The 72089-nt window shown below is 39.7% G+C and overlaps 2 protein-coding genes across 2 annotated transcripts; one reads left to right on the top strand and one right to left on the bottom strand.

Moving 5' to 3' along the window:
* Positions 1-42046: 42046 nt before the first annotated feature.
* On the bottom strand, positions 42047-43032 carry LOC131524079 (zinc finger BED domain-containing protein 4-like). Its single transcript, XM_058750821.1, has 2 exons — positions 42481-43032; positions 42047-42181 (listed from the first exon to the last, which is right to left on the bottom strand). Exons 1-2 carry the CDS (start codon positions 43030-43032, stop codon positions 42047-42049), a joined length of 687 nt encoding a protein of 228 aa, XP_058606804.1.
* A 13957-nt stretch (positions 43033-56989) lies between these two features.
* Positions 56990-58093, top strand: LOC131524078 (uncharacterized protein F54H12.2-like). Its single transcript, XM_058750820.1, has one exon. The coding sequence runs from the start codon at positions 56990-56992 to the stop codon at positions 58091-58093; it is 1104 nt and encodes a 367-aa protein (XP_058606803.1).
* Positions 58094-72089: the final 13996 nt, after the last annotated feature.

Here is a 72089-nt window from a genome sequence, read left to right as displayed (position 1 = left end):
GCTATTTTTACCACAACACAACTCGGAATAGACAACTAGGAAAATAAAATACTGATATGATGACCACAGCTACTGAATAGAGCTTACAGGTGGCGAAAGATATAAGTATAGGTTTAAACCAAATGCTGTACCATTAGGGTGACCACCCGTCCCGCGTAGCGAGTGCGCGCACAGCGTTTGAAGCCTAATTCATGCGTCCCGCAAATTGAGACCGTGTCACGCATAATCAATGCTTGCTCCAAAAAAAAAAGTAGGTCACTCTATATCCTCGAGCCCCAGGCAGCCAAATGAACATTACTTGACAGTTCAGCACGCTACTGTTGCTAGGGTGACCACCCGTCCCGCATTTTGCGGGACAGTCCCGAAATTGGGAGCTTTGTCCCGCGTCCCGCAAGACGTAAGCTGCGTCCTGTATTTCAATTATGTATTCTGTATTTTTTTTTTTCATCCCAGAAATTGAAATACCAAAATAAGAAATACATTAAAAACTGTGACTGGCATTTAAAAATCCATTTGCGCAGCCATCGTGTTCTAGCTGTGAAAATAACCAACCGATGCAGTGGTAGAGAGGGTTTTTTCCGCTTATGACGACTGGGTGGACGGCGCAAAGGATGTGCGGACCTCATCAAGCGCTCGAGCACCACCAACGGAAATGGTCGAGCGCACATGGAAAAACACGATATTCTCCTTTAATTAAAAACAACAACAAAACAAAACAAAAAAACACAATTGCAGCTTTCAGACACAACTTTCTTCTCATTTTAATAGTTCTTTTTGAGGTGGTTTCTATGGCGTTATTTTAATGACAAGTGTCCAGAATGCATTATGTAATGCGAGAGTGCAACAAATGTCTCCGCTGCAGAATTCTCTTCACTCTCACACAAAACAGATGTGCTCTATGTGTTTACATTAGGCCTACGCGTGCGCGCTCAAAACTTATACTCTCTCCTGGATATGTTGCCAGAAGCAACCTGGAGTGTGGGCATCCACCGGCAGAAACATAAAATGGCGCATAAGACAACGGACGTAATGTAAATCAGTATTTAAATAGCATAAGAGTAGTAAATGTATCTGTCTTTCACGTGTCCCGCATTGTCCCGCAAAATCACATCTACTGTCCCGCAACAGATCTATTGCCAGGTGATCACCCTATGTACCATCGATTTTTCCCGACAAGGAGTCTAAACGCCCCGGATAATCCGCGCTGAGAAACTCCTCTAGCGGCCGCGTGTCATGATTAGCATCGGCATGTTTATATCCTAACAGATGGCATCTAGCATTTCTTGTGTCAGCCATTTGTAAGCTCTTTCAGTAGCTGTGGTCAACTAAAAGACTCGAAGGCATCAGGGCTAAAGTGGAGAGAAAAAAAAAGCGGGTCTTTAGGAAGTTTTATTCGTCCACAGGCATCTTCCCATTCTTTTCTCCTCTTCTTATCGCTAGGAAAGCAATGAAGTCTTACATCACTTCTTTTGTTGCCCTTCGACTGAAAATTACAACCAAAAGCCACACAATGTGGTATCATATGAGTATTTTATTTTCTGAGTTGTGTTTTCTGAGTTGTGTTGCGGTAAAAAGCGCCAGTAGCTCACCGAGTGCAACCATTTGACGTCATCGACGCAGAATGTACTGTGCACAAAAAATAATGGCACCCCCCCATAGTCCAAAAACGATGTCGATTTCTTTAAATAACATACATTTTCATGGGTTTTCTACTACATATTTAAATAAGAGACATCATTGACGTTATATATTAGGCTATACATGTCTTAATACCCGGGGATCCTTTTAAAAAGATTTTCGTGAATCCAGCCCCTGGTTCTTTCATCCAGTAGCTTTTCAAACTTTCAGCCAGTGTCTTCATCTCAATTACTCAAAATAATTTCTCTGATGAAATTTACATTTTGTTAATCTGATGTATTGTCTGGTTGTCTGTTTAGAGAGGTTTTAGACACAGTCAGCCCCACCGTTTTAGCTATTGTAAACAGCTCTTTAACACTAGAACCACCATGGGGTAAATTTTACCCGTGGCTGTTTTTCAAATGTACATAACAGATTTTCAATAAAACATTAATGTCTCCCAGTCATTGACTTTTACTAAAATTATGTAATTTACAATCCAATGTTGTAAAAAAAAAGATAAAAGCAGATCAAAAAACATAATGTTTATTATGTAAATAGCATAATGTTCCTACAACGTGCTTTCCACTTACATTTTATGAAAAATACAACATTATAAAAACATTATTTGGAACATTACAAAGTGTAGTTTAATAAAATGTTATTTTAAGATTAGCAATGTTGCAACATTCTCTTTCAACATCACTTTTATTAACACAACATTCCAGATACGAATAAGTATATAATTACATAAGCATTTCAACAGGTATCTGAATTATTAAAGATACTCACTTTCAAAAATCTCATAAACACATTGAACAGACTGGTGAAAATTATTTATATATATATATATATATATATATATATATATATATATTTATTTATTTAGTTAAAATATATTTAGTTTAATATTTATGACAATGAGCTATAACTTCACAGCTAAATATAAACTATCATATTAACATTTAATCATTGAGAACTTCTATATGAATTTGTATGTGGGGTGTGGGTGCTGAAAAACTAGCACTATCACGTCATTTCTAAAAACAAATTTTTAGGTCAACATAAATTGACTTCATTTATTCATGTTGATAGGTATACACATGCACACTACTGGAAATATGTCATAATAGGGTAGTTAAGTCAACTGCAATTTCCATTTTATATCAGTTTGAAACAGGAAAAATCCCTTCAAATATAGTTAACATTTAAAAGTTATCAATAATGTTATTAAATGGCAAAAGTTGTCTTGTTACATGTTATTAGCTGATAAACTGTCACATGACCTCAGGCAGGGAAGGAAACTCAGAGATGAAACAGGTAAGATTAATAGGTAAGTTATAGTAGGTATTTCTGGGTAGGGATGCTAACATTGACTTATTAACTGACAGTAAAAATTTTCACAATTAACACATCAGTTAAATTGTTAAAAGATCATTTGTAATGTTTTTATTAAAAGAAAAAACAACAGCAACAAAAAAAAACTGCTGCATGGATTAAAAAAACAAACAAACTGCATTGTCAAAATAGCATTGAGAGGGGGGAAAACGAGTTAAACATAAATTGTTAGTTAATCCTTTAAATTTTACCAGTATTCAGAAACAAGATAAATAACAGAAAATGTAAATAGCTATAAAACTACAATACAAATTTATTTACACAATTACAAATTAAAACACAAATTATAATGGCATTTATTATAAATTACAAATAAATGTCTTGCCAAAATTAATTTACTTAAACATAAAATGAAACTTACATCTCTCATTGAGCACAAATACAAATGTTTTCATATTTGCAATGTAACATTAGTTTGCTAAACTATTATTTATTATGTAAGCAAGGCTTAATAGTAGGACTGGGTGATTGTTCAGATTTTATCGATCAATTCGAATTTAATGTTTTGCCATGATTTTATTTTTTAGAAATCGAGGAATCGCGATTGACACAAAATTAACTGAGAAGCTTGAGCTGAGTTTTTTTTTTTATATTATGTGTCGAAGCCTAAACTAAAAACTTTTTGAAGCTTGAAAATAAAGACTTCCTAGACTTCCAATGGAAAGACAAAAATGATGAAAGAATATCAAAAATAAAAACATTTGTCCGAAGACGAACAAAATTAATTCAAAATGGGTTTGGAACAACATGAGGGTGAGTAGGCTAAACCATGACAGAATTTGAATTTTTTTGTGGACTATCCATTTAAGACAACTCAAATGTTCAAGTATTCAGTCATTTCTGCTGATCTCAGCTAAAATGTTAAAATGTTGCCACGTAAATATAAAGTTGTCCTGACATGTGTCCTACCTTGTGTGTCTTGAAAAAATCTGCTGAGTCTTCTTTTCAGATAGTAGTAGATCTGCCAGGATCATACCTTGAATGACTGATGCCATTACTGTTAATGAAGACAAAACACAAAATTAGAGAAATTTAACTCACATTTAAGCAACATTTATGGACAGCTTATTTTTATGAATCATAATAAGACAACTTTCAACCACTACAAACTTAGCATTAGCAATTACCTGACATCTTTATAAAAACAAAAAAAACAAAGCAACTTTAGGATAAGTGCAAGTAGAAATATAAAATATCATTTTTTTCCATCTATATTCGTCAAGTATATAACTAACTATAATCAGAACTTAAAAGACTTCACTGGTATACTTCTGAAGCAACACAAAATGCAAAAAGACAGAATGATAGGCAAACTGAAATTTAAGATGTTATTCACTCTGCCAATTCAGTCTGAATCAAAATGGTACACACTACATTACATCAAACATGACTGGTTCTTAGATGTCATGATGTCATTCTTGTGGGATGTTATTTTGTTATTTTTCATCTGTGTTTTGTCTTCACGATTTGATCAATCTTTAGGTTTAAATTTCATTCTAATATTCACAAAACAAAAGTATAGTATTGTTTCATAAGACTTAACATTTGTGCTGCTGGTCATTTCTGGTCATCATTATATCTGCATTAATAGCAATTCATCAAAGAATAAAAACTGAAGAACGATGTATTTAATTGCAGCCGTCTTGTTGCCAATGATGTCACACCACCCTTCGCAGCCTTTGCACTGAAAAGATTGATTTAAAAAGTATGACAACAATTTGTTAGTATGAATTTTAAATAAGACAATGTGAGGAGCAAATAACAGTGTTAAATGTTAACGGTTATGGCCGCCATATTGAAGGGTTGTTCCTAACCGAAGTGCTCAAAACTGGCCACTTCAAAGAGCCCTTCAGAATGAAGGATTTCGAAGGGTACAACTGATGGACACTTCGGGCCCCCATGATCCTTTGCGCCGATTCTTTCCATGATGACGGCGCCTGCGTGTGGGCCCGGGATGATAATGTAGAAGGACACTTCAAGAAACAGTTGTTTGGTCCCCTACACCCTTCAACCCTTCAAAGCTCTCACTCCGGAGGGTAAACCCTTTGAAGGGATTAGGGCATAGGGATGAGCCCTTCCGAATGGAAAGCAGGGCATATTGCCATATGACGGTGTAAAAAAACACTGTTTTGGTTGCACAGAGCGCGCGTCATTTACTGCGTTTTCCTTGTAGTATAATGAGCCACGCCCACTGATTTCCACAGCCAGTAATATTGAACTGTTCTAACCCAGTCAATGATGAACAGAACCAGACCAATTCACCATGGATCGTTTTAGCGGAAGAAGTGCCTCTGAACTGATAGGAAATATTTATGTACAAAGTAACTTTATCTCTACTAACATTGAACATAGGCCGATTCCACGTCTTTATCATACTTTAATTGTTAATTACATGGACAGCATTTTAGCATACCAACCCTATCTGCATGCTGCTAAGCGACTGTCTGTGCTGCTGTCACCACAGTCCTGACATAAACGAGCATTTGCATGCTGCTGTAGTTATAAAAATACACGGTTTTAAACATATTTTAATATTTTTATTTTAGCGTCATGTTTAGGATTAATCTCCAATCTGTCTACAATATGCTATCCAATAACTGCACTCAGACCTGTTATAAACTCTGTGGATCAAACCACACAGACGCCTGATTGAACTTGCCATCATCTTTACTTTCCCCATCCTACGTAGGATGGGGATTTACTTTCCCCATCCTACGTGATGACGTCACACCAATACACAACATCCCCCCTCTACTTGAATATGAACTTACCCTATCTAACACATTCTCATATTCAAACTCACAGATTTCAGAACATTCAAGACATTTAACAACTTTTTTTCTCCCCTTATCAGCTCTTACAACTTCATAGAACATCCCCAATGCTTTTAAAACAAATACATTGAACTATGACATAACTCATTTGGGACCTTTTTTTTCTCTCTTTCAACTAACATAACTTTTAACGTCCTTGGAACTCATTAAACTTAAAGGTCCTCTTTTTTTCAGCATTTGAATCTCATTAGGCACTCAATAACATAGTCAAGTCACTTTTATTTATATAGCGCTTTTAACAATACAGATTGTGTCAAAGCACTTAACAGTATCAAATTGGAGGATAGAGTGTCAGTAATGTATAATGATAAGATTAAACACTCAATTTTCAGTTAAAGGCATTTCATTATTGAATTCAGAGATGCCATTGTCTAGCTCAGTTTAGTTTAAATAGTATATGTGCAATCAAATCGACGATAATTGCTAGAAATTATGTGTCCCCAACTGAGCAAGCCAGAGGCGACAGCAGCAAGGAACCAAAACTCCCTCTGTGACAGAATGGAGAAAAAAACCTTGGGAGAAACCAAGCTCAGTCGGGGGGCCAGTTCTCCTCTGGCCAGATGAAACCCGCAGTTCAATTCCAACCGCAGCCATGTCAGATTGTGTAAAGGGCTTATCTGAGTCCCGTGGTCTTGTCCCAATGGAGCATTTTAATTTATAATTTAATGTATTTGTTATATTTGTGTTTCATTCATTATTTGACGTTTTTCCATTTATATGATTTATTCATTTGCTGTAATTGTAATGTATAGTTTAATGCATTTATTGTTTCTCGGTCTATTTTTATAATATATATTTGTTTGTTTATTATAATTTACATTTATAGTTTAATTCATTTAATATATTTCTGTTGTATATACTGTATATATATTTTTATTATTTATATACTATTTATTATTTTAGAATGTATTTATTCATTTTTTCATATTTGTATATTATGTTTTAATTAAAATTTTAAATGTACAAATGTATTATATTTCTATCTTTATATTGTTGCAATTTCTAACAATAATAATATTATGTAGTTAGGTATTTTATTATATTTTCAGTTATTTTGTTATTTTGTTATATTTTTAGTTTTATTGTATTTTAGTTTAGGTCTTCACTGGGGATATGTCTCTGGGGCTCATCTAGGTGTCCTGGTGTCCGCTGACGATCAGGGCTGTAGACATCATCTCTTGGTGCTGATCCACCATCTGAACGGATACGGACTGAGAAACAGAATAAGAAAGAAACAGACAAATATTAGCGTAGATGCCATTCTTCTTACGATGTAACGAGTACATTGTGTGTTATGGGTAGTGTTCCCGGTTCCGGTTGATCTAATTAATGCAGCCTAACAATCCTTAATCAGATTTGAATAATAGAAGCATATTAGTGTGTTATGTGTTAGCCAGGTTAAAGAGATAATCTAGATCAAAACTGACAGAGTGTGTCCGCCTCCCGAACAGTGTTAGGTAGATTGTTCCAGAGTTTGGGTGCTAAATAGGAAAAGGATGTGCCGCCCACAGTCGATTTTGATATTCTAGGTATTATCAAATGGCCAGAGTTTTGAGAATGCAGCGGACGCGGAGGACTGTAATGTGATAAGAGCTCGCTCAAGTACTGAGGAGCTAAGCCATTCAGGGCTTTATAAGTAATTAACAAGATTTTAAAATCTATCCGATGTTTGATAGGGAGCCAGTGCAGTGTTGACAGAACCGGGCTAATATGGTCATATTTCCTGGTTCTAGTAAGGACTCTAGCTGCTGCATTTTGGACCAACTGTAGTGTGTTGATCAAGCGTGCAGAACAACCGCCCAATAAAGCATTACAGTAGTCTAACCTTGAGGTCATAAACGCATGAATTAGCATTTCTGCATTTGATGCTGAAAGCATAGGTCACAATTTAGATATGTTTTTGAGATGGAAAAACAGTTTTACAGATGCTAGAAACATGGCTTTCAAATGAAAGATTGCTATCAAACAGCACACCTAGGTTCCTAACTGATGAAGAAGAATTGACAGAGCAACCGTCAAGTGTTAGATAGTGCTCTAGGTTATTACATGTGGGGTTTTTAGGTCCAATAATTAAGTTTAACAGTAAGAAATTACTCGTCATCCAGTTTTTTATATCGACTATGCATTCCGTTAGTTTCTCAATTTGGTGTGTTTCACCAGGCTGCGAAGAAATATAGAGCTGAGTATCATCAGCATAACAGTGAAAGCTAACACCATGTCTCCTGATAATATCTCCCATGGGTAACATGTAAAGTGTGAAAAGTAACGGCCCTAGTACTGAGCCTTGAGGTACTACATAGTGCAATTGTGATCGATATGATACCTCTTCATTCTCTGCTACGAACTGATGGCAGTCAGATAAGTATGATTTGAACCATGCTAAGGCACTTCCACTAATGCCAACAAAGTTTTCTGGTCTATTCAAAAGAATGTTGTGGTCGATAGTGTCGAATCCAGCGCTAAGATCCAGTAGAACTAATAAAGAGATACAACCACGATCAGATGATAGAAGCAGGTCATTTGTAACTCTAATGAGAGCAGTCTCAGTACTATGATACGGTCTAAATCCTGACTGGAATTCCTCACAGATACCATTTTTCTCTAAGAAGGAATATAATTGTGAGGATACTACCTTTTCTAGTATCTTTGACAGAAAAGGAAGATTTGAGATCGGTCTGTAATTAACTAGATCTTTGGGGTAAAGTTGTGGTTTTTTAATGAGAGGCTTAATAACAGCCAATTTGAAGGTTTTGGGGACATATCCTAATGACAATGATGAATTAATAATAGCCAAAAGAGGATCTATGACTTCTGGAAGCAGCTCTTTTAGTAGTTTAGATGGAATAGGGTCTAACATACATGTTGTTGGTTTAGATGATTTATCAAGTTTATACAATTCTTCCTCTCCTACAGTAGAGAATGAGTGGAATTGTTCCTCAGGGGATCTATAGTGCACTATCTGATGCGATACTGTAGCTGATGGCTGCATGGTTACAATTTTATCTCTGATAGTATCGATCTTGGAAGTAAAGTAGTTCATAAAGTCATTTCTGCTGTGCTCTTGGGAAATGCCAACACTTGTTGATGCTTTATTTTTTGTTAATTTAGTCACTGTATTGAATAAATACCGGGGGTTATGTTTGTTTTCTTCTAGAAGAGATGAAAAGTAATCAGATCTAGCAGTTTTTAATGCTTTTCTGTAGGATAGAATGAAAGATGCAAAGATACTGGCCAAAGTATTAGCTTCTCACCTTGAAAATATACTTCCAAAAATTATATCGGAGGAACAAACTGTTTTTTTTAACATTCGTACATTCTTAAATGTAATTTATTTCGAAATACTCCTTGTGATTTCATTTGACGCTGAAAAGGCATTTTATCGTGTGGAGTGGGGATATATGTTTGCAGTGCTTAAAAAAATTTGCGATTGGGAACAATTTCATTAAATGGATACATCTTTTGTATGATTCCCCTCAGGCGAGTGTGCATACCAATAATTTTAAGTCCAGCTATTTTCGATTGGGATGGGGCACACGACAGGGGTGCCCACTTTCCCCTTTGCTTTTTGCCCTGTTCATAGACAGTGTTGGGCACGTTACTTTAAAAAAGTAATTAGTTATAGTTACCAGTTACTTCTCACAAATAGCAACTGAGTTAGTAACTGAGTTACATCATTATAAAAGTAACTAATTACCAGGGAAAGTAACTATTGCGTTACTTTTAAATAAATGTTCAAATGTCAAATAACTTTGGATGCCCCCAATATTAAATATGTTAAATTAATTAAATGGACACTAAAGAGAATAAATTATTATTATAAAACATTGTACATTAATCTACACTATGTATCTACTGACACTTAGTATCAGTCAGTCAAGCATTATAATATAATATTATGATAATTTAATATTATATGATGATAGAACTTTAGTAATTAGAATAACCAAGTATGAATGCATATTTGTCATCAATATAAAAGGCACTAAGGATTAATGAGCTGCTGGGTTCATGAATATTAATCTCGTTGTCTGCATTCGCTCGAATTGATTTGCTGAAATCAAAACAGGGACGACAATAGGTGAGCGCCAGCCAATGAGATTGTCTTTGCGCATTAGTTCCGCCCACTACCAGAGAAACCGGCAGTTCTTAAAAGCCGAAGAATTCCAAAGGAACTCCGTTATTGTGACAGGAAAATACATCAAAGAATATCGTTTACATGTAGCGCGTCAATTCTGCATGTTACCCAGATAGCAAGCACACTCGGGCCGATTCTGGCTGAAATGCGGTACTGTTGGCTCAGTCACGACATCAGCGAGAAGATAATGGGCCAGAGCCGCGCTGACTCTACAAAACACTTCTGGCTGACAGACGGCTTTTTCTCTCTGGGCCGATCTCGGCTGAAAGCTGTTGTACGTGTGGCAGGTCCACATTCGGTGTAACGTTGCGTGAATTTACTTTCGGCCCGAGTTGGTTTTGTCTCCGGCGGCCGCTGCTAGAATGAAGGAGATCAGCCGCTGAGAGAAAGATTTGGCGGTTAATCCTGAGGAGATTTCGGCGGGCACAGTTATTTATTATTTAATTTATTTAATGCTCAATCTAGTGTTGTTTGACGTTTAAATGCCACGAAGAGTTTAGTTTTAGATGGTTTCTGTTAGGTTTGCGATGATAACATAACGTCAGAAAAATCATTTGGTCCCGGATAATACATTGAGTGTTGAAGAGGCCTTAACTGTTATGCGCGGTCTCTTTAGCAAAACAATATGTAATTTTTTAATATAAAAAAACGATGAGCTGTATCCAGTGCACGATAATGTTAGGTAATTAAATTTTAATGAGTTAAATTCTATTTTGTTTGCTAGAATTCATTCGATTCGTCTTTTTCAAGGAGTGATTGCTATAGACCTTTTTCTTGAATAACCGATGAGCGGCGCCATGATGGATTCTAATTTCCGTTTGGGTGCTCTCGTGTTCCGGTCTCCATAGAACTCCGTTAAAACGGGGGAAAAAAAAAAAGTCAGACTGAATAGAAACTTTTTCAGTATAACTACATAAAAAAATGTGCGGAGGGTTGCTGTGCTGTTGTTGGCTGCCACAGTAACTTCAGTAAGCTAAGGAATTCCTTTAAAGTACTTGTTTTGCGTATCAGAAAATCTGTCTTGTCAGGCACTGTATATGGCTTGCAGCGCTTAAATTAAAATATGGAGTGTGAAATAATAATATATGTTAAAATAATGTTTGCTCTTATCATTCTGTGTACAAAATCCCATGAACTTCACCCCGATCGGGAGATGTATGTGCATTCATCTGTTTTCAATGTAGCTTAACCTCGCGTCGCTTCATGTCATCTTCCCACTCACTGAACTATGACTGGTCCTTTACTGCAAAAAGACGGTCATTGCGACACTGTAAAGTGATGAAACAATGGCGCCACATGATTTTTTAAATTGACTTTCATAGGTTTTACATTATATTATCGGCTCTGAAAATATGTAAATGTGACTAGAAACCGGAAATGTAAAGCACCGTTCTAATCGGGGGAGACTTCCGTGTTCAGAAAAAGGTCTATAGAGTCTGGGAACGTGACGTCAGCAACGCAATGCATGTTGGGAGTTTAGGTCACGGAGCTGTGGTAGACACCATGTTGGATTGTGATCGTGAAGTTTTAGTTTACTTTATTCTGCAAAATTAATTTACAATGGTGAATTCTTGTTACGTTGTTAATTGCCACAATCGCACTCATGACCGACATGTTCGCCGACTGTCAAATGGAGTTCGATTTTTCAGCTTTCCAGCTTGTATCCGGAAAGACCCGAACCATAGCACAATCTTTCGCTGTCCACACAACAAAATCACAAAAGTTTGATCCGGTAACAAAGAGCTGTGTTTGTACTTGACTGTAGTACTTGTGTGTGTCTTAAGTGTAACGTCCCATCAGTTACCTGGAGACAGAAAGTGCTGTCATCTGCACAAGCCTGCAGGATGGAGCTGTTGCGGTGCTTAAATGTGCATTTGATTTCCAGACAGCCTTTCCCACAACATGTGCAGTGAATGAGGCCGTCAGGTGATGCCCCAACCTCAGGAAATAATGGATTTATGATAAATCCACATTGCTCCACTTTTAGGTTCATGTGCTGGGGTGGTTTCAGTGAGACATAAGCCTGCCTTGCTGTTTCTTCATTGTCTATCCCCCATCTGATGGCAGTTGAGGTTGCTGTTTTTTTGGGATAGCACACTATTGCCACAGTTGATGTAGCTGGTTTGTCAACACTAGCAGACAGAATGGCATGCATATTGGAAGCTGTTATTCTTCCTGCTCTTGCTGTGTACCAGACAGGTGATCGATGCTGCAGTCTTGTCCGAGCTTCCACTGCAGCTGCCTGTGTCTCTGTTACTGCTACCAGGTGTGTGAGGGTGTTGCAATGCTGGAGCAGGTCAGGTAGGTTGCATTCATCCTTTCCTGGGTCACGAAGGTGCTGTAGGGACTTTGGCACTACATGTGGCTTAACAGGATCAATATAATGATGGTGGTACTCCTCCATCCCAGAAAGACAAACAGCCCTGGTTTGAGTATGCATAATCTGAAGCAGGGGTGACAGGTCTGAAAGTGTGGGCTCATGTGAACAAGAACTCACAGAGACAGAACGAGTACGTATCCCTGTCATCCCTCTCTCCCCACTAATGCACTTGTCAAGTGAAACCCTCTTAGCTGCACCAGAGGTGAAGTCAATCTTGTAGCCCACCTCTGCTTGGACCTTCTCGACATTAGCGGGCATCATCCAGTAGGCTGGAACATCCGACGTGTGTGGAAGACTCAGCTATGCCAGCCATGCATGTGCAGTGTGCACACTCCACTTGGCCACTAGAGCTGAGGATCACCCATGGCTTGAGCGGAGGTTCATTAAGGCGTTGAGAGTGCAATACCTAAAACATAAATAACATTGTAAGGTATCAAATTAATAATACACTAATGCATCACACTAGACAGAGACAGATAGGTATGTACACAGACAGATAGATACACAGATAGAGAGATAGATAGGAAAGTATGCCGAGAGATAGATAGCTATGTAGATACACAGACAGACAGACGGATAGATGGATGGCTGGACAGAAACATGGACGGAGAGATAGATGGACAGATATGTGTATGTGTGTATATATGTATATATATATATATATATATATATATATATATATGTATGTATGTGTGTGTAGAGAGAGAGAGAGATAAACAGATAGACAGACATAAGCAGATATGTAGAGATAGGTATGTAGACAGACAGATACATAAATACAGAGACAGACAGAAAAACAAACTGCTGATGAAAAGACGTTTAGTGGTGACAGAGTTGAGTGTTTGTTACATACCTTTGTGTGAACAACAGTTTTCTGCTCGTTAATGTGGAAAATCTGCAGGTCCTGCACCCACCCATTAGTAAATTGCAGGTGGGCCTCGAGAGATTTATAATTTCGAAATTGTTCAGATGTGTACGCACTAACACCACAAACAAGGTAGGAAAACACATCTGGGAATGTTACGTGCGGTAACTCATTTAGATCGTCCGACCACTCTTTATGCTCATACGGATCGAGTCCGTTGATTTAATTTTAGTTTTTCTAAATACCTCAGTTTTGACAGTTCATTAAGCTTTTCTCGGTATGGAAGATTTTGCTTTTCCTTGGATCGGTGCATTGTTTTTTCTATTTAATATTACTATCTTGTAGTACTGACGGCTGACGACCGCGACTACCCATAATTCAATGCGCAGTGACGTAGTTTGCCAAGCTCTATTGAATCAAAGGAGTCGGACTGCGCTGGTGGCGCCATAAACATCTATACGAGTGACTCTCTGATTCGATTAACTTAACCATTCAAATGAGTCATTTGTTTGTGAATCAAACTGAGCACGCTGTTGTAGCATTACACCTGCTAAGACAATTCAATATGTGCAATCTGAATTTAATAATAATATTTATTTTGTGGTGTAACTGCCGTGTGGGAAGCTCTGACAGAGAAAAACACTATAGATGCGTAAGAGAAAGCTGTATAATGTAAGTGCATCATCTTTTTTTCTTGAATGGAGGCCTAATCTATCTTCTGCAGTAGAGCAGGTTCAGTTTTTAGAGTGAATGAAAACTTTTGAAGCGTATATGTGCCGTATGATGTGATTAAAATCACACTTATTTTACTGTGGTGGGGATTATTATGAGCAAACAAACTTAAAAGTTTAATCTGAACACTATATATATATACCGTATTGTCCCGAATATAAGACGACCCTGATTATAAGACGACCCCCCCTTTTCCAGATGTACCTTTTGGAAAAAGGCTTTTTGAAAACCAAATATTGTTTTTTTCTCTCTCTCTGTAAAACATTTTTTTCTTAAATTATTTTCAAATTGCATATTTTTCCTATTTTAATTTTTGTTTTGAAAATATGGTAAATACTGGTAAAATGTACCAACAATGACATTGAAAATATACACTTTTTGATATACCATTGAAATAACAGGTAGCCCATTTGAATTATATAACATTTAGGCATTTATAACATCTCAATTTTCAATTTTATTAACAGTAGAAGTGAAATCTTATTGTAGTCTTCAAATCTGGGTACTGTCTTATGTTTTAAAACCACTTACAGAGGAAGTTTGTTCCCATCAGGCTAACATGACAGTCACGACATATTTCATGGCACACTCGTTTTATGCGTTTTTGGCGCCACCTATTGTTGCGGGTGTATTACTGACATGTCAAAGTCTAGACCCCGAATATAAGACGACCGCGTTTTTTCAGATGTATTTTAAAGAAAAAAAACATCGTCTTATATTCGGGTCAATACGGTATATATATATATATATATGTAATCTGACATTTATTTATTTATTTACAGAAATTCTGAGCTGCTGCATGAACTTATGCATGAACATTCATCAAACATATAAGGTGCGAAATCTGGGTCTGGTCCTAATGATTGTAAAAAACTGTAATGCTTAAGATTTAATAATTACCTTACAATATATATTTATACATATTTCAAGGCTGCAATTTGGAAAAAACTTTCAAGCTAATGCTGCTGAAATGGAGGTCAAGGGGACTATGAAGAGGTGGCTCCAGCTGGCAGATCAAAAGGGTGGACTTCAGGAGGCAGACACACTGTGAGTTTAAATGTCCCATCTCTTTAACCTTCCACACACATGACACACTATCACATTTCTATAATTCAAACCCCTTAAAGGATTTTTATGCTGCACCAATTAGGGTAAGCAGCAACACTTCCCATAATATCTAATGTACTTGTTAATTTGTAAGAAGAATGACATCAATGCTTATATTAGTCGCTTATATACTGTCTCACCCTCATCCCTAGGTTAAAATAATCAGCTGATGCAGTCGGTATCCAGACCAGACGGCGGACCTGCACCCAGGAACGACCACAACACATCCCTGAATGTCAGCGGAGACCATGTCAGATAGATGACAGATCCCTGTGAAGACCTCGTTGATGGCCCCAACACAGATCCTCAGCAAAGACTACGAGAACCAGACAAGCCCTCTGCACAGACCCTTTTTACCAGCTTCACCTGCTAGCTTGATGTTTCTTCAAGCAGAAGAATTTGGATGAAATATTCTGAAAGATATCAATCCACAATTTGACTTGTGATGTAGCCTGGAATAATCACACCACGTTCATTCATTTGGCCAGACGAGACTGTTTCTGACTGAGCCTGGTCTTGTTTGGGTTCCTTGTCACTGTTGCCTTTTGTCTTGCTTAGTTTAAGACACCTAATATTCAGCAATATTATTGACTTGACTATTGTGTTAGTTAGCTAGTATTTATTAGTTATTCTTTACCTAATCAAAATAACCCGAATGCAGTTTGATTGAGATTAATTGGAATGCACAATGAAAAAACATGATTTTTAAAAATTGTTAAAACGAAGTTATCTGTTTCTGCAAATGAACTCTTCATACATATCGTATTGTCCCGAATATAAGGCGACCCTGATTATAAGACGAACCCCCCTTTTCCTTTGGAAAAAGGCTTTTTGAAAACCAAATCTTGTTTTTTTGTTTTTCTCTCTCTCTCTCTCTCTGTAAAACATTTTTTCTTAAATTATTTTCAAATTGCATATTTTTCCTATTTTAATTTTTGTTTTGAAAGTATGGTAAATACTGGTAAAATGTACCAACAATGACATTGAAAAATATACACTTTTTGATATACCATTGAAATAACAGGTAGCCCATCTGAATTATATAACATTTAGGCTATCCATCTCATAGTAGCCTACCAAACTTTTATTTACAGTAGAAGTGAAATCTTATTGTAGTCTTCAAATCTGGGTACTGTCTTATGTTTTAAAATCACTTACAGAGGAAGTTTGTTCCCATCAGGCTAACATGACAGTCACGACTCATGCCCCTGTAAGCTTTTCTTTTTCTTTTGTTTTCATTCGCGATCTTTACAACACACATTACATTACATATTTCATGGCACACTCGTTTTATGCGTTGTTGGCGCCACCTATTGTTGTGGGTGTATTACTGATATGTCAAAGTCTAGACCCCGAATAGAAGACGACCACGTTTTTTCATATGTATTTCCAAGAAAAAAACATCGTCTTATATTCGGTCAATACGGTATATATATATATATATATATATATATATATATATATATATATATATACATACAGTAAATATAATTTACTTGTTACTTTGTGGTTTAAAAAGTGTGAATGTTTATACTGTAGTGCATTTGTTCATTGTTCATATATATTTATATTAAAGTATTTGGTAATTTTATAATTAAAGCCTTTTTAATTTTTAATGGTTGTTGTAACACAGTTCGTAGATCGGGAAGGAGGAGGCGGGAACCGACGAACATTTAAACAAAGTTTTAATAAAATAAACAAACATAAAAGTAAAGCGGCAGCCCCTCACGGACGACTGCCGCACATAAAATACAAAATAAAAGTCCAGGCCTGGTCCTCTCTCGTCTTCCACTGTCGTCACTCCTCCTTTTATCCTTCCGGAGCTCCTCCGTGGGACTCGAGACCGGCGAGTGGCGCAGGTGTCGCTCATTATCATTAACTCCACCGGCCTCGCTCCGTTCCCACGGCTCTCGGCCCCGCCCCACTCGCCACATACCCCCATCGCCCCTCGCAGGCCGGGGGGTACTCCCGAGACTGCGCTCTACTCCCCCCCCTCCCTGGGGGGAGCCGATCACGGCGGCCGGGCGTACCTGGGGTAAGGACAGACGAGGCGAGAGAAAAGGAGACGGAAGGATGAGGAGAGACAGAGACGAGAGAGGGAAGAGAGGAAAAAAAAAAAAAATTCTCGGTCCGGTTCCCAGACACACTGCCGCTCAGTCCTCAACCAGGCTTTCACTCGCGGTGCCATGCGATGGTACTGGACCTCTTTGGTGGACGGCTCTGCTCCTCCGCCTTCTGGCGGACGGCGACTGCTCCTCCAGTCGAGTGCAGCCGGTAGCGAGTCCCCCGTTCCCTGCTCCTCCCCAAACATGGCGGATGGCAGCAGGCTCCGGCCTCCTGGCGAACGGCGCCAACTCCTCCGCTCCCTCTTGGACGGCAGCCACCCCTCCTCGACCCCGGAGCACGGCAGCGAGTCTTCCGTCCCACCTGTTCTTCCATTGCTCCAGCACCACCGCCTCGGGCAGCCACTGGCGGTCTTTGCTCCTTCGTGCTGCCCGACCTCGTCAGCACTGCGATCTCCCTCAGCGGCGAGGGCTCTTCTGACAGCATGTCCCTCCTTCCTCCCGGGTTTCGGCACCAATGTAACACAGTTCGTAGATCGGGAAGAAGGAGGCGGGAACCGGCGAACATTTAAACAAAGTTTTAATAAAATAAACAAACATAAAAGTAAAGCGGCAGCCCCTCACGGACGACTGCCGCACATAAAATACAAAATAAAAGTCCAGGCCTGGTCCTCTCTCGTCTTCCACTGTCGTCACTCCTCCTTTTATCCTTCCGGAGCTCCTCCGTGGGACTCGAGACCGGCGAGTGGCGCAGGTGTCGCTCATTATCATTAACTCCACCGGCCTCGCTCCGTTCCCACGGCTCTCGGCCCCGCCCCACTCGCCACAGTTGTATTTGTGTTTCACTGCTGAATTACATTTAGCAGATTCTGGGCCACATTTGGCCCAGGGACCCAACCCGAGTCTCAGCCAGATCTGGTTTTGCTCTGTATCTTTCTTTGCGTGCGTGTATGTGAGAGAAAGCTACGGCGAGTCGTGCGCCTTCACACTAGAGTTTATGGTATGTCAAATACAGCTACACTGCGCATCCATTCAGATGAACTGAAAAATTAAATTCTAATAATATAATATAGTAATGCCACGTTTTATTGTCAGTAACGGTAACGGCATTGTAACGGGGGAAACAGTAATTAGTTTGATTACTCGTTACTGAAAAAAATAACACCGTTATTTCCATCACTGATTATCATATAAAAAAATTATTATATTGTTGTTTCAAGGTAAAACATGAATAATCTCCATAACCTTATCCTAATATGCAATTTATCCTCACATGCATGCACATACACACATAAGGACATGCATGCAAGCACAGGGGCGGACAGTGATTTGGGGGCCCTACGCTAATTTCAGGTATGGGGCCCCTACACAATAAAAATATGTGCTCTTTCGCTCTCTTTCTCATAGTTTATAGTTTAAGTAAATAATTAGAACCTTTGTCAATAGCTTTGAGGTTCTCCCCTTTGCTTCATGGTGTGGTGTGGTCAGGTATTGAAATTAAATTGTCATTATACGCAGATGATTTATTATTATATATTTTTAACCCAATTTCCAGCTTCCCAATTATTTTATCCAAATTAGAACAATTCGGCTCATTCTTTGGTTATAAAAAAATTGATGCAATTTTCTGATGCAATCAGATGTTTCAGTTAATCTAAGTATATCAGGATTCAGATATCTTGGCATCAATATTAGTAGATCTTTTCCCTCTCTTCTAGCGTATCTGTGTCACGTCACCTGTAGCGTTTTTTCCCCTGTTGGCAAAGGAATGGACCCGCCCTACTCTGCCTCTGATTGGCTTACCTTAATGTCCTTTCCCTCAACCAACCAATCTCACTCCTGAAGGATAACTTTTAGACGCTGCAGGCATGCTATCCATATTTCCAGAGGCTATGTAAAACGTGTAGGAACAAGCTAACGGCAAGCAACTTATGACCGAATGAAGAATGTGCATCAGTGTGTTTTTTCTTTTTTCCGTTTTATTTCATTTATGAAGGTGATGTAAACTGAATAATTATATATTCTATTATAATTATATAATAATATTGTGTGTAGGCTATGTAACTTATATAGTTTTCATTTTATTCATTTCGACAACTTTACCGACACTGCATATGGTCTTTGGCTGCGTCCATTGCATCCGACACGTTTTTTCACGGACACGCCGCCAAATCGGAAACTCGGGGCTTAAAGAAAATTTCAAGTTTCCCACTCGTAATAATGACTTTGTGGTGGCGTTCATGTGCGTTCAACTCGTACATGTATCTGACATGACTGTAACAGCCTATTTCAAGACGGAGAAACACCTCGCGTTTAGCCCATCAGCTGCTTCAATAATTCGAGTGCTGAAATAAAGATTTACAGTGGTTTATTTGCCCTGACTAAGTTCATGTATCTTAACAACAGTCCTTGTTGAGTTGTCGCTCAAACGTCTTTTAATCATATAAAGGTGTTTATCCTTGAATGGTGCACTGCAAAAAATGATTTGAGAATGTTTTTGTCTTGTTTCTAGTCCAAATATCTAAAAATTCTTAAATCAAAAAGCATTTTCTAGACAAGTAAAAATTGTCTTGTTTTCAGAAAAAAAATTGTCAAAATTAAGTGAGTTTTTCCTTAAAACAAGCAAAATAATCTTATTTCAAACCGAAAACAAGATTATTTTGACTTTTGACTTATTCTTTTTCTGGAAAAAAAAATTATTTGATTTAAGAATTATTAGACTAGAATTATTAGATTATTTGGACTGGAAACAAGACAGAAAAATGTAAGAAAAGCATTTTTAGCAGTGTGTAACATTTTCTCCCTATAAAGCACTTTGACTTGCCATTGTGTGTGAAATGTGCTATGTGAATTATGTCAATTAACTTGCCCTTAGTTTTAACACACCTGTGTGTGTGTGTGTGTGTGTGTGTCTGTGTCTGTGTGTGGGGGCGGGGTACAAATTTCAAAAGGTGCACTGGACAGAATACGTTCTAGTACAATTTGTGCTTGTTTTAGCCTGATACAGTTTAAAGTAATTCATAGAATCCATTTCTCTAAAGGCGCGGTCACACTAGACTTTGAGCATGCGAATATTTTTCGGATGCCGCTGCGAATATGGGCGGGAGCAGGATATGACGTCATTTGTACAACCGCCAAGATGGATTCCGACGTGCTTGTACTGTGTTTGTTGTGACGACGCCGAAAAAGTCTGAAAAAAAGCAAGAGATTGTGGGTTCACCCTATTCTGCAGTCGTGGAATGAACGTGGTGAGTTCCATTCTTTAATTCAAGAGCTTCGCCTGGATGAGGATCGCCACAAGGAGTATTTTCGAGTCAGTACCGCGAATTTGATTGCTTGCTTACAATGGTCGCTCCCGTTATTGAGAAGCAAGACACCACGTTACGTCAAGCCATAGGCCCTGCAGAACGTTTACGGTGAGTACTTCAGTCTAAATGTCATAATATCTGCAAATACTTAACAATTGTAACCCTGTAATATCAACAGAAACTACATTTGTAAGTTACTATATATGAGGCCAGATTAATTTACCACACCACCTGATTTTGTTAGGATTTAATTGCCAAATGTTTGCCATTATTATATGAACCATTATTATACTATTATAAGTTTATGATAAAACAATAAGTTTGTGGATGTTAATTTGTATAAACCCCACTTTTGTTATCAAATATTTATTAAAATTATTAAAAATATCTAATTTTAGGTTTTTGGCAACTGGGGACTTCTACCATACAATATCCAAGAGCTTCAGGGTTGGCAAATCCACTGTAGTTGGAATAGTTCCATCTGTAGCCACAGCCATTTGGGAGTGCTTGGTAGGAGAGTATATGCCAGTGCCTCAGGAATCAGACTGGAGGGAGATTGCTGAGGCATTCTCAACAAAATGGGCTTTTCCACACTGCCTGGGTGCCATTGATGGGAAGCATGTTACAATTAAAGCTCCTGCTGATTCTGGGTCCCTTTATTATAATTATAAGGGTCAATTCTCTGTTGTTCTTCTGGCAGTAGTGGATGCTAACTACCTCTTCAGAGTGGTAGACATTGGTGCCTATGGCAAGAGTAGCGATGGTGGTTCGTTGTCTGCCTGTGCTTTCGGAAGAGCTCTCAGAGACGGAACACTCAATCTCCCAGATGATGAGCCCCTCCCAAATGGTGAACACCTTGGTCCAGTACCATTTGTGTTTGTAGGAGACGAAGCATTTCCCCTCCAAAAACACCTTTTGCATCCTTATCCAGGAAGAGCAATCCCTGTTGACCAGAGGGTCTTCAATTTCCGTCTCTCGCATGCAAGGAGAATTGTGGAGAATGCATTTGGCATCATGGCAGCTCAGTTCCGTGTCTACCACAGAGTGATTGAGTTGAGCCCATCTAATGCAGAAAAAATTGTGCAAGCAACCACCATCCTCCACAATTTCATGAGATGGGGTCATCAGAATTCTCCTTCCAGCACTGGATGCGCTGACCTAGGTGCTGCACTGAATGCAGCTGGAAGGATGGGAAGCAACACTGCGTCACGGGAAGCCATGGCTATGAGGGAGAAATATAAAGAATATTTCAGCTCCCCGTGTGGTGAAGTTCATTGGCAGTACAACCAGGTTTAAGTTGGCCTGGCTCTCCATAAAAAGGCTCTTTTCAGAGCCACTTCATTGTCAAATAAAGAGTCAATTATTTAGTTATTCCATAGATGTTTACAGCTGTCTCCAGTAACCAAGAACATCTCCAGTAGAATGGTAAGCTTACACTGAGCCAATTCAGTCAAATCATTTAAACTCTATTGTCACTGATAAAACAGTGATAGTTTAAAGAGTGTGAAAGTATACTAAGCAAAAAGACAGTCAAAGTAATGGCATGAAGATGAGTAAATTATAACATAATATTCATTTTGGGTTGAACTGTTCCTTTAATGCACTTACAAACAACACTGCAACAACACTGAACATCTTTACAACTCATGTGAACATGCTAGTTCTATGCAATGTTAATTAATTTTCATTAAAGAAATACTTTACACAAAAATGAACGTGCTGAATTTACTCACCCTCTGGCCACCAAAAATGCAGAGTTGTTTGTTTCTTCATTGAAACAGATTTGGAGAAAACAAACATCACATCACAAATCTGTTCCAATGAAGAAACAAACTACTCAGCATCTTGGGTGACCACTGGGCAGGTAAATGTCTGCTCATTTTTGTGAAAATATTTTTTTAAGGTTCATGTTCTTTCATTGACAGAGCTGAATTCTGCCTCATGTATAAGCTGCATTATTTTTATTTGAAGAAGACTTCTTGTTTGGATGGGTAAACGGGAGAGTGCTGGTCGGATGCAGCTAAGGAAGCTCTCGACATCCTCATCTCCTTTTTTTTCTTTAACAATGGCCAAGATTCGAAATCATCCATGCCACTTGATTTTTTTCCCCTCTTTTTAGATCCAGTGGTGCTCTGGCTGCTGGTTCCTCTGGCTGCTGTGGACCTGACTGCTGGGCACCTGGCTCATTAAAAAGATCTTCATTTGTCTTCTAATAGGTTTGTTATTACATTGTTTTTGGCAGAATAAAACCTTTAAATGTAAAATATTTAATATAACAAGTTACGAAAGCCTGACTTCATACAGAATTGCTTTCTTCTGATGTCTACCTGGCTGCTGGGGACCTGGCTCATTAAAAAGATCTACATGTCTTCTAATAGGTCTGACGTCATACAGAATTGCTTTCTTCTGATGTCTACCTGGCTGCTGGTTCCCAGGACCTGGATGCTGGGGACCTGGCTGCTGGTTCCCAGGACCTGGCTCATTAAAAAGATCAACATCTACATGTCTTCTAATAGATCTGATGTTACAGAGAATTGCTTTCTTCTTATGTCTACCTGGCTGCTGTTTCCAGGGCTCTGGTTGCTGGGGATCTGACTGGTGCTGCCTGTGTCTGGGTTCCCATAGCCATGGGAAATCTGGAAATTGCATTTAATATGATTTTCAATACTGGAACAAATCATGGACATTTCTGTAGTAAATATCCTTGTTTGAGTACAATCTATTTATATTTTTTTGGGAATCATTCTGCTTTTGGTCCTGCACCTGTTTGCTTGTGGTCTGTTCTTGAGAAATTTGATAATTTCCATTCGTGGGCCTTTCTGTGACAAACACCTCAATAAAACTTAGTATGTCAAAAAAACTCAATTTTCTTCTCTGTCTTCCTTCGCTACCACTTCTCTTGCTGTCTCTTTCTATCAGTCTTTCTTTCAAGTAGGTGTCCCTGAGTCCCCGCCATTTTTTCTTGCATGTTTCGACTGAAGATAAAAAATATCGCCATGTGTGTATATTTTATATGTACATACAGTGTTAGGGCTGTGCAATATGACGATATATATCGGATGGACGAAATAAAAAGTCTATCGTTTCATATTATGTTCTATCGTTTATTTCGTGGTGTCGCAAAATACATTGTTTACGGTAATACTACTTCATCATTTGGATGAGTGCAATCTTTACACGCCACCCACGGGACGTGAAGGGGAGACAGAACATGGTGGAGAACGACCAGCCGGGACAAAACCAGGAGCTTGTTCCTAAATGAGGGTCTACATCTGTAGCATGGACACGCGTTTTTAAGCACTGCAGTTTTAAAACAACCGATTTTAAGCCGTTGCGTGCACCGTCTCTGTTTCTGTGTGAGAGGACCACTTTTTTTTTTATTTAATTTTTTTGCCGCTTTTTTATTTTTTATTTTTATTGGCTTTGAGTTTGAACAATTACATAAACACATTTGTATGCGTCAGAATACCCGTCTTTGCAAGTATCCTCATAAACACGGCGATTGAAAGAGAAAACACATATGTAACAGTATATTGGATCGGGACTTTGGTCTTAAAGGGGAAGCTGTCCAATATTCGTTCTGTCTGCCATTCATATTAATCATAGCACATTGCTAGAAAATCTCTCACTGCTCTTGACTAAATCACTTTTGTAACTTTAAGAAGAAGAAAAAAATAAAAAAAAATATATTATATATATGTATAGAATCTATACATAATACACATGTTAATTATATATGTCATAGATAGATAGATAGATAGATATAATTAACACAGTGAATACTAATTAATTTACACGATGTATGTAGCGTTTCTTATTTATTGTAGTTTTTTGTCCTATTGCTTGCAATTAGTTTCTTATCCTTATTTCATCACTGACTGTTTATTTATCTTCAGTGAGTTTGAGGTTGTTGTTTTTTTGTGTCTCTTTTTAGGCTTGTATTAGTTTGATATTGACATTGGTGACAAGGATTATGAAAATTATCAACTATGGTATCAAAGATTTTAATATCATAAAAACTATATCGTGATATATATATATATATATATCGTTATCGTGATATAAAATTAGTCATATTGTGATATAAGATTTTGGTCATATCGGCCACCCCTATACAGTGTAGTTCAAAAGTTTGGGATCAGTAAGATTTTTAACTTAATTTCTTTACTTTTTTCTTTATACTTTAAAATGTAATGTATTCCTCTGTTGCAAAGCTGAGTTTTTTTAAATGCAAAGAATCCTGAAAAAAGTATCATAAGTTAAAAAAATGTATAATATATTAAGCAATTTCTAAACATTGACAAGTCAGTATATTACAATAATTTCTGAATTAATTATTCAAATGCACATTTTAAAGAAAATTAAAATAGAAAACAGTCATTTTAAATTGAAATATTTCACTTTTTTCTGTTTTATATACTTTTGCACCCAATAAATGCAGGCTTGATAAGCATATGAAACTATTTAAAAAAAAAAAAACATTAGTGATCCAAAACTTTTTAACGGCAGTGTACGCGCACATGTATTTTGCACACACACACACGCAAGTTATTTCATTCATTCATTCATTTATTTATTTTGTGTGTTCAGATGTACCATCTATTCCTGTTTCCACTTACACCGCGAACCAATCAGCTTCTCTTTTTATTTGATTTTTATACTGTGACGATTTTCTTTTGAGGTGCCAGCCTGGTAACTAATCCAGACAATTTTTAATAATTAAAAATTAAACGTCCCAAAGGAACCCAATAAACTTATCAACCATCTATAGGATCCCTATCATATCCTATTTATATTTCCGTGTTATGTTATTAATTCAAATGACCCTTCATCAATCAACCAAACAGGTGGAAACAACATATATTCACCATTTCATGAAATACATTACACATTCATAATGTCTTCGCTGAATTCAACAGTACAATAAATCCAAACATATCAAACAAACCCAGACACCAAAAATACACTTCACGGAAAGGCAATTAATATGCAAATTCATAGTTCACAGACCATTCAAAGTGCATTTAACTGTGATTTGCACTCATGTATTGTCCATACCTTGAATCCACAAATAAGGTTAGAAAAGTCCGCTGACCTTACATCGTTCATAGTGTGAATCACCAAACTCATGACGAAATGTCCATTGAGCATAGATAGTTCCAAATTTGTATCCAAGTCCAAATAAAGAAACCGAAAACCCACCCCTAAACACAAACAAGTGAAATACAATTAGCACAAGAATAACATCAACTTCCTCCTTTAAGAATAAACAACAAAAAAGGAGAGTTGCACTTACACTTTCCCTAGCATGCTTGACTTATCTTCCATCTCCGTTTTAAATCATGTTAACGGCATAATTTCTCTCCCAAACACGTCATCACAGGAGAAACAAGCACTCCAAACACGACTTCAGCGGCAGACTCGAATCACTCCTGACACATCATCAGCAGGAGAACCAAGCACTCCGAAAACTTCAATAGTAGATTCAGCGGAAGATTCAAACACTCATAATTCGGATTCAACAGGAAAACAGAACAGGACTTAAAGAACGTCAAACTGCAATGTGAAATGCGAATGTGTCTCATGACACCGGACATTTTTCTTTCCGCGCTAACAAATGACGTCACATCCTGATAAGGAATATTTAAAGGGGAAAGCCTCTTTTATTAGCAGAGTTCATCACATGAAATTCGCTACAATACTCTTTTAGAGACGTATTATATAAAATAGGATGATGTGATACAGCTAAAATTAGAGATTCCTCCATTTTCGCGCTTTCCGTAGAGAAAGGTCATGCTATGACGTATCGATCTTCTATTGGTTGCGCCGTTTCATGTGATGCGAATTAGCAGGGCAGAGTTCACCTAGCTTGAACTTTGGAACACAGCGAAATGCGAAATCTTTTCGCACGGGCTTGCGTTTCCGGTCTGACGCATTCGCATGCGTATGAATGGAAGTCAATGGAACGAAAAGTGCAGTGTGACCGCCCCTTAGGTTATCTGAAATCTTTCCCAATATCGAAGATAGATGTGACAGATGTCATGCATCTCAGTGTAATTTGAGTCATATGTTTTTTACCTGTCCTATGTTGCAGAATTACTGGGTTAATTATTTTACTATTATGTCTAAGGTGCATTACCGTGGGAAGTAGGGGTGCTGAGGGTGCTGCAGCACCCCCTGGAGTATAGCCCACGAAAAAATGGGGGTGCTGGGGGTGCGGTGTTAAAAATAAACGAATGAATAATTTGTAACAAAAAATAAATAAAATTCATTTTATTAATTTGTATATTCATTAAAATTCATTGAAGAAAGTAGCCTGAGCCTACAATGACCTGAAGCAACGGTTCATTGAAAAAAGAAAAAAGAAGTAGGTTCAATGAGTTGAACCAAACTGACTGTGAAAGCCATTTCAAATGATCAAACTGACTTAAAAAATCATTTGATTCCATGTTTTTTTATTAGGCCCTATATTATTACCTGTAATGTCTGTGCCATACCCAAATGAAGAATTAATGATTATTTCTACAGACATAGCAAAGAGACAGCAAGAGTGAACGAGAGCCTTTACCACAGCAGCAACAAATCTCTCATTCTCACATCTGTAGCACTTATTTTGATATTTAACAGTTTGGGCTTTCCTATTCATGAACAAAATTAATGCTTACGGTTGATTCAATATTACTCTTAAAAAAAAAACACATCAGCAATCCTACAATGACAAAATCACTTATATTAAACACAACACTTTTATGAACATAATGAAGACTGATGTACCCGCGTTGTAACACAAGTAGTCTATACATGAAAGGTTTTTGGATTTTCCCCTTCCTTTAAACGAATGTTTATCGCTCATTATTATTAATGGAGGAAAAAAAAAAGAAAAAAAAAAAGCCTTGGCTATACAATAAAATAGTACAATGACAAATTTACCAAGCCTATATTAAAATTGAACTTTTATTAACAAAATGAATAAGGATATGTTTTACCCATGTTTGACACACAAATAGGCTAAATATGGTTTTCCCCTTAGGCTACCTTAAAACGATTGTAGTTTGTGGTTTATTATCTTATTAATTAAAAGACGTCAGCCATAAAATAGTAGCTACAATGGCATATTCGAATATATTAAACATCTAACTTTTATTAACAAAATGAATAAGATGGATATAACCTTGTATTGTAACCCAAATAAATAAGGTATTTTCTCTTATTTAAAATGTTTGTGGTTCATTGTTATTTTTTAATGAAAACCCAGCAACAATACACTCACTTATATTAAACGAAGAAATATACATTTTATTAACAAAAGTAGCGCCATCATAGTGTCAATCTTTCTTGCATCACTCTTGTCATCTTGTCATAAATGTATGCCCTGATTTAGCAATTGTTGGGGTACCAAAGATCTGGTGCACTTATGCACTTATGTTTTATTTATTTTTTCCTTTTTATTCGAAATATTCCCAAACACATGAACTATATCATGAATATATTGATTCTCACCTTTATAGATTATGTTAGTTGATCTAGTGGGCTATGGCCAAAGTAACCTAATAATGTAATCTATAAACTATGCATAAAAACCTGTCTGTTTACTTAATTAACAGATATGGGTGTCATGTCATAACATATTTTAATACGACTGACTTTATATTCAATGTGAATTTAACATTGACATGTAATGTGAATAAAAAATATTGTAAGTTAAGCTACTAATCATAACACTTTCATTGTACAAAAAGAGAGCAAAGAACATTTAGCTACATTATCAAAGAACATTTATAATGACAGTCTAGAATTCAAGCACTCTCAGAAACTCCCATTAAAATCACTGAAGCTGTTTACACTATGAAATGAATATCTTACTTACAGATTCATACACACATTTGCACTTTGTTGTTTCTGATGAGAGAATTCGCCAGGAAGAGGTATTCAGTCAGCAAGCGAGTGAAGAAAACAGGACATTTTAGCGATGACTCATCTGAATGCCTCTGATTAGTCATTGCATTCATAAGCTCAACAGAATCGTGTGTGATTGGTTATAATGGGCAGTGCTGTAAAAACGTGGCTCAGCGCCAGCCAGCGAACACAGATTTGAATTTAGCAGCTGATGATATGACGCGCTGAATGAATTAATCACGCCGGTGTGATTGTATTAAATATAGAAAATATTAAACGGCTATTTTGGAAGCTGCATTCAAAATCCACTTGACTCAAAAATCTGAGGGGGCATGTGCCCCCTCACTTTGAATGGGCATGACCCCTCTGCCTCCAACTACATAAAAAAAAAATGTTTTTTCTTTTAAATCTTTTTTAATTGTACATATTTAGTTTCATTAATGACAATGTATTTCTGGATATATGATTGTGGTTAAGTAATAGTATTTATATATTCAGATGTTTGTTTGGATCAAACCTCAAGACACTGCCACTCCTGCAGCTCTCTCCACTAATTTCACTTTTTCCCACACCCCTCGCACAATTGGGAGGGGTGGAGGTACAGGTCTCCTTATTTCAAATGATTGGAAATTTGATCTTCTACCATCTCTTACAGGCAACAGTTCATTTGAATCTCATGCTATTACTATTACCCACCCTGTTAAAATCCACGTTGTAGTTGTGTATCATCCCCCAGGTCAACTGGGAAACTTCTTGGAGGAGTTGGATGTATTGCTCTCAAACTTTCCTGAAGATGGTACTCCTCTGGTACGGCTTGGTGACTTCAACATCCACCTAGAAAAACCCCAGGCTACTGACTTCAACACACTTCTCACTTCATTTGACCTCAAGCGAGTGTCTACTATGGCTACTCACAAATCAGGTAACCAACTGGACCTCATCCACACACGCTACTGCTCCACTGACAACACATTAGTTACTCCACTGCACATCTCAGACCACTTCCTCATCACTTCTAACCTCACACTAACTCCTGACATAGCACACACTCCCCCACAGATCACTTTTCGCCGTAACCTACGCTCTCTCTCTCCCTCTTGCTTTTCCTCAATGGTTTCATCTGCACTTCCTTCACCCTCCCAGTTTTCAGCATTGGACACAAACAGTGCTACTGACACTCTTTGCTCCACTCTAACATCTTGCCTAGACAACTTTTGCCCCCTTTCATCCAGACCAGCACGCACTACCCCCTCTGCCCCCTGGCTGTCTGATGTTCTCCGTGAACATCGCGCTAAACTAAGGGCTGCAGAGAGTAAGTGGCACAAATCTAAAAACTCTACTGACCTTAGTGCGTATCAGTCACTCCTCTCTTCCTTCTCTGCAAATATCTCCATTGCTAAAACGACATACTACCACAACAAAATCAACAACTGTTCTGACTCTCGCACACTTTTCAAAACTTTATCTTCTCTTCTCTGTCCTCCTCCCCCTCCTCCTTCATCAACTCTTACAGCTGATGACTTTGATGGTTCTTGTTTTATTTGTAAAGAAAATTGCAGTGACCAATTCCTCCCACCACAAACTGATAACTTCTTACCGACAAATACACACTCTCTCACCTCCTTCTCTCCTCTCTCGGAGGCGGAGGTCTCCAAACTCATCCTTTCCAATCATCCCACTACCTGTCCGCCAGATCCTATCCCCACTCACCTCCTTCAGGCCATTTCTTCTTCAGTCATACCTGCGCGTACTCACATTATCAACACCTCTCTTCACTCTGGTACATTTCCCACAGCATTTAAGCAGGCTCGGGTAACCCCACTGCTTAAAAAACCCTCTCTAAATCCAGCACTTTTAGAACACTACAGACCGGTATCCCTTCTTCCATTCATTGCAAAGACACTTGAGCGAGTTGTGTTCAACCAACTCTCTTTGTTTCTTGCACAGAACAATCTTCTGGATGACAACCAATCTGGCTTCAGAAGCGGCCACTCTACTGAGACTGCCCTACTCTCGGTTACAGAAGCCCTGAGACTGGCAAGAGCGGCTTCCAAATCCTCTGTACTCATCTTACTGGACCTGTCTGCTGCTTTTGACACAGTTAACCATCAGATCCTCCTGCCCACTCTCAGAAAGATGGGCATCTCAGGAACCGCGCTCCTGTGGTTCGAGACTTACCTCTCAGATAGGTCCTTCAGGGTGTCTTGGAGGGGTGAGGTTTCAAAGTCACAACTTCTGGCTACTGGGGTTCCTCAAGGCTCAGTGCTTGCACCACTTCTTTTCTCCATCTACATGTCGTCATTAGGATCAGTCATTCAGAAGCATGGCTTTTCTTATCACTGCTATGCTGATGACACTCAACTCTACCTCTCATTCCTACCAGATGATCCGACGGTAGCTGCTCGTATTGCAGCTTGTCTGAGTGACATCTCTAGCTGGATGAAAGACCATCACCTTCAGCTCAACCTTGCCAAGACAGAACTGCTCGTGGTTTCAGCCAACCCATCACTCCACCACAACTTCTCTATACAGCTGGGTTCGTCAACCATAACTCCTTCCAGGACAGCCAGGAACCTTGGAGTTGTGATAGATGATCAGTTAAGCTTCACATACCATATTGCTACAACGGCCCAGTCCTGCAGATTTGCCTTATACAACATTAGAAAGATTAGACCCTTCCTGTCTGAGCAAGCTGCACAACTCCTTGTCCAAGCTCTTGTTCTGTCCAGACTGGACTATTGTAACGTGCTCTTGGCAGGCCTTCCCGCAAATATTATCAAGCCTCTACAACTGATCCAGAATGCAGCAGCCAGAGTGGTCTTTAATGAACCGAGGAAGGCTCACGTTACCCCTCTCTTCATCAGGTTGCACTGGCTACCAATAGTCGCTCGCATCAAATTCAAGGTACTGATGTTTGCCTACAAGACGACAACTAGCACTGCACCAATATATCTAAACTCACTAGTTCAAACTTATGCACCCTCCAAAAGCTTGCGTTCTGCAAGTGAACGACGCCTTGTGGTGCCATCACAAAGAGGTACCAAATCCCTCTCATGGACCTTTTCCTGGACTGTGCCCAGCTGGTGGAATGACCTCCCAATCACAATTCAAACAGCTGAATCTTTATCCATTTTCAAAAAACATCTAAAGACACATCTTTTTCGCCAGCATCTGACCAACTAATACTAACACTTACCTATTCTATCTATTAAAAAAAAAAAAAAAAACCTAGCTACGTGTACTGTGCTGGGCTAACTGAAACTTGTCATGGCACTTGTATACTGCTGCACTCTCGATGGTCTCATTGCTTCTATTGTTCTCATATTGGTTCTCATATTGTACGTCGCTTTGGATAAAAGCATCTGCTAAATTATGAAATGTAAATGTAAATAAGGGAACAGAGGAAAACTGGGTCAACATGTGACATAACGCCCCCTCCCGGAACGGCGCGTCCCAGCGCCGACAAAAACAGTCCAACAGAGGAGGGAGGGTGGGGGTTCTGGAGGTGGGCGTGGAGCAGGAGGAGGGCAGGCAATAGGGAAGAGACAAAGTTCATGGGGCCAGGGTGGAGTTGATGGAGGAAGGAGCCAGGGAGGAGCCCGGAGCAGGAGGAGCCAGGTGGACATCCAGAGGCCAGCCAGGATAGTGGCCCACGGCGGAGTCGACGGCGGGAGGAGCCATGGTGGAGAACGGGCCGACAACACCAGGGGGCCGACTGACGGAGACAGAGCAGCTGGAGGAGGGGACCCAGGTGGAACGGGGCAGACGGAGAGCCGGGGCAGAATTGAGGATCCGGAGGGCCAAGGCGGAGCTGAAGGCTCAGGCCACTGAGGCGGAGGCGGGGATCCGGATGACCGCGGTGGAGCCGGTGCGACTGAGGATGAAGGTGGAGCCGAAGGGAAGGAGGAGCCTGACAGAGCTGGAGGGATGGAGTGACGAGGCAAAGCCAGAGGAGTGGAGTCCTGAGGCGGCGGATGGTCGACAACTGACCAAGGCGGAGCCGGAGGGATGACGGGCAACGGTGGAGACATGGGAGCTAGGAGCCGAGGTGGAGCCGATGGGTCGGAGGGCCGAGGTGTAGTCCAAGGCTCGGAGGCTGGAAGTGGAGACAGGGGATCTGCATGTCTGGGCGGAGCAGGAGACTGGAAGTCCCGAGGCGGCGGAACAGAGCGCATGGCAGGCGCTGACTGAGGGTGAGCTGAGGGACTGACAGGTATCAGTGGAGCTGGAGGTGAGGAACTGGCTGGCTTGAGAGGAGGCGGGAGAGGGAGGCTGGGAGGGAACACAGGAGATGCAGGGCTGGGCAGAACCAGCGGAGACACAGGAGCTTCAGGGCTGGTCAGAACCAGTGGAGACGCAGGAGATTCAGGGCTGGACGGAACCAGCGGAGACACAGGAGATTCAGGGCTGGACGGAACCAGCGGAGACACAGGAGATTCAGGGGTACAGGTTTGTACTTCTCCCCACCAGTCAATAAGGTCCATTTGGAAAATGTCCTTCAGTTCCTCTTCATATCTCCCAGAAACCAGAAGTAGCTCACCCTCAGTCGTAGGAGTGTGGGCGGGGCTTCCCTCCATGACCTCAAGCACCACCAAAACTCCCTTGACGACAGACGATGTTGCCGGCTCACGCACTTGGTCAGAGGATGGTATAGGCTCAGTCGCAGCGGGCTCAGGCTCTCCGTCTGAAGTGGGCTCAGGCAGTGTCTCCATAGATCGGGGTGACGGCTGGCTGGTCTCTGGTTCGGGAGTGGGGCTAGAGTCGTCCTCGGCAGGGCAGACGGAGAAAAACAGTCCATTATTCTCCAGCACCCACTCCACGCAAGCGGCGAAATCCTCTTTGGGATTGGATGGCGGGCAGATCCATTCCGGGAGAGCACAGAAAAAAATAAATAAATAAACAAAGAAAAACGCCGCTTAATAATTCACTGTATCGGTCTGCTATTCTGTAACGTTACGTGTCCGCTAATGAGGCGCACGACGAGGAGTAGGACAAATGAAAGTCTTTTATTAATAATCCACAGTAGAATTCCAGGAGTAAGGAGTAGCAAAACACATAAGGCAAACTTATAATAGCAGACAAAGAATGATGGGAGAACACAGGCTTTAAATAATCAACGCAATCAAAGGGGGAACAGAAACAGGTGAGGAGTTAATTAACCAATAAGGGAACAGAGGAAAACTGGGTCAACATGTGACAATAATAATATGTAACAGTTTGTTCTGTAATAGTGACTGTGTGGGAGTTTTGTGTGAGGGGTAGGGTAAGGGTAAGGAGATAGAAAATACAGTTTATACAGTATAAAAGCCCTTACCCCTAGGGAATGTCCTCATAATGATAGGAATACCTGTGTGATATACATGATTTATGAGGAGACAAATGTGAATAATGACATGTATACTACAATGTAAACATTAAAAATTAACATTAAAAACATTAAAAAACAACGTAAACATTAAAACTATTTTTTTTTGGGAGGGGGAAGGGGGTCTAAAAATGGAGAAAGTTTTGTCTGATAGCTAGGTTTAGGAGCAGGGCTAGGTTAAGGGGATAGAAAATAGAGTTTGTACAGTTTAAAAACCATTATGCCTATAGAGTACCTGTAAACCACATATTCATGAATGTGTGTGTGTGTTTATCAATTTAGGAATTTTATGAGTATTTATGCAGGGGTTAAATTGGGTGTGTACTGGAGTTTTGCTTCATACATTGCTACACTACTGACAATAGATGGACCTTTTTTGTGACCACATCTTAAGAGCGATAAAGCTCTTTGAAGCCAAGCAAATCTTACATGACTAAAACAGTCAAACATATTTACTCAATCAATCGCTCCCTGTCTCTCTCACACACACACGTGCACATGCACACACAAACCTTACTAACCTCCGTGCTCCATTATTTTTACTCAAAAATGAAAATTCTGTCATCATTTACTCACCCTTATATCATTCCAAACCTTTACAATGTCTTTATGAAGTTTTTGAAGCATCAACGTTTTGGTGCAATTAACTATCAATTGAGAGATGAGGATGACTGATACAGCACCTTTAATCAATAAAAAGGTTCCAAATGATTAAAAAAAATATATATATATCACCAGTCACTGGGAAATGTAATTACTCTAATAGCATCATTATTTGGAGTGATGCTATTGCTCAACAAATATTGTCAATATAACATCTGAATGTTTTAGAGATATTCTAAACATGAAATTTTCCAGATGGAAAAAAGCAAACAAACAAACACATCAGATAGATGTCTGGATGGTGTAAGTATGCCCCTGATGCAATCCTTAGGGAAGGAAACTGCACTGGTCACTAGACCTATGAAAAACCCCTGTGTCACAATCCCACAACTTTAAAATAAGGATAACGGTCAGTCTGCCTGTTTCATCACACAAGTCCTTTCTCTCAAATCGGTGGCCACACAAACATACTGGCAATAGTGGGCTTGGGTAGGTTTTTATTAAACTAAAGTTGAATCAGAATAAGATGTCAGAATCACAATACGCTCATAGTATGAATAGCACCTATCTGGTAGCCATGACACAGTTTTAATGACACATGACTTGTGGCTTAAAAACCTGCAGGAATAATAGTGCTTTAAAACATCTTCCTATTTTTCTGCTTTTGGTTAAAACCTATGTGCAATTTGTCTGATATTATCAAGAGCATGACAATAACACGGAAAAAGTTAAAAACTTATCTTTATAATTGTGTTGTATGGTTTATCATCTTTTAAATCAAAAGGAATATAAGTCATAGTGGATTATGCCATTTATTATTGTATTTTCAGTAGATAATTTTGTTTAATTGGCTCATAAATGTGACTATTTATACAATTAAAAATGTTAACCTAAAAATGTGCTTCTTGTTTGTGACATCAAAATTATTTAACATCACTGAATCACCAACAAAACATGTTTACAGTGTATGCCAATATTATATACACAGTATTGATATTAATTGCATATTTTGTTCTGTTATATGTCAGGGTTTGTGTTAAACCCTGAAACATTATATAAACATTTTAGCTTTATTGAGAAATCAGCCTTTATTTGGAAAGTAGTTTGGAGGTTTTTGCAATATCATGTTTCCCAATCATACCTCAAATTGGGGGTTTTCAAATTGCTGGATAACTGTAATCCCTGACACAAACTGTTATGTGGTAAATCTCAGAAAATGTGTACATTAGCTTTAGCAACTTTACTATTAAAATTAAATTTCAAAGATCTTTCAGATGTTTAATCTTCTTATAGAACTTTCTCAAGAAATGCCCAAAACATACTTTTCATATTAGTACCTTGAAGCAATCTCTCAACTGAGTTAATGAGTTTTCAAATATAATGAATGTCTTTTCATGGTTCAATAAATAAATATATAAAACCAACCTTCACATTAAGTTTGTGCATATTTCAGTATCCTATGTCTGTCTACTTTTTAATGTCGCTGCAAATCAGACGAAGAAAAAACTGAACTGAAACTGAAAATTAACAAAACATAATCTGTGTTAATCTGCAATATCTTTAATGATGTAATGCAGCTAATGTCACTGTTTTGTCTCTTTTGCAGGTCTCAACATTTAAAAGAGTCCATACGCTTTATCCATGTGTCTCCACTGGAGTATGGTTTTATATTTGTGAGCTTTTATGGTGTGAGCTTTATAAGAAGGTATATTTAAATATTAGGGGAGCTTTACAGAAACCCTGGTTTAACTGTAATAAATAAAAAACAATAATATTTTGCATTATTCAGCTTTTTTCCTTTACCAGTATTACAGTATAAACAGGTCATTCATGTTGTTGCCTTTCTTGTAATAAGCTTTACTACAGTCTGTGTAAATGAACATTATCTCCATGTCAAACAATATATTATATATTCATGCTTCACCATGTTCAAACTCAACCTAACAGACCCTCTTCCTGCTACAGTCTTACTGGGGTGTCTCGCAGTACCATCATGGTGGTGGCTTACCTAATGACTGTCACCAACTATAGCTGGGAAGAGTGTCTGACTGCAGTGAAGGCTGTGCACTCCTTTGTGGGCCCAAACTATGGCTTCCGGCAGCAGCTGCAGGAGTTCCAGATGAAACAGGTGTCAGAGGTACATTTAGCATTTTATACACTGATTCTGCCAGGATGCAGCTTGCAATCCTGGTTTGATATTCGGAAATATCAAACATGTGTAAAGATCATGTTTATGAATAATGTGTAAGCAATAATGTACATTCTGCCAGTCATTGTAATGATGGCTAACTGTAAATTATTCTGCTTACCAAATAAAAAGAAAGAAAAAAAAAAAGAAATGCAAAATAAATATTTTAGTTTATTATGTAAGAAGAAAGCGAGCATAGTGTGATACAAGAGACATGAAACTAGCAAAGATGTGCAGGAAGTCACTTTTTGTGGGACAACAGTCTTGTTAAGGTTTAGTGTTATTATTAAAACTGGGTCCCACTTTATATTAAGTGGCCATAAATACTATGTACTTATATAAAATAAATAAGTACAATGTACTTATTGTGTTCATATTGTATTGCAAAACACTTCTGCTGCTATGGTGGGATATGGTTAAGGTTAGGGACAGGTTTGGTGTTATAGGTTGGTTTAAGTGTGGTTTAAGGTGTAAGGGATGGGTCAACAGTGTAATTAGGGCCCGAGCCCATAGGGGAGAAGCCTTTAAAAGGCGACTTTTGAGGGACTCTGTAGTGCACACCGTTTGACCTACAGTCATCAAAATTCATACACATATAGACCTCATCAGGTCAAAAAACTTTCTTGCTGACATGCTTCACAAGAACAGCAACAGGAAGTTGGCTATTCAAGGTTTTGTGAGAAGTGCATGCTCTGGAATTTGCAATACTTCTCTATGGATTTTCAACCGATTGCCACAAAACTCGGTCAACATGATTTTAAGACTTTGGGGATGCAAAATTGGCAAGGGATTTTTGAGATCTCGATCAGTTTGGTCATGGTGAGGCGACAAATTAGAAATGAGAAACCGGAAGTGTCTAATAACTTTTGCATACAGTGTCTGATTTTGATCAAAGTTCAGTTTGTTGGTTGTATGAGGTCGATCACATAGATGTGACCATTATGAGTCAAAATTATAGCGCCAGCAACTGGCAGCAGGAAGTGTGTCATTTTCAAAATACTTTGAAATCACCCTCTTATTTTTACTCGATTTGCTTCAAACTTCATCAGAATAATGTCAAAACATGGCTGATGTAAAACTGTGAAGGGATGATTGATATCTTAAATAGTGTTGCCATGGCAATGTATTAAACTTTACTATTCATTTCCTGTGTTCAGTTCCTATAATTTCATGAACTCAACACATACATGAGCATTAATGATTGTTAGACATTGGTAAAAGCTCATAAATGGGCGTGTAGCAGGTGCTCTATAGTGCCACCTTTTGACAAAAGTGGGGAGCGGCGTGGGGTAGTTTTAGCTACAGTCACCAAACTCCGTACATATATTGTTCTCATCAAGCCAGACAACTTTCTAATTTACAGTCATTAGCTATGACCAACAGAAAGTGGGCTATTTTGGTTTGAATGTAGATTTTTTTTTTTTTTTTTAGAAAAATCAAAAATCATGATGCCAAAACATTGAGGAACCTAAATTGCTATATGGATATCTTGAATGGTGTGGCCATGGGGATTTATTAAATTAACAGCAAAAAACAAAACAGTATTTTTTTAAATATATATCTTTAAAGTGCATTATCTAAACTCTTCAAAACTTTTTACATATAGAGAACAAGTCATTCTTAGGAAACATGCTTAGTTTCATAAATGTATCATGCTTGGGGGTCAACAAAAAATGAAAACTCACAGGAGTCATAGGATAAGGCATCTTTTAACCCTAACCTTGTTTAGCTCATTCTTAATGTGTCAGAATGAAAACTAATACATATAATTAGTTGATATGTACTTTAATGTCATATACTTTTAGATAATTGTTTTAGAAATGCTTATATAGCCTTAAAATAGCTTAAACAAATATTTACAAGAAAAATCTTTAAAAGTTCTATGTATCCTACACTCTCTCACTGGCCGTTTCTCAATACCAAGTACGTTGGTTTGGACTTGTGTCCTCGGTAGTTCGGACTTTGCAAGTTCAACTCGGGAGTGCGAACTCCCGAGGACAGGAGGACACAAGTCCAGTAATTCTGCAAATGAAACAGCAGCGTACTTGATAATGTCAGTCAGCTCGCCTAAGTTATCTACACTGTATTACAATACGAATACGATATTAAACACCACTGCCTCTTTTTGTTTTCATGTAATCATATTAATAGCTGCAAAAGTGTAGTTCAGGGAAAGCACATATTACAGTGAAACGAAATTATATCAAACAACGTTGCCTCTTTTCTGTTTCATTTAAAATATTAATAGCCACAAAAATGTGGTTCATGCAACGCGTACACACATTACAATAAAACGAAATGATATCAAACACCACTGCCTTTTCGTTTTCTTCAAAATATAAAACACAACCCTCTTTTCGTTTTCATTTTAAAAATATAAAACATTAATATAGGTAATATGTGCACATATACTCTGATTCACTATGTATAATAAAATGAAATATGACAAGCACAACTCTGCCTTTTTTGTTAAATGTCAGTTTTAATGAACAATAAAAGCCATCATAAAAGTATAAAGTATAAGAGACTTATGTAATAAGAAATAAAGACAAAAGCAAACAATTCAGTCACGTTAACAAAGTAAGCGCTGTATTACGATTAATAAATAAAGAAATAATTTATGAAACATAACTTTGTGCTCAGCCAAAACAATATGACCTGGATCATAATAGATTCGTGAGACCAAAGATTGTCTGTTAGATTTACCCAAAATGAACTTTACCTCATGTTAGCCACTACAGAGACATCAGAGCCAGTGGCAAATGTCAGAAGGACTAGCCACGATGAGGCTGCTCTCGGCGGATACATGATCACTGAGCGCCCGGTGATCACGTGGAGCTCACGTCTCTGAAATCGGCGAAACAAATTTTCAAATAGGCACTATCTTTATAAATAAACCGCAGATTTGAGTTTTAAACAACTACATTCTCGCCTGAAATACTCTTAGAACAGCATTTCATAACACAATAACTATAGAAATTTTTTTGCGGTTTTTTTCCGCCATTAACGCTCGCTGATTGGTGCGAAATGCATTCTGGGATACCTGACTGCCTCAAGTTCGCACAAGTCACCTCTGGATGCATCCTTGATAAAGGGGGCGGAGCAAGAACGAATCCGGGGATTTGAACTGTACTTGGCTAGATGTGAACTTTGAATTGGAACAGTACTTGGCGAGTACTTGAGAAACGGCTACTGATAGGATAAGAATAGATAAGCTTTTAAAGAGACACATTTGACATATCCATAATCTTTAATTAAGGAGAAAAGTATGAGCACAGTGTGTGATGATGATGATGAGATCTATTTTAAACTTTTGAGGAGACAAATGTGAAAGAGATCCAGAGTCTCTAGCGAAGGAGAAAGATCTAAGCACAGTGTGTGATGTTATTGAGATCTCTTCTAAACTTTTGAGGAGACAAATGTGAAAGATCCAGTGTCTCCAGGTAAAGAAAAAATCTGAGCAGAGTGTGTGATGTTGTTTAGATCTTGTTTGAAACTTTGGAGGAGACAAATATCAGACCACCAGAGTCTTTTAGATTAGAGACAAATCTGAGCACAATCTGTAAAGTTGTTGAGACCTCTTCTAAATCTTTAAGGAGACAAATATGTGAGCATCAGAGTTTCCTAGCTAAGGAGAAAAATCCGAGCACAGTGTGTGATGATGATGATATCTCTTATACTTTGGTACACTGGTACATTAGGGTTACATTTCTTAAAAAGAAAGTTTTGATCTTATACTAAACACCTTGCACTTATATAAGTCCTTTCTAGTGTGTTTGGAAAATGTGCTGTATATACAATTAATGGGCATTGAAGATAAATTTAAACTAGTAGATTTTAATCCCTTGATATTATGAAATGTATATGTCACGGTGCGCTGGGGACGAAGGAGTGAGAAGATGAGGAGTTCTACAGAATACAAATCTTTAATAATTTCAAACATGGAAGCCATTTACTGGATGATGTAAAACAGCAGACAAAGAACCAGGGGAGAACACGGGACTTATAAAGACGGGGAACGTAATCAGGAAGAACAGAAGTAGGTGGAGTAATTAATCAAAAACCATGGAAACTAATAATAAGAACTGGAACTAATCCAAATAAGGGCAGACAGGACAGGAACAGGAACAAACATGTGACAGTATAATGCTATTTAAATAATAGTTTTAGTGTGTAAAATATTAGTAAAAGTTTATCGTTTTTCCTAAAATAAAACTGAAGACAAAGCTGATATCTCAATGAGACATACAAGATAACCACCCCTTAGTATCCTGAGCATAGAGTGTAAAGATTTTATTAGCTCTTATTTCAGCTTTTAGGGAATTGGGTCTTAAAGACTCGGGTTGATTTGATTGACTTGATATTAATTCAAAACTTATAATTTATACATTATTAACGATTCGTCCAGCGAACGTTAAAATCAGTATATATTAACAGTTTTGTTAATCTTACTTCGTGGCCAACAATAAAACAAACAAAATAGTAATTTATCAATTTTGAGCAAGGTAGCAAAGGGTCAACAGCTCAAGGCAGTAACTGATACAAAACAAAACACAAACACTGCTCTGTAAAATAAAACAAGTTTATTTGCTATTCTACTACAGTAAACTAAACAAAACACACACACACACATACAAACGTTCAGGAAATGAGTTATTGCGATTTGAAGAAAGTTTAAGTCTAGCATTCTTTTGCTATTTTGTAAATTCAACCGGAGGAAGATCACAAGCAGAGATTTGGCTATCTTTGACTGCATACTAGGGATGCACGATATTGGATTTTGTCCGATATTCGATATGCCGATATTTTCAAACTAATTTTGTCCGATGCCGATACCGATACCGATATATATACAAATTTTTCGCCTGATATATTTACAATTTAATTTTACTGAAGAGAAATCCAAGTCTCTCTCCTGTATTGATTCTACCATAAATGTATCATTTTACAAATGTAGACAGACATTCACCCCTGAAAAACAGGTAAATTATTTCACTTGGAGAATAAATGATATGACAGTGCCACATTTTATTTGCAGTGCAAATATTTTTTTTACATCTTTTCCTACTGGAACAGGTCTACCAAATGCTCCCCCAACATAGTGGTTAACATGCCATTGTACTGAAACTTACAGAAAACACTTCAAGTGCACAAAACAAGCAGCTGTAGTCCAGACCTCCACTTCAGTCCTGAGGACCCACTTTAAAGTATAATCAAACAAACAAAAAAAACTCCACATATTATCTTGTGAGCCACAGACAATCCTGTAACAACTCAGTGACAAACAATGTGCTCTCTATATTGCAAAAAATTAAATAAAAATACAAGGACATCGATCTTATCCTTTGCTTGAACTTGAGTCGTGCACTGCAAACCTTTTCAGTCCAACTAACTAGGGTGATAACTTCGGCTGACCGGTAGGCTTCTGTTCAGCTATTTTTTTAATACCAGAGGTAGGTTTTTCTTCACAAAAATTAGCATCTCTGCTTTTCACCTTCCATTCGATTTCTCTTTTCATCTATCACATCAGAGGCAACGCTAAAAGCCGTTCACTGTCAACGCTTGTGCAGGGCGCACACAGGTACTGCGTGCAGCAGGAACGAGGGCAGGAAGCGGGCCTGGTTGCATTTCCAGTACTCCAGTGGACTGTGGTTCCTGGGAATTGTGGGTTCGGCCAGGTACGAAATGACCTATGAAGTAACAGAATACCAAAATATCACTTACGGATTTTGTTTTTACTTTATGCTTTAGGCATTAACAGAGCACTAACGTTTTTTTTTTTCAGAAATCAAATGATTTATTAGTTGCACGTTTATTATTACTACCGTAACACATCGCGAATGATGATAAATAGGCGATTATCTATGTTATGACATTGCAGAATAATAATATAATAGCGAAAGTCGCATTATTAATTAGGATGCTTTCGGCCCAAAAGTGAAATATTCTAAAAAATAATAACCTACATTTGTGCATGTTTGATGCTTACCTGTGACGCTGACGCGGTCTTGTCTTGCTCCTCAAACATGACATTCTCCTCCAGAATTTCGTCATACATATCCAGCAGTGATCCTGTTCGGGTCCTCTTCTCTGGGGGATCGTCTGTGCTGGAATCTGCACTGCCGCTCATGTCATCCAAAACTTTGAGCAACAGGTCGCGAGCACTCCTCTTTTTTTCCTCGTCAAAGTACCGGTCTTTGTAGCGGGCATCAAGCATGGTTGCAACAGAATAAAGTGCCTCACAATGCACACCGGTGAAGCGATGATTGACGGCTTCCAGCAGAGTAGTTTTGGTAGTCTGCACTCCTCTGTCTGTCTCACTCGGCCGGCCAAGCAGTCGCGTCAGTGCCACAACCGCTGGGATCACATCAGCAGCAGAGGCCTCTGCAGAACTTATATCTCTGGTCAGCTGCTCAAAGGGGGCGAGAAGTGTGATCATATTTTCTATAATGCCCCACTGATTTGCCGTCAAAGTAGCAGGAAGCTCGAAATCAGCGGCATAAGCACCTAGTACCCTCTTCTGCTCGACCAAGCTTCGCATCATATAAAAGTCGAATTCCATCTGGTAGCGATATCTTGTTGAAGTCGTTTTACCGACATTCCGAGCTCTTTCTGTACATCCTCCAGTCGACTGTATGCCAGCTGGGAGTGTTTGAAATGTCCAATTATTCTCCTTCCCACGGCCACAACATCCGCCACGCTGCGCTGAGACAGGACACCGTCATTTACCGCGAGTTGCAGTGTGTGTGCCATGCACGGTAGACTTGCCACACCAAACTCCATCATAGCTTTAGCCATGTTACGGGCATTATCACGTAGCACGACATGCACTCGTTCTCTTTCTATTTTCCATTTCCCAAACATACCTTCAAATGCGGACGCAATTGCAGCTGCTGTGTGAGAACCGGAGCATTCCTGTGAGTGTAGGACAGCTTTTTTAAGGGTGAAATCTTCGTCTATCCACTGGGCAGTGAGACTCAACATGCTTACAGGACTCACGCTTGATGTCCAAATGTCCGTGGTGAAGCTAATGTGACAAGCGCCGGCGAGGAGCTTTTCAATGTGACTGGCGACAACACTGTGGAGTTCAGGTAAGGCCACGTCAGAAAAATAGCGCCGGCTAGGCATAGCATACCGCGGCTCTAGGTACATCATTAGCCTCCTGAAGCCAACGTCTTCCACCACGCTAAACGGCTGGTTATCAAGAGCAATAAATTCAATTATTTTGTCGTTTAGGTCTTTTACCTTTGGGTGGTCGCTGCTGTATTTTCTAGCTTTGTCAAAGGACTGAAGTAGAGGCTGCTGATGGGTTTTTGCCGGCATTTTTTCTTTCTTACTTTTCAAAAAATCTTGGTGCTGCTCAGGATGACGGCTCTTAAGATGTGTAATCATATTTGTAGTGTTGAAAGACTGTTGTTTTACGCCTCCTCGCATCACTTGTGCTTTACAAATATTGCAAATAGCAAGTTTGTTATCTGTTTGACAGACGTCGAAATGCCTCCACACAGCTGACATGTTGTAAGTTTAAGTTTTTGGCGCTCAAGCTACGTTCACGGTCGTCGCGCGCACACATGAAACACGCCCCCCTATCGGTTAGCCTCATCGGCAGAAATATTCATATCGGCCGATGCCGATGATGGTAATTTAAGCTTTTATCGGCCGATACCGATGTTGTGCCGATATCATCGTGCATCCCTACTGCATACAGATCAATTCACCAGTTTCCAGTGTAGTGTCTTCCGCTGCTGCTCAAAGAACCAAGCACAGTCTCAGAGTTTGATACCAGAAGAATAGTCTTTATTCAACAACAATAAAGCCGAGGCCCTTCTGCAGAAAAGTCTGTCGAATGTTTTTCGGCTCTGGTATATATACAAGTTTTTAGGGTGGGCTCCTATACATTAGGAATCTCTCTTATGTATACAATTCTACATTTCACTTACGTATGCAATTCTATCTCTCCCTTAGGAGATGAGACCTCCTAGACTTGTTATGGTAAGGGGAAAAGCCCCCCTTATTTCTCCAGATGTTTTTCTGTCTGGACATACCTGCCACGTAGGCATTCCTAACACAGAGGCCTTAGAACATAATAGAAGATTAAATAGATATATTAATGGCAAGATTCACCTTGATTATACTTGATTAATTCAGATCTTTAACAATAAAAATCTTCTTCACCAGCAAAAATGGAGATTTGTTTTACTTGATCGTTCAAGTTGAGTTGACACCTGATCTCCGGTTGCGTTTCCCTTTCCTGGTTGGGAAACCTCCGGGGCTGATGATTGGCTGCTGAGGCGGTCGTTGGGTGATGTGTTTCTAGGAAAGCCCTCCGGTTAGTGGTTGCTTTCTCTGTGACGCGAGAGTGACGATGCCTTGAAGTTCTTCTCGGAGTTTCGCATGGCTTCAGGCTTTCAATAAGTAGTTTGACGGAGTGTTTGGATTCTTGAAGTCACTTGGCCTGATGTTATGGCGATGAGCGCTTCGCAGCGCGATCAGTGAGAAGAAGCTAAAGTTCGAGTGTGTGAGCAAGCAGCAAGCAGCGCCGGGCATTGAGTTTTAAGTGGGACTACTAAGTCCATCCCAGGAGCGATTGTCCCAATTGGCTTGTTGCTGCCGGGCGGAGCCACGCCCCGCACTGTTCTTCTTCATGCATAAATTAACATAAATCTTCATCCATCATGTGAGGAGACCATCTCTGCAAGTTTGTTAATACTTCTATGAAATATCATAACGTGCGTATGATACCGAATTTCCACACTTCATCCATGGTATTGCAAATAAAACAAGCTTTCACATGACACTAAACATCACATAGTTCGTACGCATGTTTAAATGTCCTCTGCTAAACAAAAGAAAGCATGCTGTGTCAACAATGTGTCTATTTTGTCTAGATATTTTTTCCTCCTCATCAAGTTCTTGTTCTTTTTGGATTAAGTTAAAGCCACTGCTAGATTCATCTGAGGGTTGAAAAGTCAATTCTAGGGAAGTCTGGGTGCTGTTGGTTATTGCTTGTATTTGCCAAATTAGATGCATTAGGCATGTGACGATCATCAGATGTGTTGTCAGACTTATTCGTTCTCCTCTCCTGTTTATCTGACAGGAGAATGTGAGCTCCTTGTACATCTGTTTTTGAGCTTTCATTAGTTTGCACTTCATCTTGTGTCACTGGTCTTTCCTCGTCACTTTCTCCTGAAATATTTGCTTGTCCATTTTCTTCTCGTTCCGTCTGTCCTTTGGGAACTCTAGTACAGTGGTTTAGATGATACCAGGTTGTACTTCCCTCCACTGCTGTTGGATTAGCTCTCACCACTTTGTAGGGTCCCTCTCTCCTGGGCTCATTCCACTTTCTCCGGAATACCCTCAGATATACTTGGTCACCTGGAACAATCGGACATTCCGACTCTGTTTCCTCACAGGGCTCTTTTCTTGTTTCCTGTAAATAGATAGCTTTATGTATGGCAGTTAATTTCTTCATATAAGATTGAAGTTCCATTTGCAATTGCTCTAGAGGAGGTCCTTTGTTGGGACCTCTACAATAAGGCACAGGCAGGGGTTGACCCGTAAGCATTTGATGCGGTGTTAAGTGCGCGTTTCTGTTAGTTTGCATACGATAGCTCATTAGTGCAAGAGGTAACGCGTCAGTCCAGTTAAGTTTAGTACTTTGACATATTTTGTTTAGTTTGGCCTTGAGGGTTCCATTTAATCTCTCTACTGCCCCTTGTGATTGAGGATGGTAAATGCACCCTAGTCTCTGCTTTATTCTTAAAAGTTATTTCTGCCTCAGGGATTGGTGTAGACTCAAGATCTGGACGTAATCTAGTAAATGTCAATGAATCAGTCACACAATCATGGGGTTTTCCTTCAAAAGCTAAAGGAATTAATTCAGCTGGATTAACTTTATGACATCGCTTAATAGTAACATCTGGATATGTAAGTAGCGATGAATAGGCTAGAATTCGGGCAGAACAAATTTTTCTTGTTCTATTAACTCCACAATTTTGTGATGAGTATAAATAGTTACTGGGTACCCCATGGTTATTGTGGATGCTTTTTCATATGCATAATATACTGCTGCAAGGCCTTGTTGGTAACATGGTGGGTAACCCTGAGCTACATTGTCCAACTTTGTACTAAAGTAAGAAACAGGCTGTTTTTTCCTACCACTACAAGTTTCTTGCATCAACACAGCTGATGCATAACCATCAACTCTATTTGCGACATACAGATGAAAATGTTTAGAGTATTCAGGGTTTCCCAAGGCTGGGGCCTGTTGTAGTTCTTTTTTTAAAGTCTCAAATGCTAGTAATGCATTTGTATTACGTTTTAATGGGTTACTTAAATGTTGCAGTCCTGCTTGTTTCATGATTTCTCTCAATGGAGCTGTTTTTACTGCATAGTCTTCTATCCAGTCAGCACTAAAGCCAGTCATTCCTAGAAAAATCATAATTTGTCCTACTGTATGAGGCTATGGTGTTTTACTTATGCCTTCCAATTGAGCTGGAGCTATAGCTTGTGTGCCAAATGCAATCAATCGTCCTAAGTATTCAACTTGAGGCTGGCAATACTGTATTTTGGTTTTGGATACTTTATGACCTCCTTGTGCTAATTTTGTTAGGACTTTGATAGAGTCTTTATGACATTGTTCTATTGTTGTAGAACAAAGAATCAAATCATCTACATATTGTAACAGAGTACTGTCTATCATAAGATCCTCTAAATCAGCCTTAAGAACTTAATTAAATAAATGTGGCGAATGTTTAAATCCTTGAGGAATTCTGGTGTAGGTATACTGTTTACCAGCATATGTAAATGCAAATAAATATCTACTCCCCTCTGCTAGTGGAACACTGAAGTAGGCTGAACAGAGATCAATTACCGTAAAGTATTTTGCATCAGGAGGGACATTCGTTAGTAGCGTGTGCGGATTTGGTACTTCTGCTGGCAAATCCTCTACTATATCATTGATTGCTCGTAGGTCATGAACAAGACGCCATCTGTTTTTGTCTGCTTTGATTACAGGCATAATTGGAGTGTTACAATAACTAGTTGTTTCTATTAATACTCCTGCCTTCACTAGTGTTTTTTATACCTGCTTCAGCATCAGGACGTAAAGGGTATTGCGCTTCTCTGGGCAGACGTGCATCTGGTTTAAGTTGTACTCTCACTGGGTTTGCTGATTTCATCATACCTACATCTGAGTCATGTTGTGACCATAGTTCAGTTGGTACCTGACACTCTACTTCCTTAAATAGTTCAGTGTCAGTAGTGTCTATCAATTCGGATGTTGTAGTCATCTGCGTCTGTTTTTCTTTTTTGACTGATAACTACTTCCTTAGGAATTCCCATCAAACTGGTTGCACACAGAATTTTGATGTATTTTTTTTTTCAGCTGAATGAAAAATCAACGGATGTTCTGTTGCTTCCCAAAGTTCTGCCTTTTTCATCATAGGTCCTAGATCTTTTGCTTCCAATTTTTTTCCCTACATATAAATACACATGTGGTACAGAATCTGTTACATTGAACCATTTTTTCACAAATTCACATTCAGGCATACTCAGAGCTGCTCCCTGATTACCTATTATGATTTACTGTGAGATTATTTCAGTTTTTTGTCCTTCAGTTTCTTCCTGCCATTTCTTTTCCTTTTTTTTTCATCTCTTTCAGGATCATATATCATTGTACAATGAAATTCTGATTTTGTTAACTGTGCTTCTGGAATCTGTGCCTCAATAAATGTTTTGTCTCACATCTTGTTCTATCTGTCCTATCCAGTAAACATTTGCTTTTGGCTCTACAACCATCATCTGAGTTTCTATTCCTATTGTGTCTATATAGACTCCTTCTGGAGAACACCAAATTTGTAGGCCCAATTTACATAATGCATCTCTTCCTAACAAATTAACAGGAGTCTGATTTGACACAAGAATGGGCATTGTTACACTTTTATTTTTTGTTTGTAGACACACTGGAGCTGTCATTGGAATTAGCTGCATTTGTCCCGAGAATCCTATTGTCGTTGCAAATTTTCCAGACAAGGGGAGATGTGAGGCATAATTTGAATTCACACAAGTATAAACAGCTCCTGTGTCTACCATCATTGGTGTGGTCTTTCCCTCTATTTCAATTTGAATAATAGGTTATTGATCAGTTTTAGTTGTTAAAATTGGAAGCTGACTCTCCACTATAGGATTCTCTGGGCACCCCTATTATCCTTGATTTGGACCTCCCCAAGGTTTTCCTGGGCCCTGTGATGGACCCCGGGTGGGCTGCTGCCAACTCTCCCCCCTGTTGCCATGGACTGGTGGAACAGTCAATTTTGTTGTGTCCGAGCTGTCCACATCCCCAGCACATTCCTGGAGGACCAGTATAAGGCTTACCTCTTCCTCTCTGTCTTCTTTGTACTGGTTTTCTTTTCCATCCCATTGGCTTTCTTTTCCATCCCATTGTGGGGAAGTTGCTCCCTGGGCGCCGCAGTGTGTGTGTGTGTGTGTGTGTGTGTGTGTGTGTGTGTGTGTCTCCACGTTGGATGGGTTAAATGCAGAGCACAAATTCCGAGTACGGGTCACCATACTTGGCCGTATGTCACTTCACTTTCACTCATAGACATTAATGATGGGTACAGAAATTTGGGTGTGCTTGGTTGAATAGCTGATGGAGAAGCATTTACTGGTATCACTGGCATTTGTTGGAGCTTGAATCTTTTTCTTGTTCTTTTTTGTCAGCTCTTCAAGTTGTAACTGACTTAATTTTCTCTGTAGATCTTTTTCTTGGGTCTTGAGCTTCTGTTCATTTGTTCCGTGTTTCTCCACTGCATGAGACACATGGTCACAGAACTCTTTGTGTGTTTTAGAGTTTAAGCTGACCACATTCTCCAGCCTGCTCTTTACAGCTTGTGGCATGGCATCAATCACAGCATTTCTAAACAGTGTTGCCTTTAATGGGTCTCCTTCTGGATTCCCTTCAGTTTCTTGTTTCCATCTTTTCAGCTGTCTCTGGACATATGTGGTTGGATTTTCTGTTTCCCCCAGCTGTTCTCCCTTTAATGATTTAGGGTCCAGTCTGATCAGGTACTCAGCACGCAGTGCCTGCCACACTGCTGGACGGAATGCATCAAAAACAGTTCCATCCATGTAGTGAGAGTCCACAGCTCTTTCCAGATTGGATGCTTGAAGAATTTTTTCCATCTTTGCCAGAAGTGCTTTAATGTCCCCCACAGCTAAAAGTTTTCCCATAGTTTCTTCTTCAAACACCTTAATCCACTTTCCAGCCCCCTCATGGATGTCCGGAAGGCAAGTGACAAGCCCCTCAAGGTCCTGTGTGGCCCAGGGGACATACTGACCCTGCGTACCCTTAATTAAAATTGGGAGTTTTGCAGCCAGTGGTCTAAGTCTTCCCTTTTCTCTTCCTTTTCCCCATGTTCCTTTATCTAATGATGACTCCTCCCCTCCACTCACTTCCTCTCTGCTTTCTAATAGTTTACTTCTATCTTTCACCATTTTATGTGCATCTTCAATACATTTTTCTGTTTGTTTAATTTTCCTTCCTATTTCTGCTTCCATAGCCTCTGCTTGTGCTTCAATCTCCTTATCCTCTCTCCTCATCTGCTCTAACGTTTCCTCATTACCTGTTTTTCCCTCATAGTTTGCATTCATCATTTCTAATGCTATGCTTGCCTGTTTATAACAATCTAAAGGTATACATCCCTCACTATTTTATTCTGTTGCCTCTTTGGTCTTACATCTGGTTCTTTTTGTTTTTCTTCCAACTCTATTTGTCCTTCCATTTGCATTTCTCCAGACACTTCTACAATGCCTTTAAGTATTGGGAACTGTCCTTCTGAGGGTAGATATTGGGGTTGTTTAGAAAACAACTCTTCTTTTTTCTTTGTTTCTTTGTCTGCCTCTTTTAGTATTTTTCTTGCCTGTTTTATGCTTTTCAATGAGTCTTCTCGTTCCTTTTTAAATAAGGCTAGTACATCTTTTTCTTTTTTCCTTTTTGCTTCTCTCTTTTCACTGTTGCCTTTAGTTTTATGATTTTTTATCAGAATTTCCATTTCCTCACACAGTGCTACATCAAATGTGCCTTCCTTTGGCCATTTTGTCATCATTTTTTTTAGTTCTCTGCTGCCATTTGTTTGAGAGCTTGTGTATCAGTTCTTTACACAATGGATATTTTAATCCTAATATTTCCACTGGAGTGGCTGCCATACTATTTTCTATAGTATGACAAGTTTAATATATATTTTTAAACAACAATTTAACTTACTATTTAGTTTTTTGTCCAAATAATATTTTCTCCCCAACTTAAATTAATTATTTTAACCAATTTCTCCTATTTTCTTCTGTAACTTGCACTTTTAAGCCTAGTATTTTATTATACCACATGCATGTATATTATACCAAATTCCTGTAATAATGTGAATTTATATTCTACTTTATTTTATGAACACTCAGTATCCAAAAAATGCTAAAAAATAATTCTCATATTTATTTTTCCTTCTTTTCTATTGTTAGAAGTTATTTTGTCAGCAATATTTTATTAATACAATTATTTAACTTAACGTATATAGCTAAATTATACTTTACTATCTGAACTGCACTAGTCTCCTAACTCTTCTAAATATTCTGTCCCTGGTTTACACAATATATGCAGTCAAATGTGTCTGAAAAATCTACAATGCCAATCTTGATACAATCTTTATTGAAACACATTCACTCCATCTAGTCCCCTTATTCATAGGGCTCATACACTCATCCTTTGTCCCCTTATTTATAGGGCTAATACACTCATTCATCCCTCTCAGGTGCGGCATTAGCTGCGCCCCACACTCTGCACACTACGTCTCACTCAAGGGACGGTCCAGGAGGGGTGCGCAGCTTTTACCCACCTGATATGGAATTGATTTATTTTCTCGTACAACCACAGTCATTCACACATACACCGACACATATATGAAAAAAAAAAAAACTATACACACTCTTCCTGAGTGACCTGTCAGTTACTTACTGCTCATTCACTGATACACTGCCTACCCATAGGACTTTGCGCGCTTTCTTATACTTTATCTGCTTCACGTATATTGTTATCCTTCAAGGCCCACTTAACAATAAACACAGACCATTGCGTGCAATGTATATCTGCTTAATGTTTACGTCATCCATCTAGGCCCTCTTGACAGTAAACACAGATTTTTGCATGCACAATCTTCCCTCATTTACTGTTATCCATCAAGGCCCTCTTAACAGCAAAAAATATATGTGCATGCAATTATTTCTTCTGGAATAAAAACTCTTTTTTCTTTTTGTTCTTTAAATTTGGAAGAGCGATTTTAAGTGCCCTTACCACCAAGGGCAGACCGGCAAACAACACAAACTCATTATATAAGCAAAAATTGCCTACCTTTTTCTTTAGTGGCCACCGTTTGTGCTGCACGTCGAAGTCCGCCCAAAGTGGCCGTCCACCCTGTTGCTCCTTTCCAATCCTGTTTGTGACGCCAATTTGTGGTGGTTCCCGCTTTTTCTATGAAGAATCACTCTTGAAGTCTTGGGGTTTTGCAGTGAATTCTCTGCCTTTTTGTCTCTGATGATAATAAAGTCTCTCTTCTGGCATCAAAACCCCAAGACTTCAAGAGTAATTCTTCATAGAAAAAGCGGGAACCACCACATTCCTTGAAAAGAATGGATTGGATTTAAGCAAAGTTGTGTCAGACGGGGCTCTGTCAATGGTTGGACATCATAGAGGCTTGATTAGCAGGCTTGCTGCTGTTAACCCAGCACTCATAGCATTTCACTGCATAATTCATAAATCGGTATTGTGTGCCAAACTGTCTGGAAAATGAAAGAGGCAATGGATACTGTGATGAAGCTGGTAAACTTTATTTGCGCGAGTTCTGGTCTGCAACATCACCTTTTCCGAGCCTTGCTGGAGGAAATGTCAGCAGAACAACACAATCTTTTTCTGCACAATGATATCCGATGGCTGAGCGAGGGCCGTGTGCTGGAGAGAGTGTGTGAACTTCAAAATGAACTTTCTTAATTTTTAAGCAGCCTTCAAAGCCAAAAGGCAGAGAAATTTCTGAGGTTTTTGAACGACAGCACAGAGATGAGTAGTGTTATAGGTCCACACAATGTCAACTTTTTTTGATTGATGACCGACAGCTGTTGACCTTTGACCTTAGGGATTAACTTTATGACCTTTTAATGATCGCAGCTGTGTTATGACATGTGTTATGACAGGTGTTATGACATGTGTTTGTAATATATCATGTTTATGTATCCTCATACGTGAAATAAGAGAGCGGTTACATTGTTCGTTAATGCGTGGCAGCTGTTTGGGATATAGCATACCGGACCTTCAATTTGTAACGCGACATGTGTTTGTAATGCATCATGTTTATACATCCTGAAATAAGACAGCGGTTACATGGCTTGTTAAAGTGCAGCTGTTTGTGATATAACTTACCGGACCTACGATTCGTAACGCGACATGTGTTTAAATCGGACTGATGGGGAGGGCAGGTGCGGTATCCAATTGCACTTAGCAGCGTACTTGTATAAATAGAGGAGGTCATTTCAGCAGGATATCAGAAAAGAGCAGTGAAATAATACGTAGAGATGGCTGATTCATACTCGCCTAAAACTCCTGAGAAGGAATGGGGTGAAGAGATAATGGAAAATCTGACATATGCACCAAGAAAACCGAGCGCTAACAATTTGTGTTTGTCAAAGTTTCTCGGCGAAAATACTGATTGCGTGAGAGACGAATTTCACCTGATCAGCGGGTCCATATTCGGCTACATATTTCACAAATCGTCTCGATCGGTCACACTCTACACATCTGACGAGACCGACACATTTGTACAGGATCGTGATCCCTGCCTCGTATTTCCTGAAAAAGATTGGGAATTATATTTATCTGGAAAGATCTGAACGACTGTGGCTCAGAACCTTTGTACGTTGGGGAGTGGGTAGCTCCGCATATCCGGTACCGAGTGGTTGGTGATCACACACAAAAGAAGCCGGAGGACTACGTGTTCATACTCGCCTGCGAAGACAAGACAAAGCTTTGCGACCGCACGGACGGTGACCTGCATGAAGATTATCACGAAATGTTCACCCTTCAGTTTTTGTTCAAGTGGAGCGATCTGCGTATGCTGAGCTCGCTTTTTTCGGGCTTAAACAAAATGTTCAAGTGGTGCAGTATACGTGATGGGTACAACAAAATTAAAACGCAGCTGTTTCAGCCCAAGAGTCACACCAGCGATGGGGTGTTGCCGTCACCGCCTCTGTACTACAGACACTATAAAGAACAGTAAGTCTGCCCACCATCACTGTACTTCGATTATGGCCCTTACAACCTCAAGTCTACAGACGATAACGCTGTCGATTATCCTTTGACAGAAAATACCCGCTCACCAGAAAGAATGGTTGGATAAATTCTGCACAGAGCTCGGGTACCGCAATTTGACATTCCAATCCGATCGCTGTGCCACCTCTGCATCCAGCGGAAGCTTCGATACCACAGACGGCTGCTTCAGCGGTGTTGGGTTCAAAATCATAAAAGCTACGATCGTGGTGCTGTTGCAACACATCGTCAACAAAAAGCTGCAGGAGGAGTGCGAGGGGTGCGCGACGGACCATCCGAGCCAGCTGCAACATACCTGTCTGTTCGAACCTCCAGCATATTATTTCGACTCACGCTTTGACGAGCTATGTCGTATGCTGTTCAAACCTGATCTTCAGACCATTATCGACTTCACTCTACGCCGCTGCGGGTTGAAGTCCAACAATGCTCTGAGGATTCAAGGAACTACCGGAGCTATCCTGCATGAATTAAGAGACGAGCCATTCATCGTCGCTAAATTACAAGAAATCAGGGAAAAGGTGTTGGATAAGGACTACAAGAAAGTCGTTTACGACGCTGTGGATCTCTGGCAAAGCAGTGTGTCTCCGGCTGGTGTGTAAGCGCAACAACATGGGGTCTGTGTGTAGCGGAAATAATTTTTTCAGAGACGTTGTGTTTTTGCCTCGCTATAAAGAACAAATGATCGCAATGATGATTACGGTCATCGAGCATGCTTGCGATCCGAATCATGATTGTACGGGGGATACCAAGCGTGTGAAAAATCTCGAGAAAGAAATGGACGTTGTAAGAAGAGCAACGGATTCTTGGGGTGAATTGGTCGACGTGTGTCAACAGCAACGATCACCCCCCTGTAATGCTCAGAAAATTTTTAGATGAGATATCAACAGTTGACAGTGGGTTACGAGTTAGCGATGTCCTGTGTATGTGTACATATGTAACCGATGTCTGTGTGAAGTTGATTTCAAAAAATGAGAAAAACATGGTGGATGAAATGGTTGAAAGTACGGTTGACAACTTACTACATCAAGGTTATATGGCTTGTGTAAATTGTCTTTACTGGCTAGACAACCTGTAACATGATTCTACCTTCATTATGTAGATGTTTTTCTATTTTTATCTTAACTATGTACCCCGTTTGCAATATATTATTTTTTAATAAAAGTCTGAAACGCAGCTCTTGCACTCGTTATTCTTTTGCAGACGGTTGTATCGACAACATGTCCGAGCTCATGAAAAAAGTCTATTACACACCGGCCAACCCCGGTTCCTTAGGTGGTAAAAAACGTCTAAAAGATGCCGTCTTAAAGGATACGGGCGTATGTCTGAGCGATAAACAGGTTTCAGACTGGCTGGCTGGGGAGGATGCGTACACATTACACAGAACGGCTCCTATAAACTACAAACGTAACAGAGTCGTGGTGTACGGTATGGACATACAGTTCCAAGCGGATCTAGTCGACATGACGGCATACTCGAAGGAGAACGATAATAATAAATATTTGTTGTCATGTATCGACGTATTTAGTAAATATGCTTGGGCTCGAACGCTAAAGAATAAGAGCGGGGTGGAGGTTACTAAAGCGTTTAAGTCTATACTCGAAGAGGGCCGCGTTCCGAAGAAATTGCAGACGGATAGAGGAACAGAATTTTTTAACAAGCATTTTCAAGATTTAATGAAAGAGCACGGAGTTCATCATTTTGCGACGGCTACAGATCTTAAGGCCAGCGTTGTGGAGCGATTTAATAGAACTTTAAAAAGCCGCATGTGGAGATTTATAATGGCTACAAATTCACGTCGTTACGTAGACGTTTTGCAAGATATCATGCAGGGATACAACTCTAGTTACCATCGGAGTATTAAGATGAGACCGCTGGACGTCAACAAAGAAAATGAAAACGACGTGTTTCATAACCTGTACGGTGGGGTGAAGAGGGGGGACTATCACCCCAAATTTAAATACAAAGTAGGGGACACGGTCAGGATCTCTAAAGTGAGAGGACCGTTTGCCAAGGGGTATGAACAGAACTACACAGAAGAACCGGCGCCGGTGAAACATCCGAATAAACCCGACGAAGCGGCGATTAAACCGCTACCCCCGCTTTACCTATCGAAGCAACTCCACGTAAACGGCGGGTACTACGACGATGTCCCCTCCTTGATCAGTGCTATAAATAATCTTCTCGAACCACAGGCGTTATTGACTTATGATCAAATAATAAACAAAGTCCAACTGGGTGCAAAGCCTAACATTTCGGTAACCTTCGAGAAACTCTCGGCTATTTTAGGAACGATTCCCAACGATCCTTTAGGACGTTCGGCCTACCGCACAAATGCCGATTTTACAAGGAGTTTAATTACGAACGCCCCTCATCAAGCTGATATCAACGGTGGTTTCTAAATGATGTACGTTTATACAGACATTATCGAATACCAATCAGTAGGGGATTCGTACGTATCCCTTTTAAGATGCGTACATATAACCGGGGAAAAGCATGAGACCGTCAGTGTCAGATACGACAAGCCCCACTACGTGTCGGTCAACAAGTCGCTCATCACAGACATCACCGTAGAATTAAAGGATGACCAAAACCGCGAAATACCATTTTCTTACGGGAAAGTCGTTGTAAAGCTACACTTTAGACCCACGAAACAATCAGGGTTTTAAAAAATGGCATGTTACAACGCTCACGGCATGAATGTCGCTGATTATGTTGACTATTATCGAAATCAGGCCGGCGGAAGACTACCAGGATATGCAGGCGGTGCCGTTATGTACGGAGCCGGTCTAGGAGGTCTTTTCAGAGGTCTGTTCAGGATGGCCGTACCTTTGTTAAAAAAGCGGTTCAGCATTGCTAAACCACACCTAAAAGCGGCTGCCAAAAATATAGTTTTCCGACGTCGTCTCAAATGTGATGTCGAGATCATATAACGGCGATCCTAATTCCCAAGACGGTTTAGGTCTTATGGTCATGGCTCGTAAGAGAACATCTAAACCTCCGGGTATAAGGAGGCGTGGTCCTACGATAAAGAAAACAAAGCGTGGGTCCAAGAAGGTCTCAGTTACACCCAGAAAGCGTAAGAAGCCTGCAAAGCGTAACGTCGCTGTTAAAAGAGCCATAAAAACCATATTCTAACATGGCGTTACTGCATCGCATGTCGGAAGAATGTATCAAGTCCGAGTTGGATTTATTTACAGTCCCGCTGACGCAGACGGTTATCGAGAAAAACGCATATTTAGAAGTACCGCCGTTATCCGCCATATCGGACTCGTCCCCTTTGGAGTTTTTTATAGCAGGGACCGGTGAAGATTACATAGACCTAAATAACACAATGTTGTTTTTACCTCTTAAAATCACAAGACCTAATGGAGCTGACATTTCAGACACAGCGAAGGTATCCCAAATAAATTACCCCGGAGCCAGTATATTTTCGCAAGTCGATGTCAGTCTCGGCGATCGTCTGATATCTCAGAGTTCGAGCACGTATCCTTACCGATGTATCATCGAGAGTCTTCTCGACTACAGCAAAGATAAGTTGGAAACGCTTTTCTCAGCAGGTCTGTTTTTCAAAGACACGGCTGGGCAGATGGATGTAACCGACCCTGTGGGCCGTAATGCGGGGTTGACCAAGAGATGGATCTACACAGCCGGTAGCAAGGTTGTGGAACTGCTGGTGCCTATTCACAGCAATATTTTCTTTCAACAGAAATTAATTTTGAACGGCATCGATATTAAAATACGTATGATCAGAGGTAAAGACGAATTTTGCCTGATGACCGACGACGACGTGGCCTATAAATTAAATATAGTGTCGGCGTCGCTTTTTGTCAAGAAAGTGTCCGTATCACCGTCCGTGAGACTGGCGCATGCTCAGACCTTACTTTCAACTACGGCCAAGTACCCCATAGATAGGGTATGCCTAAAAAATTTCTCTATACCGGCAGGGTCACGCGTATCAAATCAGGAAAATTTGTTTTTGGGTACACTACCAAAATCTATCATCCTGGCTATGGTTGATAACGATGCGTTCACTGGTACCTACGATAAAAACCCGTTCACGTTCAACCATTATGATTTGGAGTTCCTTGCCGTCTATGTCGACGGACAGCAATTCCCCTCTAAACCTCTACAGCCTGACTTCGAAACCGATTCTGCAGTGCGGAATTTTATCAGCTGGCGACCTCTACCGGGAGACATCTTAAAAACCAAGCGCTCTCTATCAACAGGGATGATTTCCTGAGAGGCTATTCGCTTTTCGCATTCAACATTACGCCTGACGAAGACTGCGGTCAGCATATATCGCTCATCAAGTCCGGTAATATCAGACTCGAAGCGTGTTTCAAAAGACCACTGCCTTATACTATTAATCTCATCGTTTACGCCGTGTTTGACAGCATCATCGAAGTGTCTAATCGCAGACAGGTCCTGCTCGATTACTACTGACCAGAAAAATGAACACGATGCAACTTACCTCTATCATGGATAAAATTTCTTGTAATACTCATTTTCTCGGCGTTCTCCCGAGCGATCAGTTGCCTGAAAGACCGTTAAGGAATTTACCGTCGATGGCTATTGTTAACACACATCCTTCTAACTGGGAGGAGAACACTGGACAGCCGTTTATTTAACTCAAGACGGTCCCGGTTGTTTTTTCGACAGCTATGGCAACGCTCCTGACAGCGAACGCTTTCCAATCTCTATCAAAATTTTTTAATATCCAACGCCCCGGTCGTGGTATATTCTAACAAACGCGTCCAGGATTTTACATCGGATACGTGCGGTCAACACTGTGTGTTTTTCCTCTATCATTTAGCGGAGGTCGCGACTATAACTATGTGATGAACTTGTACAGCGACGATTATATTAAAAATGATAACATGGTGACGCTCTTTGTGAAAAGACTAAGATCTAATGCATGTAATGAGAAAATGTCTTTGTGTAATCATTGTGTGCAGACATGTAATACTTTTATGCAGCGTGATTGAATTATCCATTGTATGTGATTGATCATAAATAAAAGCGCTTAAACACTCAAATCAGATTCACAGTCTTTTATTTAAAAAAAAAAAAAATCAACACAATAGGTATACATTTAAAGAACATTAAAATACAACATTAAAATTCTAACCATTGCTTTCGATCGATAGTCGGTGATTTGAATGCTGGTTCATCCTGCCACAGAGTCATAGTCTGTGAAATTCTCTTTTTGATTGACTTTTTAGATGGTCTTGCAGGTTCGGGCGTACGAGCTAGAGCTCCAGGATTGTTTTTTAATGAACTGATCGTACGTCTAACGTGTTGATTAGGTACCGTAGAAAACGGTATGTTTAATTGGGCAAACGCGTGTAAAAACTCTGACCATCCTAGAGGTCTTCTGTCGTCCCGGACCTGGTGTGGAGCAGTAACATTTTTAACAAATCGAGCATATGCGAGCCCGGTACGGCTTTAGCATTAAACACAAATTCGCCCGATTCGTTCCACGAGCTGAGTCCTTTAGCTTTAGACACTTTGTCTAATATGTAACGACTGTTTTTCACACTTCGTGGTGGTACGTTCTTCAGAACTTCGTCTACAACGACTTCCATACCCCCGTCGTTTTCAGCGGTAACGGTTGGATGATCGTCTTCGCGATACGGTAACGATAGCGTTAAAACGCTACTGGCACGATCGCCTTGTTTAACGATCGTTAAAAACCTGGTTAGGGTGCTCGAGTAAAGTTTGGCCTTTTCACGCTGATCTAAATCAGTCCTCAGTAAAATATTTCTAATGGCCGTATCCAGATCGTTCTCTACAACCTGCTGAATGGTCTCACGAGAGGACCCTGATTGTAACTTTTCCAACTGGTTTTGGGGGACGAGATACATCTTTTCAGCATGCTGCATCCTCAACCCCGTCTACCCGATATCAGGCTGGAAATAAAGGGTACTGCGACGCTTAGAAGCGGTAAAAGAAAACCTCCGGACTGGTTGAAAACACGCTTCTTGGCCGCTATACCTATTTTCTTATTTGCGACGAGTTTAATTTCCGCTTTTCTCCTCTTCAGTTTTTGGTACTGCTGTCGGCTGATCGGGATTGTACCGTAGAGGACGTTTAGAGCCACTTCGCAAAGCGCTAAAATGAGCTCGTCGGACGCCGCCTGTAAAATAAGACGCCGGTGTCTAGGTGTGGCTTTATGTAACAACTTTAACAGGGGCAGATGCTTACAAAGTCTGGCGGACATGACGAATGATCACGCTGTTCTTTTTTTCTGGAGATAGACCACTTGTCGGTCGGCAAGCAGCCCCGTTCTGAGGTGATACTGCTCAGGCGTTTTCACTTTATAGTCTATCATGAGATAGCCGTAAGGTTGACTGGTGGCGTCTTGATAACACTCCATAAAGTATTTCGTATTATTAGGGTACATCTGGCGAGCGAGCGTCATGACTTGATTAGCGTCGCGGGGATTTTTAAACAAGATTAAATAATTGGTGTTCAAGCTGATGGTTCTGCTCGATTTACCTTGCGTAATTCTGTACAATATAAATAGCGCTAAGATTACGATGATGTACATACTGCGTGAAGACTTTTTGGACTTGAACATTACCGCTAGCCTCACTCATCATGTCGTCCAAAATCAGAAGATTAGCTTTGTTGGCGGGGAGTAAATGATCATCATTCAGAGACTCGGGTATTCCTTCAACAAATTTAATGTCATACAATTTAAGCAATTCATCGTACAGAGGTTGCCAACAATTGTAAATATATACAATGTTTTCAATTTTTGTAGAAATTATATTTAAGCCGTTTTCCATCATTCGCTTTACAAAATAGGTTTTTCCGCTGTTGGTCGGGCCGCTGATCACCGCTGAAAATGGATGAATAAGTCGAAAGTCAAATTCGGAGACATTTCGAACCCCTCTATGCATCATCGAATCAGTAGCCATAAGGAAGAGTGTTGAAATCGGGTAAAAGTCTACGCTTATTGTACACCACTCTGAACCTTTTGTCGACTGTCTTGTTGTGCAACGTGAGGCGCTTTTTTATTCCTCACGATGTTTTCAGAACGAGCCTGAATGTAACGCGTAACGTCATGAGATGTCACATAGTCGGTAATCAGACCAATCAGGGTGTCTAAGCGGATGACTTGGGAATTTTTAGCGTTCAGAGTTATGCCTTTAGCCTTCATGCACACTTTTCCTTTAGCGGTACGATAGCCGTAAGATTTGGGTCCGCTAGAGGCGAACTCCGTGATGTAATCATCGTCCCCTATTTCATCCGTCAGCTCCCCCAAATGATCACCCAGAGGGGGTGTCCAGTCGCCGTCCTTAGACACGAATATAACAGAGTCGGTGTCGGTGTATAACACCCTGTCGCCTAGTCTGTCCATCAGATCGTACAGCTCCAATCGCGCATGAGCCGTCGTAAACGCCCCTATAAACACGTTAATGTCACGAGTCTCGCAAACATCCCCTTCGGGCCGACAGTGTTGGACGAGCGCCACATCGTCTGAGACAAATGTGAAATATTTCAAAATGTCAGTTTTACCGAAAATGATTTGGGCGAAATCTTCGGGGTCTTTGACGAGCAGGGTTTGCGGTAAATTTGATCTCATAGAAAAGCGCCCCCAAAGGGCATTAAGAATGAGCTTGTTAATAGATCTCTGGGCGGGGTTGTGACTAATCTTCTCAGGGTCGAGTTGGATCCCCTCTTTTTCATAATATTCACGTATGTAATTCTCTTTGTCCGCATCCGAGACGACGTTTGACGGGTAACTGGACGCTTGTTGTTTCAAACGTAAAAACGTTTTCACGTAGTCGCGAAACAGCGTATCTGACCGCTGGGGGAAATGCCAGACTTCATCGACCTTCGCGACCACATATCCCTTCTCGATCGCTTTTAAAAGCTCGATGCTGACCCAACATCCTGAGAGAGCCCTCTCCTCATCTGTGTGGGCGCAGCTAGTTGTCTGGTTTTCCTCTTGCGTGCAGGTGCGGCATAGGGAAAACATCAGTTTATTATTCCAGCGGAAGCCGAGTACCAGAAATAATAATTTGCGCGGCGGATACACCGTCGCCTTGATAAGACCGTAATAATTCTCGAGCGGTTCAAAGTCTTTGAAAATGATCTCGGGATGACCGATCGGATAGCTTTTTGTAGCCTGACAGAACGGATATAGGCTTGTAAAATCAACGTATCTTATTTTCTCGCCTTCGGTTGTTTTGCGATACAGAGTATACGCGTTCGTCCTGCCGCCATAAAGCGAGTCTCTAGGTTTCAGTCTCTCGGGGGCCGAATAATTGCTCATGAATTCTTTCACCGCGGGGTCGGTCTGTTTCATTTTGGTCCACTGGCATTGCCATAAAATTTCTATTTTTAGGCCGTAGGCATTTTGCAGAATATCCACTTTGTCGTCAAACTGTCTCCTGAGTTCGCCGTAGGGTACACGCGACAAGGGATGCGTTTGGTTGGGGTCGTAACAGCGTTCGCAGCAGTGATGGACACAGCCGTTAAATTCTAAACCGTACCTCATTCCGTTCTGTTCGTAGTACCCGTCTAAAAAGTAGCGCCCGATTTGCATTTCGCCGTGGTTTAGAGCATGGTGAATGTCGACGTTTCGGGTCTTTTTCACGTATTCCAACCATTGAATCGAAACGTTTGAGTAAGTCTTATTCTGGCAGACATACGCTTTATTATGCGTCAGGGCCAAAGTGTCTCTGGGGAGATAACGTGTCTTGAAGATACCCATACAACAGCTAGCGAGTGTTGTAAAGCTGAACGGATCGAGCTCGGTACACTCTATGAACGCTTCGCGGTATTTCATGCATGCTTCACGTAATAAGACGACGTCGTTCACACCGTACTCACGCAGCTCGTCCTTGAAGCGAAAGACTTTTCCCGAAACTGTGCTGTACCAGACATTAAACTTTGCCTGGTCTTTATCGCTCATGTTTTCATACCCGTAAAACTTTTTGTCGGGGTAAGACCCTACATATTTCTCATTTTCAACCCTGTTGAAATTATGGGGAAAGTACCCTTTTTCCGTTGTTGTTAGGTTTAAAGCCGCTGGCGTCTTGGAGAGGGCCATAGGAATGAAGGAATAGCTATCGATGTATCGTTGGTCGAAGGCGTTGTCGTACATGAAGATTAATTTACATCCTTGCATGATGATGTCAATCGTGAGCCCCACTTTGCAAAAATACTCCAAAATTAGGAAGGAGTCGAATCTGGATGCGTAATGGGCTATGAAGCAATACCCTTTGTATCGAGGCCGTCTGAAACGGGTGATTAGGCGATCTATACAGTCGGGGCCTTCCGCCACAAATTTCTTCCCTTTAAAAGTGATCGCACAGACGAAATTAGCGACGTGCTTGCCGTTTCAAAATCGTAATAGATATATTTTTCGCTATGGCCCTTGGGGGCTTGGGGTTGTCAGTAACAGTAGCTCGATTTACAATAGCGTAGGCAATCGGTGCAGTGAACGTCACTTTTGGATACGTGTAGCAATCGGGGTCGAATCAGACGTTGCAGATGTGTCTGCAATGGTGATTGCTACGGTTTGAGTACCCTTTAAAGCAGAAATGGCATACGTACTTCATACCGATGAACGCAGTCAGATTCAGTATCATATAGTAATGCTCGTCATGCAAGTAAAGACAGACCGTTTTGGGGTGGGGCTCCTCCTGATTTTTGTATGTTTCTAACCCCCATTGTTCGACCTGTAAAAAACAACGATTTTGACGTCTAGCAGATTTTCAAACCTAGCTATGTCGTGAAGAGCTATCGAGTCTTGGATAGTGAACCCGGCGTTGTTTTGGATGTCGTTAGCGTGACTTTCCAATTCGCTCTCGGGTAATTGTGGATCGAGAAAACGCGCCAGACAGATAGCTAGACATAATTTATTACCCCTATTTACAGGGCAGAATAAACTCATCTTTTTTCTTTTGATCACTTGATGCAAAGCCAAGTCTACGAGTTTACAACGACCACCTCCTCGTCTGTTCATGGCTACGCTGGCTTCAATCTCAACCGCATTATCGATCATCAACCTTTCGTTGCTCTGTAAAATTTTTTCGATTTGCTCTGTAAATAGATTAACATCATAATTATTACCGGGGGTTAAAACGGCATTAACGGACGAATTCAAGCTAGGGGCTGTCATAACCAAACTGATTACGCTGGCATCACCCCGACCTGTCTAGCAAATGACACTATTTCATCCATGGCTTTGTGTATGGAAGCGTGATAGGTTGCTAAATCTGTAGACATTAAATCCCTCATATTCATAGTCCTACGTAAATCTACGCTGTTAAAACGCGGGTGTGGTGAAACACGGAATCCATTTACGATACCGCCGTTACGTATCGCGCCGTCGATGGTCTCCTGGCATGCGACTGATGGGGGTACTGATCCGCTATTTGACGGTCGCTCCGTGTCAGAAACGATCTCGGCTCTGGAGGTCGATGGTCGCTCGGCATCGTTATTACCTGTAGGGTTATCGGATCTTCTAGACGACGAACGTTCTGTAAATCACTGTTGAATGAGATTTGGACGGAGTCCAAGCCATCTTATATAGAACAGTGCCATGTTGGGAGGGTCCTGTCGGGGTATCAAATGTCAGCTAGGATTTTTTCTTAGTATGATATTATAAAAATATCATTTTAACTAAAGGAAGACGTCGATTTTTTTAACTAAAAATAAAACATTATAAGAATTTTAAATATATATATATATATATGTAAATTAGTAATGATAGAATATGTCAAGAAGATCTATATAATGATTTCTTAGAATAATTAATAAAGTAATGCAACAAACTTTTATTGGATTATTTTATTTTTATGAATCAATCTTATTTAATGAATAGCTAAGTGTCTTTATGGCTACTTTCCAAAAATTGATAACATAGATAAAAACATATAAGAGCTGAATTGATCCCATGTTCTCTCATGAAATGCAGCCCCGCGTTCGCTCTGTAGCAGTCAAGCGTTTCTAATGGCTGGACAGCTGCGGCTGCGGATGACAGCTGTGACTGCAACTGGGGCTCTGCTCTTCTTCACTGTGCCACCTTTGTCTGTGTTTTAAACACGCGGTTCCCGCTCAAGTCGGATAATGTGACCCCCTCCGTCTCGTTTTACTTCTGTGAGAAACTCTGCACTCAGCTTCAACTATCTGCAAGCCTTTTATTTGAGGATGTACTGTTAATGTGTAAAGATTAATTTCACATCCTCTCTGAAAATGCAAGTCGTTTTCATTGTACTCAGTTTTTTATTGCAATATTTATTTTATTTCTTAAGCTAAGTTTTTAATTCTTCATTTCATTACAATGCTGAGAATACAGTCACTAGAATGTGTGTGTGTGTGTGTGTGTGAGAGAGAGAGAGAGAGAGAGAGAGAGAGCGAGAGTGGACCCCTTGTTCCTCTAGTCTGGTATATCTGCCTGAGTGTGTGAGAGTTATTTTATTGTATTATTACTCAATTATTGACCCCTTTAGTGATGTAATTTTATTTTAGACATCTAAAATGTATTGTCAGCACTGTCCATAACAATAAATCACCTTGAATTTTAAGAACTATCTCTTGTCCTTAAACCAATATCTCTTTCTCACATCCATGCAGGCTGACCGAAACCTATGGGATGGCGTGACACCACATAAGAGCACCTGCTGCCCCATCAGTCCGATTTAAACACATGTCGCGTTACAAACCGGAGGTCTATACCACAAACAGCTGCCACGCATTAACGAACAATGTAACCGCTCTCTTATTTCACGGATGAGGATACATAAACATGATATATTACAAACACATGTCGCGTTACGAATCGTAGGTCCGGTAAGTTATATCACAAACAGCTGCACTTTAACAAGCCATGTAACCGCTGTCTTATTTCAGGATGTATAAACATGATGCATTACAAACACATGTTGCGTTACAAATTGAAGGTCCGGTATGCTATATCCCAAACAGCTGCCACGCATTAACGAACAATGTAACCGCTCTCTTATTTCACGGATGAGGATACATAAACATGATATATTACAAACACATGTCGCGTTACGAATCGTAGGTCCGGTAAGTTATATCACAAACAGCTGCACTTTAACAAGCCATGTAACCGCTGTCTTATTTCAGGATGTATAAACATGATGCATTACAAACACATGTCGCGTTACAAATTGAAGGTCCGGTATGCTATATCCCAAACAGCTGCCACGCATTAACGAACAATGTAACCGCTCTCTTATTTCACGGATGAGGATACATAAACATGATATATTACAAACACATGTCATAACACCTGTCATAACACATGTCATAACACAGCTGCGATCATTAAAAGGTCATAAAGTTAATCCCTAAGGTCAAAGGTCAACAGCTGTCGGTCATCAATCAAAAAAAGTTGACATTGTGTGGACCTATAACACTACTGAGATGGCATACCTGTGTTTTTTGTGCGATATCATGTCTCACCTAAATCAGCTTAATTTGCAATTGCAAGGCAAGAACCACACTATTGCAGACATGTACGAAGCCGTTGAAGCTTTTTGTTTAAAGCTTACACTTCTTGAACGCGATCTTCAAGGGAGAAAGCTACACTTTCCGCATTTGCAGCATCATTGCGAGAAACACCAGATGCGAGAGGACCTGCTAATGTGCGACTTCGTCACCAGACTGGCAAAGAATTTCGAGGAGCGATTTGAGAGCTTTAACCTGTCAAGTGAACTCCTTTTCTTCCTAAGACAGTGAAGACCTCGACTAAAATACAATAAAATTAAAAATATAACAAAATAACTAAAAATATAATAAAATACCTAACTACATAATACTATTATTGTTAGAAATTGCAACAATATAAAAATAGAAATATAATACATTTATACATTTAAAATTAATTAAAACATAATAATATACAAATGTGAAAAAATAAATAAATACATTCTAAAATAATAAATAGTATAAAAAAAATAAATAAATAAATATATATATATACACACACACACAACAGAAACATATTAAATTAATTAAACTATAAATTTAAATTATAATAAACAAACAAATATTTATTATAAAAATAGACCGAGAAAAAATAAACGCATAAAACTATACATTACAATTATAGCAAATGAAAAACTTCAAATAATAGGCCCTTTACACAATCTGACATGGCTGCAGTTGGAATTGAACTGCGGGTTTCGTCTGGCAAAAGGAGAACTGGCCCCCCGACTGAGCTTAGTTTCTGCCAAGGTTTTTTTTCTCCATTCTGTCACAGAGGGAGTTTTGGTTCCTTGCCGCTGTCGCCTTTGGCTTGCTCAGTTGGGGACACTTAATTTCTAGCGATTATCGTCTATTTGATTGCACAGATACTATTTAAACTAAACTGAGCTAGACAATGACATTTCTGAATTCAATAATGAAATGCCTTTAACTGAAAATTGAGTTTTTAATCTTATCATTATACATTACTGACACTCTATCCTCCAATTTGATACTGTTAAGTGCTTTGACACAATCTGTATTGTTAAAAGTGCTATATAAATAAAGGTGACTTGACTTGACTTGACTAAGACAGCCGTTTTCAGTCCCAGCAGATGGGCAGTGGACTGCTGAGGCCAAACGCCTGGTTTCAACCATAGATGAAGCATCTTTGCAGCTGGAGATTTTGGAAGGCTAGTGTGAGCAACTTTTGGACAAAAGTGGTCTCTCAAGCTAAATTCAAGAACAGCAGAATCATTGCAATGTTCCTACTTTCAATGTTCCCCTCCACTTACATCTGAGTCATCGTTTTCTATAATGAACATCATCAAGAACCAGGATCGCTACAACAGAATATAGCCCCAACTTCCGAGGTATTGCTTCAGCCAGTCGCTATCACTTCTCTCATTGAATGGTGAGTGCATGTCAATTAACGCTGTTACACTTTGATCAAATTCTGATAAGGCTAATCATTGAATCTGCAATTAGGGAAAGTGAAGAGAAGAGATCCAGTCTGGAAGTGAGCAAGAACAGTTGACTTGGAGGCAGACATGAAGATCCATTTTTTGTTTGTTTGTTTGTTTAGTTGTTTTGTTTGTTTGTTCATTTGTTTATAATATTCAACAGGCAAAGTTTTTTAGTATCTGAATACAAAATGTTCATAATTGTTTGAATAAAACAGACTACTGAGTATTTATATTGTGTATAAAAACAACAACAACAATAATAATAATAGCAGAGTAAACATTTTAGTCATAACATTGTGGTCGGTGGCCCTTGGCTTTGTATAGTTGGCAGAATTTGGCCTTTGGTGAAAACTAATTGAGGAACCCTGCTTTAGATTCTTCTTGACTGAGTTGATTCGATGGCTCAATATCTCACATGATGACCTGTCTCACCGTAACAGAGATCCTACAGAGTAATCTCTGTCATGGCTCTGTCTGAGCCATAGCTTTGTGGGCAGCACATCAACATGAAGGCACAATTGCACCTCAGACAGCATGAGTTCCAGTCCCAGCTAAATGTACTTTCCTAAATGTTTCTCATGTGTCATTTGTATATACTTTTATTTCTCCTAAGGAATTTTAGGAGAAACATCTGAAACACTACTGATACTAAAATGAGAGATATATGAGAATCACAATTAAGTCTAAAGAGCTTAGAAAGAGCAACCACTGAGCAATAAAATATTTCAACTATTACTGCAAGCAGAAATTAAAGGGGCCAAGCACAACAGAGGCAAAATTAGTAGGTAAGCATGGCACGGAGCATCAGGTCAACTGACAATGAGTAGTTATAGCCATTTTAGGATGATTGTAGTTGAAATGGCTGACACATCATAAATACAACCACTAGTAATATGATTTAAAGAAGTGGTTGATTCTGATTTCACTTTTTTTTAAAAATTTTTTTACTTTAGTTAGTGTGTAACGTTGCTGTTTGTTTATAAACAATATCTGCAAATTTATGACACTGAAAGTTCAATGCAAACAGAGATATTGTCTTTTAAAATTATGAAGTGAAGTGACATGTGGCCAAGTATGGTTACCCATACTCAGAATTTGTGCTCTGCTTTTAACCCATCCAAGTGCGCACACACACAGCAGTGAACATACACACACCCAGAGCAGAGGGCAGCCATTTATGCTGCGGCGCCCGGGGAGCAGTTGGGGGTTTGGTGCTTTGCTCAAGAGAACGCTGGACATTCACTCCCCCTGGACAATCCCTGCCGGACCTGAGATTCGAACCCACAAGCCTTTGGGTTGAAAGTCTGACTCTCTATCCATTAGGCCACAACTGCCCCCTGGCAGTTTAATACCTACAGTTATGGCTGGTAAGGACTACGAGCTTCTTCCCGGGTTGGTGACACACAACGAAACCCTGAAATTTACATAAACCCCAGCCCCAGGAACATGCAAAAGAGGGGGCAAGGCCATGTTGCACTGCTTTAGAGAAGAGGAAGAATTGTTGCCATGCCATCAAACCTAGAGGGGAAAAAAAATCTATTCATATATGAATCGCGATTCTGTCTTCTAACGATTCTAATGGATTAACAAGTTTCGAAATCAATGTTCAAAATAAAGCAGCGGTTCTTAATCCTGTTCCTCGCGTCCCCCTGCTCTGCACATGCTCTGCTCTGCATCTCTCTCTCTCTCACCAGATTCAGATCATCAGCTCGTCAGCTCCATCAATTAACTGTGTTCCAACTATACACTTTATGTGTATAGACAGACAGATAGTTTTCCACATTGCTACGAGAAGCATTAAATATGTATATTAAATAGCATTAAATAGTATAAAACAAAAAGCAGCTGTGCAAATTTAGAACCCACCCCCTGGTAGACTTAAAAAAAAAAAAAAAGATAAAATAAAATAAAATAAATAATAATAATAATAATAATAATAATACATTAATTAATTAATATTAATAGATAAATAAATCAAAAATAATTTTTTACAAAGATTTTAGAAAAGATGACACAACATTAAAAGCTGAATGCCATAAATTTACAGTTTTCACATTAGATCCATGTGTACGAGAAGTTGAGAGTTCCATCGAGATAATGTCCAACAAATACATGGTCCAGGTTCGTTTGTCCATTGTGTGAGGAGGATTCCAGCGGTTGACTAGCAATTTTTTTGCTGCTGTGAGAGCAGCTAACAGTAAACATCTTTGTTGGATGGACAAGGTGAAGTCCCAAAAGTCATTCATGAAAAAATGGCGCAGAGTCAAACATATCTCAGTACCCAACAAATATGAAAGGTCCTGTAAGAGCTGAATCCAAAAAGGTGACAGAGAGGGGCACTCCCCCAAAAAATGCAAAAACATGCCTAAAGATCCTTGCGAACAGAGACTACACTTAGGAGAAGACGACAGATTCATATAAAAATGTTTCATTGGAGTCAAGTAAACCCAATGCAGCAATTTCCAATGTATCATTTGGTGATTTAGTAGACAATTTAAACATATCCCATACCTGATCCGAAAATAAAACATGCACATCCTCATTAAGATCCTTAGCCCAAACAGTTGTAATAGATAAAGGTTTGTATGAATGCTCCAGAAGAAAGAGATAGATGACTGAAGCAGAGGAGGGAGATTCCTCAAAAGGAAGGATTAGTTTGCGCAAGGGGTGAACAGGCAGTTGAGAGTTCCAAGGCACCCCATATGCCCGTAGGGCCGATCTAATGCGCAAATACATAAAAAAGGAGGTGCCTGGAAGATTATATTGAGTTTTGAGATTCTGGAAGGATTTTAAACCACTATCATCATATATATCTCTCAGAGTTTTTACTTTATTATGAGTCCATTGCAGACAATGAAATTGAGTACTGCCTGACAAAAGGTTATTATTGTGGAAAATAGGCGAATGCCTACGCCATATTGTAACTAGTTTTGAACATCTTTCGACATCCCTCCATGTGGAGAGGAGATGGGTTACAATGGGACCAAACCGAGATTTACACTGCCTAAGCGGAACCCCCCAAAAAACAAGATGCTTCAATACGCTTAACGCTTAAGATGCTTTATACGGATAAACAATAGATTCCTCAATTGCTCTCCAAGACACAGAAGTGTCAGGATCAAACCAAACTGATAAAGGGCAGAGGGAAAAGGCTTGAGCATACAGTCTAAAATTGGGGAAAGAAAGACCTCCATGTAATCTACATCGTTGTAAGGTAGTCAGTTTAATACGAGGACGTTTCCCATCCCATATATACGGTGAGACACATGCATCAAGTTTGTTCCAGTAGCCAACCGGTGGAGCGAGAGGAATCATGGAAGAAAATAAATTATAAATTAAGTAATAGCACAAATAAACACAGGCCTATAGCACAAAGATAGAATTGAAATTATGCTTTAGGTTTTTATGTTTGTAGATGTTCAGGTACAGAAAAAAAAAATTAAAAAATCACATATAAAATAACATTTGAATATTCTTCACTCTGTGTTGCACCTTGATTTTTCATAGCAATTTGAAATTAGAGACAGCCACTGCAATTTAATCATGGATTAATCCACAAAAAAAAAAAAAAAAAAACGTGCAAATTTGATTTATATTAGATTGTATAATTTCAAAATCTGACGCAATTTCACTCTCTGGCAGCAGGCGGCGCTCTTGGAACAGTGATACAGCATTTCCTTGGTTACTACTGCAAACACAGCAGCAGTCGATCAGTGCATCTGTACTCCGGTGTATAAATTCAATATACTGTAGATTAATCATTGTTAAAGTTACTTTCCAAGGGGGATATTTTGACATACTTTTGCATGTATTTGCCCGTTCAGGTCAAGAGACACGGCTGTCTGTGCGCGCGCTGTTCACACAACAGAACACAGCGCGGTGAGCGTGCAAGTACTGAAAGGAGTTGTCTTTTGTGCCCAAATGCTTTTTAATCAATTGAATTTATAAATTAACAAGGCTTAAAAACGCGTGCAAATGATAAAATTTAGTGACGACACTGCAGTGGCCCGATCGGGAAAGTGAAAAATCCGTCTACTGTCCCATGCTTCCTTCACGCTGGCCCTGGGCCATCGGGTAGTCCTTATTGTTGAGCCCTCCCATACGGAAAGGTAATATATTGAAGCCAAGGACACGAGGAGATGCGGAGACAAGGAACAAAGGACTTTAATGACTATTTACAACTTTACAATGACGATTCACTCAACTATGACATCTACAGCGAGACAATTCACTGACAACATAAGACCGAACACTGAGACAAGGAAACACAGGGCTTAAGAACACTGGGGAGACTAGATAATTAATAACACAGGGCTG

This window comes from Onychostoma macrolepis, chromosome 18 (genome assembly GCF_012432095.1).
Source record: "Onychostoma macrolepis isolate SWU-2019 chromosome 18, ASM1243209v1, whole genome shotgun sequence".
NCBI lineage: Eukaryota > Metazoa > Chordata > Actinopteri > Cypriniformes > Cyprinidae > Onychostoma > Onychostoma macrolepis.
Note: the sequence above shows the minus strand (reverse complement) of the source record. Positions and strands in the feature narration are given on the sequence as shown.

Coding starts and splice junctions, on each gene's coding strand:
- LOC131524078 (XM_058750820.1), top strand. CDS start 56,990: ATGGCGTTACTGCATCGCATGTCGGAAGAATGTATCAAGTCCGAGTTG.
- LOC131524079 (XM_058750821.1), bottom strand. CDS start 43,032: ATGCGAAGCTTGGTCGAGCAGAAGAGGGTACTAGGTGCTTATGCCGCT. Junction 42,182..42,480: donor AGACCGCGTCAGCGTCACAG/GTAAGCATCAAA, acceptor GTTACTTCATAG/GTCATTTCGTACCTGGCCGA.